The sequence below is a fragment of the Ipomoea nil genome, unplaced genomic scaffold (genome assembly GCF_001879475.1).
Source record: "Ipomoea nil cultivar Tokyo-kokei standard unplaced genomic scaffold, Asagao_1.1 scaffold1043, whole genome shotgun sequence".
Lineage (NCBI taxonomy): Eukaryota > Viridiplantae > Streptophyta > Magnoliopsida > Solanales > Convolvulaceae > Ipomoea > Ipomoea nil.
In genome coordinates this window covers 8850106-8922194 of record NW_017617471.1, presented here as the reverse complement: position 1 = coordinate 8922194, position 72089 = coordinate 8850106, and the positions used below count along the sequence as shown (strand labels likewise).

At 33.3% G+C, this 72089-nt stretch overlaps 5 protein-coding genes across 8 annotated transcripts; 4 read left to right on the top strand and 1 right to left on the bottom strand.

Annotated features, from left to right (window-relative positions):
* The first annotated feature begins 2464 nt into the window (after positions 1-2464).
* Positions 2465-7572, top strand: LOC109182155 (bromodomain-containing protein 9-like). The gene is made up of 9 exons (XM_019332241.1): positions 2465-2927; positions 3649-3682; positions 3801-3879; positions 4041-4086; positions 4160-4258; positions 5391-5459; positions 5533-5875; positions 5961-6118; positions 6419-7572. The coding sequence occupies exons 1-9, from the start codon at positions 2565-2567 to the stop codon at positions 7214-7216; spliced, it is 1989 nt and encodes a 662-aa protein (XP_019187786.1). The 5' UTR covers positions 2465-2564; the 3' UTR covers positions 7217-7572.
* Positions 7573-15684: 8112 nt separating this feature from the next.
* Positions 15685-22936, top strand: LOC109182157 (probable serine/threonine-protein kinase NAK). The gene is made up of 6 exons (XM_019332242.1): positions 15685-15926; positions 16006-16343; positions 19478-19613; positions 19909-20045; positions 20614-20737; positions 22227-22936. The coding sequence occupies exons 1-6, from the start codon at positions 15851-15853 to the stop codon at positions 22697-22699; spliced, it is 1284 nt and encodes a 427-aa protein (XP_019187787.1). The 5' UTR covers positions 15685-15850; the 3' UTR covers positions 22700-22936.
* Positions 22937-44407: 21471 nt separating this feature from the next.
* Positions 44408-45136, top strand: LOC109181228 (uncharacterized mitochondrial protein AtMg00810-like). The gene has a single exon (XM_019330981.1). The coding sequence runs from the start codon at positions 44408-44410 to the stop codon at positions 45134-45136; it is 729 nt and encodes a 242-aa protein (XP_019186526.1).
* A 4571-nt stretch (positions 45137-49707) lies between these two features.
* Positions 49708-62493, top strand: LOC109181784 (Niemann-Pick C1 protein-like). Its single transcript, XM_019331695.1, has 39 exons — positions 49708-50002; positions 50296-50339; positions 50562-50661; positions 50790-50897; positions 50996-51112; positions 51443-51593; positions 51711-51958; positions 52109-52297; positions 52626-52702; positions 52793-52910; positions 53386-53469; positions 54182-54277; positions 54448-54549; positions 55205-55273; positions 55905-56000; positions 56077-56184; positions 56574-56687; positions 56925-57008; positions 57243-57371; positions 57647-57845; positions 57956-58099; positions 58219-58262; positions 58334-58417; positions 58527-58595; positions 58685-58761; positions 58935-59004; positions 59078-59227; positions 59294-59356; positions 59543-59687; positions 60074-60138; positions 60216-60281; positions 60404-60497; positions 60715-60751; positions 60843-60900; positions 60988-61098; positions 61285-61352; positions 61544-61610; positions 61697-61765; positions 62110-62493. The coding sequence occupies exons 1-39, from the start codon at positions 49928-49930 to the stop codon at positions 62194-62196; spliced, it is 3876 nt and encodes a 1291-aa protein (XP_019187240.1). The 5' UTR covers positions 49708-49927; the 3' UTR covers positions 62197-62493.
* Positions 55957-71669, bottom strand: LOC109181785 (protein NLP5-like). Of its 4 annotated transcripts, XM_019331697.1 has the most exons (6): positions 71374-71668; positions 69902-70863; positions 69415-69462; positions 68397-69327; positions 67013-67918; positions 55957-55967 (listed from the first exon to the last, which is right to left on the bottom strand). In XM_019331697.1, the coding sequence occupies exons 2-5, from the start codon at positions 70757-70759 to the stop codon at positions 67032-67034; spliced, it is 2724 nt and encodes a 907-aa protein (XP_019187242.1). In that variant the 5' UTR covers positions 70760-70863; positions 71374-71668; the 3' UTR covers positions 55957-55967; positions 67013-67031. The 4 variants fall into 4 exon arrangements, with proteins under 4 accessions (XP_019187242.1, XP_019187243.1, XP_019187241.1 ...); XM_019331698.1 differs by lacking the exon at positions 55957-55967 and having other exon boundaries at positions 66856-67918; positions 71500-71669; XM_019331696.1 differs by lacking the exon at positions 55957-55967 and having other exon boundaries at positions 66856-67918.
* Between the last annotated feature and the right edge of the window lie 420 nt (positions 71670-72089).

Here is a 72089-nt window from a genome sequence, read left to right as displayed (position 1 = left end):
AGAACATCTACAATTTATCATGCAAGGTGACTTTTTTCGTGCAGCTCCACGTGGACGATGAATCATGAATTCTTCAACTACGTTGTAGTAGCCTTTGGTGTGTTCTTTGTCAGGTATTTCTGCTGATATAATAGAGTCCATGAAGTTGATCGAATTGTTGCCTTGATTTTTAGCTAAGAAAAGCAAAATGTGTGCGTGTAAAAGTCTTCGCTTCTGAAATTCTATGGTGTATATAATTGGTATAAAAAGATTTTATGTTAATAAATGCATGATGAATTGAGAAATCGCAATTATGTAAATAAATAATTACTTTAAAATGTTTAGTGCACCTACTCTAACTACATAAAAGATTTCCCTAGATTTGAACTCCCATATTAGACAATCCAACTTCATTTTAAATATTCGACACACAATGTCATGTCTATCTTTAGCCCTTAAATTTCTCCTATCAAGCTAACGGCGTATCTCTAGCCACCTAGGATTACATGTGAATGTAATGAAAAACGATTTAGATATCCTATCCAATGACAAATGGCCATTGCATCCTGGTAATTTTGTATCATATACCTAGCTCCACCAGTAAAACTTGACTTTCATCAAGCACCTATGTTGGTTTCGAGACTACCAGAGCAGCCTTCCGGCGGGTCAACACTACCAGAAACATGCAAATGATCGTCGAAAAAGTATTTGCTCTCAACTCTCGCGTGTATATTTCAGAATGATTAACCCTTTTTACAGTGTCTTTTCAGACTTTTTATACGGGTAGGAGGACCATTACACTCGGCCAATTCATTAATACAATAAATGAAGTAACTAAAGCCTTTAAATGTCATAAATATTACTTAATCATTGCGCCGACTCCCCATCTCCTTTGCGACGAATCATCTCTCTCAACGGTTAATTTCATCATTGCCATTAATTCGCCTTAATTGGTTCATTTCTATCTTCTCGCTCTCACCCGAACACCTCGAGCCGACTCCTTCCCTTACCCAGCTAGGCCTACTTGAGCTTTGGTAAGACTGGTTGATGTACCCACACGACTTCCCTAACTATCTGATTGGATGAACCTTCTGACCTTCCATCATGCTGCATGACTAGTCCTTCTACCCATCTAGTCTCCTAATCCGAATGATTTCTTTACTCGCTCAGGCCTCACGACTAATTAAATGAGCCACTCAGCTTCACCAGATAGACCGGCTGGTGCTCTCACCTACCACTCAGATTCGAATGCCTCATTCACTCATCCAGGTACTCGGGCACGTCTAGGCCAACTCCTCGAAGGTTATGCTGACTCCTCAATTTATTCCTTCGATTCTCCATTTGACCTGATTGCTCCATCATTATGTTTCACTTTACTTATTTACCCTTCTTCCTTGTTAATCCGCCTTGCGCCTGCCAATGTTAACCTTCCGTGCTCGGACCCATAATCCATCAACCTCCTTAATGTATGGTAAAATTCTCTTACGAACTCTCAAGTGAAATGTTAAAATTTTTGCTACCCCCACCAAACGTAGTGGTAAGTCTAAGAAATGCCCAAGAAGGCGTCCCACGTATAAGGGGCATGGAGGAATCCTAAAAGCTTTGCATGTGTATTTGGGGTGTCTCCTCCGTTGGATAAAAAAAAAAAAAAAAATTGAAGGTGAAAAGAGATTGTAAATAACCTACTATTTATTTTATTTTTTGGAATATGATTCAAATTGGCCACTTAACGTAACCTGAAAATGCAATTAGGCCACTCAACGAAAAAAAAAAAAGAGGTACAATTAGGCCACTGAACACTCCAAATGTATGTAATTTCATCTGATAGCAGGTTACCATCAATTTTAACAAATTACCTGCTTACTTGACATCTGTGTTGGCATTTTTAATAATATTAAAAAAATTTAATAAATTTTAATAATAAATTTTAATTTTATTTTTTTAAACAACAGGCCGGGCCCGTCGTTTTATTTATTATTTATTTTTTTAATTTAATTTTTTATTTACTTTTAAAAAAAATTTATTATTAAAATTTGTTAGAAATTATTTAAAAAGTATAAAAAAAAATGCCAACTCAACTGTTACATAAGCATGTAACTTGCTAAAATTGATGGTAACCACCTATCCTCTAAAATTGCATACATTTGGAGTGTTCAGTGACTTAATTAAATATTTTTAGAGTGTTCAGTAATCTAATTATAATTTTTTTTTTCGACCTAATATTCAGATTAGGTTCATTAGCCAATTTGAACTTTATTTTAAAAAAAAAAAAAAAAACCCTAATAAATCTTTTTTTTTTTTTGAAATAAATTAAAAAACCCTAATAAATCTTGAATACTACTTTGTACTCCGTATTATTTACTGCTGGGACCCACCATACACGGGTATTTTAATTTATTTTTAAATTGTTTTGTCAGTGTTTTAGTGGACCAATAAAACGAACATATTTTTTTTTTTGTAAGTTAAAAGGAAAAAGAAAAAGAAAGAAAATGAAAGGTGTTGAGAGAGAGGGAGATAGAGAGAGAACGGAGGTTTAGAGATAAACAGTAGAGAGAGAAAATTTTGGTCCGAAAGGAAAGAAAAAAATGGGTAAGGCCGAAAACCTGAGGAGCAAGAAGAAGAAAGGCCGACCGTCTCTGTCCGATGTCCGGCACCGGGAGAATCATAAATTTGCTTCCACTTCCACCCGCCGGAACCCTAATTCGAATTCCGAATCTCCGCCGCCCGAATTCGTCGGAGACGACGACGACGACGAGAGGAAGGAAAAGAAAGTCAAGCTCGTCGTCCGCTTGCCAGAGTCTAACAATCAGCACCAACATTTACCCAATTCCTCCTCCGGCAATTGGGCTTCCGAGTCCGACCCGGACGGCGACAACCGTGAGGCTTCCGTTAAGAAGCGCAAGATCAACGCCGTCAATCGCAGATCCACCGACGTCGTTCTGGATCAGGTCGTCAATTTCGGGGTTTTTTTGGATTTTTGGTGGGAGGGGAGCAAGGACCGGGGTAAATGGATGCAAAAGGGTTTTGGAAATTTTTTTGAAAATTCAAATCTAAAGAGCTAATTGAAGAACGCCGTATTAATTTACTTTTTGTTTTGGAGAAAAAAATATAAAAATCCTGAGGTTTCTGTGCCTCGATGTGATCTCAACCTTTTCTCTTTTGGCGCGTAACCCCAACGTTCCTCTCATCTTTCTGTGACTTTCCTGGTTTGACTCAGTCAGGCTCTTCGGCGCTTCTCCATACATTTATGATATACACAAATAAAATAAAAATAATTTTTTTTTATGGGCCTTGAAGTAAGAGTGGAATTTCTTTATCTTAAAGGAATTATTTTCCTCCCCTGTTTGTAAAAAAATTGTTTTTTTTTTTTAATTAAAACATTTTCTTGTTTTGCTAATTATAGATGTACTCTGAGGAGTACTTTATAGTTTATACACATATACCATATTCCAGAAGTCCCAGATTTTGTCTTTTCTTTATCATGTTCAGTGTTTTTGGGTCCGAATTGATCTTCGCTTTCTGTTGTTATATACTCCATTATTATCCACTTCTCACTGACCCCTTTAACTGAAACATTCAGGGTTGGTGTAGCAGTAGCCTTTAAGTGAGTAGCTGTATTTAAGGAAAGTAATTTTGTTCTAACTGCTGGGTTTTGCATTCATTTTACAGGAAGAAAAGGGTCAGAAAGGGACCGATACTCAAGGTTCCAATCAAACCTTTTACTCTTTTGAAGAATTGAAAGAAAAAGAATGCTTTTTGGTTTTAAACCCAGTAATTTTGTTTGCTTTTTAATCTAATTCTGGTCATTAATTTATGGACAGGGTCGCCATTGGTGTTCGGCCCCACAGCACCTTTGCCAGACAAAAAGTTGTTGGTTTTCATTCTGGACAGACTTCAAAAGTGTGTGTTTTTTTTTTCTTTTCTTTTCCCACCTCTCAGATGCTTTGATGTCCTTTTATTTCTTGAATTTGTACTGTTTGGTTTAGTGTCATATATATAGGCTTATTTTCTAATATGCCTATTTGTATGCTTATGTTAGTTTCGTCGTTTAAATAATGCAGGAAGGATACATATGGAGTGTTTGCTGAGCCTGTGGATCCGAATGAGGTGCATTTCTGTTGATACATTGATGTTTAGCAGTAAATTTATGAAATTAACATGTTCAAATGGTTATGTACAGTTACCTGATTATCATGAGATTATTGAGCATCCAATGGATTTTGGGACTGTCAGGAAGAAGCTTGATGGGGGGCTCTATTCAAACCTTGAGGAATTGGAGGTCAATTCTGGATTTCAAACTGAGATATTAAATATATTTCTATTATGTTTTTTTTTTTAATTGTTCTTGATATCTTTCCGGTGGCTAATGTAGCTGCTTGTTTTATATTCCAAATTACAAAGTGATAATAAAATCTTGATATTCCAATTTTCTGTTGTGTTAAGGCTTTTTCTTTTAATTTTATTATGCACCTATTTAGCTCAGGAGGATGTTCCAATTCTCTATGTCTGTTTTGAGAATTTGGCTTTGTATTGTTAGTTTGGCGTGGTGCTTCCTGAGTTACTCCCTAATGGTCGTAAGATTTAGCAGTTATAGAAAATTATCATTCTGAGACATGTTTCACAAATTTTAGATGGTTGGATGAATATCTGTTTTATTTGCTTAAAGGGACATTAAGGCATTAAGGAATTCTGTGGAGGCTAATGTTTTTGGTGTAAAATGTTCAAGTCCTACAAGCCTAGGAAAAGCCTGTAAGGAAATATTTGAAGCATTGTAATTAGAGTTGATTTTTGAATTATTAGTTGGTGGTGATACATGTTATATATGATATGCTATTAACAAGCAAACTCAAAACTAATGCTGCTTGCTCACTCCTCCCAAATCAAATGCATCTCAAAGTAGTGTTTTCTCAATTGTTTTCTTTAATTGTCATTGCTAAAGTGGTTCGCTGCTTTTTCTTTGACTAAAGGATATTCTTATGAAGCAAATACAATCTTTACTGCATTGGCTCTTAGAAGTGGCTATCTTGCTCAGATAATTTTGTTTGTTTGCAATTTCTCTCCACAGGGGAGGCTTCTCAATTCTTAATATGGGAGTTCTGTTTCCTTGGAAAGTTTTATAGCTTGACCTCAAGTTTTATTTTATTTTATTTTACTTTATTATCATATTTACTAGCTTTTTGAATGACGATGCTTAATTAACTAATAGTAAGAAAGCTCTAGTAGTGGACAATTGTTTGGATATACACATTCATCCCGCTTGATTTAGTCATGACTTTGTGTTGTATCTTATCGTTTCTGTTCGTTCCACTTTTTCTCTGTTCATTAGTTAAATTTTCATTTAGATTTGGAAATTGACAACACGTTTTAAGTGATTGGATTTGCAAATGACTCCAATAACTTATTTCATGCAGGCCGATGTTATCTTGATATGCTCAAATGCAATGGAGTATAATGCACCGGATACTATTTACTTTCGGCAGGTGTGCCTTATTTTTTGTGTGCTACATTTCATTTTTTATCTCCTGCCTATTCTTCAGAATTCAACTTTTTCAGGCACGGTCTATTCAAGATTTAGCGAAAAGGGACTTTGGGAATTTGAGGCGTGAAGGTGACGATGGTGAACCACAGCCCAAGGTAGTTCGTAGAGGAAGGCCCCCAAGTAAAAATATGAAAAAGCCACTTGAGTCATCTCCTGTTGATTGTGTTGCTCCTGAGCTTTCCTCAGGTGCTACTCATGCTAGTGGGGAGGATAAAGCAATTGGATCTAATTCTTACAATCTAAGAAAGGCAACTCCATTTTATAGGTTTCACTCTACTGATGCATCTTTAGGCCATCGATCACGCAATGGAGAGAGTTGCTCTGAATGGTCGATTGATTGGAATCAGGAATTTCCAGGTTTGGACATGTACATTATGTATGCAATGTTTTATTTGTGTTTAATCTTCTCGTAGAGTGAAAGCAATAAAATTTTCTTTTTCAGCTGCCATTTTGAGGGCGGACATGAAGTATGGAAAGAAGCATTTTTCAGTAGTAGATGAGAACAAGCGTTATACCTACAAACAAGTGCAGCCTTCTCTTTCTGGAAATGAATCTTCTTTATTCAGTAATGCAAATGGAGACGTGAAGCAGCTAAGTGCTGTACGTAATTCTGTGGCTTCTCTCTCTCTCTCTCCCCCCCACCCCACCCCACAATAAAAAATCATAGATCTTTCGCACTGTTGCAAAAACCGCGCCTAAGCGCCGATTAATCGGCGCTAGGCGCTCGGCCTCCTAGGCGCCCTAGGCGGTCCCCAGGCGCCTAGCGATTTTTTCAACATTGATCTTTCGTGTAGATTGCGATTTTTTCAACATTGATCTTTCGTGTAGATTCAGGGATTCATTCATTGATTTGTTACCTACCTTACTGAACCCCAAGCGTACTGTTTAATTACTGTGCAGGTAGGCCTTCATTCGGAGCCGCATGCCTATGCAAGAAGCCTTGCCAGATTTGCGGCAAATCTTGGGCCTGTTGCCTGGAAAGTAGCTTCGAAAAAGTTGCAGCATGTTCTTCCACCTGGAGTTGAGTTTGGCCCGGGATGGGTGGGAGAAGGTGGAGGACCACCGCCTCCACAGGCATCGTTGCACTCAAATGAGCAGCAGAACTCATCAAACAGCTTGGCATCCGATCACCATTCTAGTAGACCGGTAACTCCACCGGCACCTAGTTCGCATTCAGCTGCTGCGGGGGTGGCTTCTGAAGCAATGATAGAAGCGGTGAGGAGATTGAATAGCCAGAATGAGATGGTGGGCCAACGTGGCATGTCTTCTTGGACAACCCCGGGCTCTAGCTCTAGCTCCCAGGCTCAGCAACAACCTTTATTTTATCCTCCTTATAGGAATGGTATCAACGGTGTTCTCGGGAATGATTTACCAACTCATATGGTGGACCGGGCAAAGTTAGGCACCCCAAAAATGCACACTAGACTGCAAGATGGCTCGGTGCCTTCTCACATGATTGGCATGGTTTCTGGAAGTGACGCTTCATCATCTTCTCTTCCAGCACCCCGGAGCCATTTGAGTTCAATGGGGAAGAACTTGCCAGAATCCGACACAAGGCTCTCTGGTGAATCGGGGCAGCATAGGCAGTGTTTTCCAGTTCCACCGGACCTGAATGTCAAAGTTCAGCCACCCGGATCACCAAGTTCCGGTTTACAAATTGGTTCATCCCAGCAACCTGACTTAGCATTACAGCTATAACGGGCTTTAGCCATTCCCTTCGATTTGGACAAAGTTAATGTCAGGTAAATTAGCTCAACCGAGGTACACAATGATAACTTTTGCATGTTTACTAGGAACCCACAAAAGAAAAATCTTGTACAGATTATATGTTCAATTATTTTTAGGTTAAAACCATGGGGGATTTATTCTGTAACATTTGAATCAAAAATTTAGTTTTAGAGACAGAAGAGAAAGAATTTAATAGCTGTAGAATACCATATAGAAATGGTAGGTTGAAGAAAGTGGTCTTTAATAATTTAGAAATGATTCATGGATACCATTTTGTGTTATTTGGAATTCTAGAGTAATATTACACATACTTTCACTTTTTCTTCCATTTTTATCTTTCCTGATATATTTTGATTTATCCGATAAAAAATTGAGTTACTGTTCAATGATTCTGTTACAATGTAGTATTTGTTTATATATATTTTCTCAATCTATTAAAGCACAAAGAGTTATACTCTCACTGGAGTTAGGATTTGTGACCTCCCATTGGGAGAGCCACAGTTATAAATGTTAATGTTATAAAATCATCATTTGTGGTTCCTAGTATATAAAACATTTATTGAAATAAAAAAGAGAAATATATATGACACTTTTTCTTCCATTTTTATTCCTTCCTAACATGATATATTTTGATTTATCCAAAAAAAAATCGTGCTATTGTTCATTGACTCTGTTACAATGTATATTTGTTTATACATATTTTCTCAATTGAGGCGAGTTAATGTCCCATTGAAGTTTGAATTTGTGACTTTCCATTTAGAAGAGCTACAATTATAAATGTTAATTTTATAAGATCATCATTTGTGGTTCCTAGTATTTACATTACTTATAAAACATTTATTGAAATAAAAAAGAGAAAAATATATATGACGCTTTTTCTCCCATTTTTATTCTTTCCTGATATCATATATTTTGATTTATCTGATAAAAAATCGAGCTATTGTTCATTGATTCTATTACAATGTATATCTGTTTATACATGCTTTCTCAATCTATTGAAATACAAAAAATTAATACCCCACTGAAATTCGGATTTGTGACCTCCTATTTGGAAGAGCCACATTTATAAATGTTTATTTTATAAAATCATCATTTGTTGAATGCTACTGGCTCTATTACAATGTAGTATCTGTTCATATACTTTCTCAATCTACTGAAACACAAAGAAACGCCTCCACTGAAACTCAAACTCACAATATACTTTTTCAATCTATTGAAACACAAAGAAACGCCTCCACTGAAGCTCAAACTCACAACTTTCCAAATGAAAGTCCAACCCAGATATCATTAGACCACATAGTCTTGGTTGTAACACATTATCATAATGATTAATGAATATTATGAAATAAGATACGAAGTAGTTACAACTTGATCGTGCACGTCTCAACGCTCAATAATTCACATTGTCGTGTCCAATACTCAACAATCTACATTGTTGAACAACTTGTGTAATCACATTAATGTTGTCGTCCCCATCTACCAGTAGGTACAGAAGTGTTGAATTTTATTTATTTTATTTTTTAATTTTGAAATTTTTTTTGCCAAGCACATTGTGCTCAGATGGCATTTTTGTCCCTCTCTTTGAGGGAAGGTCACAGGATTGAACCTCGGTGGTAGGGTTTTGACTCTTTGGCTTGCAATACTACATTGTAGTAAAGTCAATAGTACTCAAAAAGAAATTTTAAAATTTTTTTGTAGAGTAGTTAATCACCTTCTTGATTCTTTGACTATAACGAAATTATCAATTTTGTCCTCGACTATCATCCTTATTCCTTACCAAATGAGTTAATTACCAATTTGGTCCCTCGACTATGAGAATTTTACCAATTTGATCATCGACTAAGAAAAATTTTTCAATTTAGCCATCAACTATGCATTTTTTACCTGAATTGATCCTAAAGTCAAACTATCATTTTTAAAGGTTAAAACTGAGGGCAGATTTGTAAATTCACTTTCTTTGCCATCTTGGTCGAGGATAAGTTGTAGACTAGACTGGGTGGGCTGCCTTTAGCAACACGGCTAGACCGGAAAGATGAGAGCAGGCCATAGAGGACCGGAAACTCGGAAGTTTTGGGCGGAGAGGTGCTGCTCTAGGAAGTCGTAGGGGATGGTAGTTTGGGAAGTGAAATTACAAATCTATCCTCAATTTTAACCCTTAAAAATGATAGTTTGACTTTAGTACCATTTCAGGTAAAAAAAAAAGCATAGTTGAGGACTAAATTGAGAAATTTTGGTAGTCTAGGACCAAATTGGTGAAATCCTCATACTCGATGACGAAATCGGTAATTAACTCCTTACCAAATTAAGTCCTCAACTTTGAAAATCTTATCTAAATTTCGTCCCCCCATTATCATCCTACGGCTCAAATTAACAGGAGGACGAAATTAGGTAAAATTTCTAAAGTTGAAGACTTAATTTGGTAAGAATGATAATCAATGACCAAATCGAAAATTTCACTATAGTTAAGAGACCAAATCGATCATTAACTCTTTTTTATAATAAGATTGAAATTCAATAGTTATGGTCCACATAATTGTATGGACCACGATAAAATAAAATAAATAAATAAATAAATAAAACGACGTTGTTTCGTGTAATTTTTTTTCACATGATCCACTGCAACATACATTTTTATAACTTATAGAGTACATGATTCTAAAGCATAATGTACATTATTCTAACTCATAAAGTACATTATCTTACCCCAAAAATTTTATTATTCTAACACATAATGTACATTATTCTAATACATAAAGTATATTATTCTAACTCATAAAATTCAACGATGTCGTTTTGGATAGTAGTGCACACAACTGTGTGAACTGTGTAATTTGTCGTTGTGTGGACTATGATCCATAGAATAATGAATGGATGTGGATGTGGCAAATTATTTTATAGACTCGAATTCAACTTGCAAGATAAACTCAAGTCTAAAAGTACACAATTTATATACTGAATGTTCACAATTTACAATATGAACATTTAGTATATTAATTGTGAACATTCAATATTTTAAATTGTGTATTTTAATCTGAATCCACCTTGCAAGGTGGACATGGGTTCATGGCATAAGTATTCATGTGGATACCCTAATTGAAGCCCAAAAGTATTCTATATTTATAAAATTGTTTAATTAGTTTTGGGATTAATTTTTTATTTTAATAGTTTATAGGGCCGCCTTCTTGATCGGGCATTCTTAGCAGCCCATATATATTATTTAAACTCTTTGTTTTAGTGGTTCTTAAGGTAGCCAGATGAGCCTAACTCTTAGGGTCCATTATCCCAACTTTAATTGTATGGGTTGTATCCCGGTTGTTATACTGTTATGGTCCACAGACATTTGTGGCAATCGTTATATGCTACACCACGGTGTACATAGCACTGTGCGCCGCGCGCCTCCCAAAACGACATCGTCTTGGGGTAGTGTTGGGAGGCGCGGTAGGAAGTTGCTGAGATTATGTGTATTTGTTCACAACGTTATGTGTATTTGTTCATAACGTTATGTGTATTGGTTCATACAGTTATGTGTATTTTTTATACAATTATGTACATTCTTTTTATACAATTATGTACATCCGAATCAGAAAATTTGTGTGTATTATGTTAAGAGTTGATGTGTATTATGTTAAAAGTTTATGTTTATTATGTATTATGTTAGATTATGTGTATTATCTTTTAAAAAGAGTATGTATATTTTGTTATATAATTATGTACATTCATGTATAACATTATGTGTATTCTAGTATAACATTATGTACATTCTTGAACAGCGGGTTTTTTTAAAAGAAAAAACTACTGCCATTCACTGGGGCGGGAAATTTCAAAAAAAAATAATTAAAACGACGTCGTTTTGCATCTGGGCGCTAGTGCAACGCGCACCGGGGTGTAGGATATAAATTGCCCATTTGTGGACTATGGTCCGAAAACGGTATCGTTTATTTTAAGTAAAGATACGGCAATTGTTACATTTTAACAGATTTTATGTTTTTTTTGTGTGTTTATAACAAAATGAAATTACAGTATATTTAAAATGAAATTGTCTTGCATATTGTGTTTATATTATCAAATGAAACCGTAATTGAATTGAAATGATACTTTAGTTATATTGAAATGCGAGACTAAATAACATGTCTCACGTATTTAGTGTGTTTCATATGCAACACAATATGCGAGACAATTTCATGTATAATGTCAAATGATATTGAAGTTGAAACAAAATGAAACTTTAATTGTGTTGAAATGAAACTACAATGTATATAAAATGAAACTGAATGTTATACAAACAGTTTCAAATGAAGTATGTTTCATATGCAACACAATATGCGAGACAATTTCATTCAGTTTCATTTTACTTTAGTTTCATATACATTGTGTGCTTCATTAGGTTGAGAAAATATGTTTGAATAGATATTACAATGCAATAGAGTCAATAGTATTAAAAAAAATAATAATAACAAAATGCCTCACATATTTAGTGTATATTGTCAAATGAATATGTAATTATATCAAAATGATACTGTAATTGTGTTGTAATAAAACTACAGTGTATATAAAATGAAACTGAATAACAGTTTCACAATAGAACTGTAGTTGAATAGAAATGATATACTTTAGTTTTGCTGAAATGAAACTACAGTATGTATAAAAAGAAATTGAATAACATGTCTCATATACTGAGTGTATATTGTCAAATAAACTCTAGCTATATTGAAATTATAATGTAGTTGTGTTGTAATGAAACTACAATGTATATAAAATGAAATTGAATAACAGTTTCACATATTTGAATGTACATTTTCCAATGAAACGTAGTTGAATTAGAATTATAATTTAGTGGTGTTATAATAAGACTACATTGAGTATACAATGAAATTCAATAACATGTCTCATTGTAATAAGACTATTGTATGTATAATGTCAAATGATACTATAGTTGAAAGTTGAAACAAAATGAAAGTTTAATTGTGCTGAAATAAAACTACAATGCATATGAAATGAAATTGAACATGTTATACAAACAGAACTAATTACACGGAACGACATGGAATGAGTGCCGTTTCTTTTCATTAAAAGAAACAACACCGTTTTGGATCAAGGTCCGCAGTATAATTTGTCAAGGAATAATGCTCGAATATGTTATTGAATTACACACAAATATGTAATTAAACTGTCGAATTTAAAAATTATAATTAGGTCTCTGAACGATCTAAAATTATGTGATTAAATCGAATTTGAAAAGTTTGACCGGTTATTGTTGACACGATGGGTAATTTATTAAAATATTATTTTTTATTTCAAAATAGTTTTAAATGTAAAAGGACAAATAAATGATATTGATGGACTGGTTATAAATAAAGATTCTAAGGGAAATGACATTTAAAATGTACTATTAGATCTTGGAAGTATATATTAAAAAATAAAAAATTCACTAACATAATGAATTTTTAAAAATAGTTATGTTTAATATGCTAATAACTAGATTGAATTATCCATTAATGTATGAACTCGAGTTTTCAAAAAAATATTTTGCATACAACAAAAGGAACAAATATAATAAATTAATATATTAAACTTAAAATTCGTTTATCTTTAAATTAAAAAATATCCTACTTGTCATTTTGGCTATCAATATAGACCCGTATTTAGCAAGGGTTTTGCGATAAGAGTTGTCTATATATGAAGGTTGATGGAGGAATTTTGAAAAAAGTTTACAAAATGAGTAATACGTCCTTTAATAATTTGAAAATTCAAAATAAATTATTTACATTAACAAAATTTATAAGTAATAGATTAAACAGATACTACATTGTAATAGAGCCAGTAGCATTCAAAAAAAAAAAGATTGAAATGGTCACTTTTAACATAATTAAAGGGCCGGGGGAAATTTTTATAAGGTAATAATTTATGGACTGAATCTACAATTTAGGTATAACTAATGAACTAAAATTGCCATTTTCCCTTTAGTACAAAAGTAATGTACTTTTAATATATTAAAAATGTATCTTGTATTCTTGAATCATAGAAAAATTTGCCCTCCACATCATCGTATAATCTCATATCAAATTTTCTCTTCAATCCCTTTTCTCTTTTCCCTTTTCTCCCTTTTTGTGGGACATACTCCTCCACACTCCTATACACCATCTAGTATTTTATTTACTTTTCTATAATTAATAATTTCAACTTTATAATTATAATTTCTATTTTAAATAAAATAAATTTAAATAAAAATAAATATTTTTTGTATTATAAAATATAATTTCATAAACTAATCAATTATAATTTCATAAAGTAATATTCGCTTTCAAAATAGTCTACATAATACATTAACATTCAAAATCAAATACGAAATTTTAAATATATATCTCACATACTGACAATTAATACAATTAAAAAGTTTAAAAATAAATTCAAATATAAGAATTAAAAAAAAAAGAATAATGAATAAAAAAATTATATAAAAAATAGCCTTTGGAAAATGACTTTAAAAAAATTTAAATAAAGCATAGGTCGTCCCCCACCTTCTGCACGACTTTTGTTGCGCATGTTGCCTACATGTCTCGCGCCTTTGTCAGGTTTTTTCAGAGAGATAGTTCTCGCAAGAAAAACATTTCCCCTCTCTTTCAATTCTTTTTCTCTCCCTTTCTCCCTTTCTTTCTCCTTAGGGAATCCCCTCTCTCTTTCTCCCTTTCTTTCTCCTTAGGGAATCCACAATAGAAATTTCGGTGTGGTTGTTGAGGAAAGTTTGGTTAAAGTGTAAGAGAGAGAAGAATGAGAGAAAAAATGTTTAAGGTTGTTGCAGACTTAGTTTAATTTTTGTCTCCAAACGTGATCCCATCAAAACAAAAATGAGCAGCATTGAAGTGCTTATCAAGCATGTGCACTACACGTGCCCGTTGGGTGTGTTAAACCTCTTTTTTTTTTTCTTTTTTTTCTTTTTTTTTTTACTTTTTCTTTTTCTTTCCCTCGCATCTTCTCTTTCCTATCCATACTTGTAAAAATTCCTCAAAATCTATGCCTATTGAGGATACTCTTAGGTTGGAGATGCCTCGAAAAGTAGTGTGTGGTACGGTGTAATCACTTCAATAATAAAGGCTCCACATTCATGCTGTAATGGAAATTAAATACTATACATGACCTCTTAAGTCTTCTTTGACTTAACCTACTAATTGGGTATTCGGTAGGATTTATGAATCACACCATCAGCATTTTGTCGAATAAAATTTATTACAAGTTAAGGAAAACGGTCAAGTACACCCTTAAATATTATAGGAAAGTGTAATTAGGCTCTCAAATTTTAAAAAAGTTCAATTAAATACTTCAATTTTCTAACACTTTTGGTGCGTTTTTGCATACATAATGGTGCATCCGTATCAGCAGCACGTTAAGCCTTGACCGTATTTGAGCTGACACACACACACACACATTAGGTATGTGTAGTATATAGCAAAGATATATTAGACATTTTAAAAGTGTCACGAGAAAGTTTAAACAAACCAAACATGTTAATTAAATTTTCAGGTAATTTAATTGTTATGTTTCCAAACATATTAATTAATTTTTCCTATAAAATTATTCCCATCATATATATTCCCGAGAAACACTTTCCCATGAATTTAATTAAAGCAAAGTACCAAACGACTCCTTAGAAGAAAAAGTGAACCTTTAAACAAAACTAAAAAGTGAAACAATAACCAACCTAAAAAAAAAAAAAAAAAAGACCCTAAATTCTAAAATGTGAATCTTAAGTGCACTGCATCTTCAAACTGGTCAAAATACACAATATAGTGTTACAAAGTGCATCATATATTAAATCATTAGGAATTGCACTTTTAAATTTGGATAAAAGGTTTTTTTTTTTTTTCTCATTGCTCTAGAACCTATACATCTTACCAAATGGATGGCTTATATATATATGAATCAAGTAAAAACATACGCTCAGATGCAAACGTGCATTTTGTTACCCTATAAAGTATATTTCCTAACATATACTATTGTATTCAAGACACTGTTGCAAAAATCGCGCCTAGGCACTAAACGCTCTAGACGGTCCCCAGGTGCCTAGAGTGCGCCTAGCGATTTTTTCAAAATTGATTCAAGATTTACAATTTTAAAAGTGTGTCGAGGCAAAATTACAAATGCATTTAATAATATGTAAATTACACTCAATAGTCTATTGCAGTTGTACATATTATATATATGTGGGTAGTGTATCATTCTTCCCAAAATGTTAATTCCCAACTCCAAGGACTCCAACACCTCGGCTCCGACAGAGTATCTGGAAAAATGTAAATCATGGTAACTCAACTGAATCACAAAGGCTAGACCTTTACTTACTACTCACAAGGAGCCCCTCACTTTGAGAGAGAGGGTGAGTAGTGTATGATGTATGTATGTATAGATGTCCAATTAATAACATGTGGGGGAGAGGGGTAAATCAGAGCACCTAGAGAGAAGAATAGGTCTACACGACTTGGCCTCCAATCCAAACTTCATACCATATAAACACATTTCTATGTTTTATTGCTTCTCACACCTTTCCTCTCTCCTCCAATTCAATTCCCCAATACTTACCAGCTAGCTGTATCATCGTCAACAACACAAATAATGGGCAACTGCTGGCCTAAACCAGTACAGAATATTCCGAGCAACCTCAGACTTTCTACCCCCAATAATTCTAAAGGTATATATCTACAATTATATTTACGTGATTTATTTATTTGATTTGTAATTCTGACTGATCCGCATATGTGCCCGTGCAGAACACGGCAACAAAACGCCGGTAAAATCACCTCGGACTCCGGCGGGTAAAACTCCGACGGCGGCGTCGCCGGCCAGAAATGGAGAAGGGGGCGGCGGGGAAGCGGCGGCGAGTGGGAAGACAGTGACGCCGAACCTGAAGATGTTCACTTTAGCGGAACTGAAAAGCGCGACGAGGAACTTCCGGCCGGATACGGTGTTGGGTGAAGGCGGATTCGGGCGCGTGTTTAAAGGGTGGGTTGACGAGAAAACCTTAGCCCCGTCCAAGGTTGGTGTCGGAATGCCTGTCGCCGTCAAGAAATCCAACCCCGACAGCGAACAAGGCATCAGAGAGTGGCAGGTACCACCAACGTACCTTCCCCTTCATACATTATTATTATTATTTTTTTTACACAATAAATTTTCACCCGGCTAGACTAATTTTGAACCTCTCGAAACTCATATTTAAAAACTAGGTAAATCTCGTGTCAAATACTCGGTCAAATCAAGTGTAAAAAAACGTTAGGAATTTAACCTTTTAAGAAAAGATAATTCATACATTTCTTTTCCATATATATAATATTTAATTCCTCTCACAAACTTAATTTACATCTATAGGATCTTTTATATTGTCCTACCAAGTACAATCATACTAGCTAACACATTAATCATTATTGGTACTAACTACTAAGACTAATAATACATGATTTAATTAACTTAAAATAGTATATGTATAGATACACTTCAACTAGAGGAATATTGCCATTTTCATAGATAATTATCTTCTTCTTCTTCTTTTTTTTTTTTTTTTTTTTCACTTATATGGTCGTTCAATTATTGTACCTCTTCCAAATATGCTCTTTGACTAGCAATTTTATGCATTTGGTGTATGATTATCAAATTCTTGTCATATTTGATTTTTCCAATCATTTTTTCAGCCAAGTTTATTTGAGTGACATCAGTATTAACCCTAAGACTATTATATTTAACTGTGTGATTTACATTTTGCTCAAATTCAAATAATAAAAATATCCTTTAAAATAACTCACATGTTTATTGTATGAGAGATTCTCGCTAAGATTGACCAAAAAAAATTGATCAAAATATCTTAATGTGATAGAAGTTTAATAGTCATGCATCAAATGTAAAAAATAATTGTTAATGAACAAATACGTAAAAAATTAGGGATCGGACAAAAATAAAAATAGCCCCTATTTTGCTATAACCAGTAGTCTTGACTCATTGGTGTCAACATATTTGTTGTTCCCGAGTTAGTTATTACATAAATAAATAAATAAATAAATTACGTTTTATGCATATGTAAGCATGCATATGTTGTCTTCCTCGTTAAACAGATAAATTCATCTTTTTCAATTATTCAAAATTTGTTTTTTTTTTTTTTTTGTTTTTAAAAAAAAAGTTATATGAATATGGACAGAGTGGATGGGTATACATTATAATAATTGATATTGATATGCACATCTCACCAAAAAGAACAAGTCAACATGTGTTTGTATAATACTATTTATTTATTGATTATTTATTATTTTAATTAATTTTATTGTAAAATTGATATTTTTTTGGTGTGATATTAGGGGTAGAAACGTGTAAATGCATTGTTGTGTGAATGGAAAGAATTCTTAAGAGAGTCAACAAAAATTAGCAGACTATACCGCAGAAACTTACATTGATGCGACAATTTTGCCCAGATACCCCTATAAGTTTTTATATTATAGAACTTGGAAAAAAAATAAAATCTAAATTTTTTCAAAGTTATGTTAAAAATTAAATTTGTAATCATTTATATCACTCAAGTACTCAACTATAACATCGTTAATAAAATAGGACTTAGGTGACAACAGGAAACACGTAATCTACAGTTGATAACGAGGAATAGGGTCTAACGTAAGTTTTACGAAAATTAGTGAATGTGAATATAATTGTGAAGAACCTGAGGGGTCTGTGTGAAATTATCACATATGGCTAGTCAACCTTGAGTTTCGTTGAAAATGTCAAAGAGTTCCCCTTACGTTGCTTAAGGTATAATTACGATAAACTCCTTTTTTTTTTCTTTTTCAATTTTTTTTTGTTTGTGAAAAAATAATATTACATCTTAATATAATTAATATTTTAAATTTGACAAAAACTTGTATGAAAAAAGTAATACATCATTAGGAAAATATAATATTTTTGATTAAAAAAATACTTCTACATCAAAATGTAAAAGTATTACATTTGTCCTAAAAAATATTATGTTTTTCCTTATAAGTAACCAACACTTTATTTTTAATTAGTATTACATTTGCTAGTCCCGACAAAAATCTTCACAAATGTACACACATGTATACATACTTTGGTGCAGTTACTATTGTTTCTTATTCAAACTGAAAATGATAGAATTATTTTAATCATATTAAATTATTGAAAAGAAAATAAAAAGATGTTATTTCTTTCCCGACTTGTTTCCTTTATTTTCTTTTTCAAGTATAATGAGACCAAAATCTTCTCATTTAATATAAGCTATATATATTAGGTATATTTAAGATAAGAAAGTTTGTTAACCTAAAATTCTTTCTTCTTGTAATATGTTTTTCTAAGGTGAAATTTGACTGGACTCATATGGTGTAGCTGACTTAAGTTGGTCAAACATTTGCAGTGTGAGAAATTAATAAATCGATGGCCCATGATAGCTAGCACACTTGACTTACACTCACCTATAATATTTATTTTAATTTATCTGCCAACTGTTTTTCTTTTCTCTTTTTTTTTTCAATAATAAATTAAACTAAAATGATGGGAATAAAAGGAAAACAATGGTGTATTACTTTTGACTTTTTATATAGACTTCTTTCCCTCTTTCTCATTTATTATTTATTTATTATTATTATTATAAGTAATATTGTAAAAATCGACCTAAGCGGCCGCCTAAGCGCTAAACATTCCTAGGCTGAAGCGATTTCAGCCCTAAACAGGTTTTAGTCGTTTGACCGACTAACCGATTGATTAGGTGCCCTAGGCGCAAACTCGTGATGGCGCTCAACTCGGCCGAGTGATTTTTTTTGTCTGCTCGGCTACTCTTCTTCTATATTTCTCCAGTCATGTACTCAATTAACAATCTAACATATGCAGTTGACTAGTTTGGGGGATTATAATAGTATAAGTGTATTAGGGAGAAAAGTAGAGACAATGTACTCGGATTACTTGGCCGCCTAGGCGCTAGGTGTCCTCGAGTGCCCAACTAGCGCCTTCTGCAACATTGATTATAAGACCAAAGTTTGATTCGATGAATATCCGATGGTGTTGTAATTCAATTTTTTTTTTTCTTTTTGGGGGAATTCAAGTTTAAAAATGTATCAAATTGATCTGGCAATTTTTTTTTTCTTTTGCTTTTTATTTTGATATTTTGTGTAGTTAGTCACTTCATTATCTTTTTTTTTTTTTTTTTTTTTTTTTTCTGGATGATTATTGAGTTAAATTAAAAATGTGTGGATGCAGGCAGAGGTGAAATTCCTGGGGAAATTTTCTCACCCAAATCTGGTAAAATTAATCGGATATTGTTGGGAAGAAAAGGAATTTCTGCTGGTCTATGAACACATGCAGAGGGGCAGCTTAGAAAGCCACCTTTTCAGAAGTAAGTCCACCCCAATCCTATTCGTTAGGTAGATTTAATCATTTAATCACTAATTTTTTTTTATTTAATTAAAATTATAATTTCTAAAGTTTTAAGATATTTCTAATTTAAAGAATCAAATCTGTCACTTTACACAGAGAATTCAAAGACTAAATATACACTATAAATAAATAAATTGAGAGTAAATTTATACTACGATTATAATTGAGGGACAAAAATGTTATTTTTCTTATTTAAGTATTCAAGATTAAAAAAAAATTAATAATACTAATTTGTATTTGTGTATGTATTGCAGAGGGTGGAGAAATACTCCCATGGGAATTACGAATGAAGATAGCATTAGGAGCAGCTCGAGGCCTTGCATTCTTACATACAACTGAGAAGCAAGTCATTTATCGTGACTTCAAAGCAGCCAACATATTGTTGGATGGGGTAATTTACTATAAATTTTTAAATATTATATATACTCTATTTATCCCATAAAAAATAGTCATTAGAGCAACCTCAATAGACATTTTTTTGAATTTTTTTGCATGGTTGGTGGGGAGAGAATGACTTGAGGGAGGGAGGGGAGAATAAAAAATAAATAAACTTGCAGGAGAACTAGTTTTTTGTGGGTCCTACAAATTAAAAAAAAAAAAACTCACATTGGTGTTCATTTTGCACACTAGTTGTGCCTGTTGGTCGCTGGGCGCGTAAATCATTATTTTTTTTTTTCTGACATTAATTTTCTATTTTTTTCTCGATTTTTTCCCTCCTACTTAGCCTAAAAAAACTATCTTTTTTTTTCTGACATTAATTTTCTATTTTTTTCTCGATTTTTTCCCTCCTACTTGGCCTAAAAAAAACTATCAAACAAACCTCACTCTTATTTTTTTATAGAATTTGTCTTAATATTTTACCATGTAAAATAAATGTATTATATAGTTACAATTGAAATACTAAAATGGTTTTTTTTTTCTATTTAAAAATTTTGTTCATTTTGCTTATTTAATTTCAGGATTATAATACGAAGCTCTCAGATTTTGGACTGGCAAAGTCGGGTCCGGAAGAAGGAGCCACACATGTAACAACGAGAGTGGTGGGAACCTATGGGTATGCAGCACCAGAGTACATGGCAACTGGTAATTATTCATTTTTTCAATTTTTACCATAATTTATCCAAAGCAAATTCTTTTACCTCTAGAACCCCTATACTCTGATCCGATAGAATAATAAGAAAATAAATTACGGTGATGGATTGATCTATTAGGTAAGAGAATTAATGTTTAGTGGTTATAAAGAATTAATCACATTGAGTGTAACTCCTACACTACAATTATCATTGTTCGGTCATATATCCTTATTTATAATCTACTACCCAAGAACCAACTGAGTTGTCCGTGAAAACAATGTTTACCATTATTTACCACTACTTACTTTCACTATTTTCTTCTCATTTTAGGAACAACAACTAATTAACGTTATAAAATATTAGAGAAGTGAAATAATTTTATAAGCAACATAGATGTAGACCTGCTAGTTGATAAGAATTGTAACTTGAACTGTTACTATACAGTTCTAGGTACTTTCTGAATTATCGATTAAGTTTTCATACAGTTATAGTTCATGACTAGTTTTTACTAAGGATGGCAATTTATTCCGTCCCCGACGAGGATTCTCGATACCTGACTCGACGGAGACAGGGAATATATGTGATTCTCGTTGAGGATGGGGATACTCCTCCCCGTCCCGTGCCGTCCCCGAATAATAATAATAATAATAATTATTATTATTATTATTATTATATATATATATATATATATATATATATATATATATATATAACTTAAATTTTTAGTTTTTAAAATTAAAAATTACACTAATTTATGATTTTGATTAAGTATTAATCAAAAATTCTATTCTCGCCTAATTCTCCACAGAAACGGGAATGGAGACTATTTTTAATCCTCCGTCGAGGATGGGGACGGGACGGGGAGTATACTCCCCGCTACTGCCCCGTTGACATCCCTAGTTTGTACTGTACATGATTCAACTTTGAACTTTCGATAGAATTGAATCATGACAATTTCTTTCATTAAATATGGAAATCATTAAAAATAAATATGGTGAGGGTTGTTGCATCTAATGTGTGCCTTCTGACAACTATTTTCCTTAGATTATCCATTTAATTAACATAACTAGGATATTATATTGAGTAGTAATCTGAATAAGAATTTAGAATGGCCCGCATGCATTCAGCATTCTGTCCCCCATAGGGAATTAATAATGTTAGAATTAATTATTCAGCGGCCGCCCAAACAACCTGTTTACTTGTTGTCATTGTCGCCAAACCTATGATGTAGTAGTATGAAGTGACTTTTTCAAGTAGAAAATCATGAGTTGTAACTGAGTTAGTAATACTTAAAAAAAAAATACAAAACAAAACAAAACAAAACAAACCTCTCATTGAAACATTTTTTTTTTTTTTGAAAGCTCATAGAAACGTGATCATGATCATCTACAAATGTTACAAATGCCATAGAAACATTTGTAGATGACCATGATTATTATTTCTAGTAAAAATAAAACGTGTTTTAAATTCTAATCAAAGTCACTCCGGTATCTATGCAGGACATTTGTACGTGAGAAGTGACGTGTATGGTTTCGGAGTAGTTCTGTTAGAGATAATAACGGGTTTGAGAGTGATGGACTTGAACCGACCGGGTGGGCAACACAATCTTGTAGATTGGGCAAAGCCCATTTTGCCCGATAAGAAGAAGCTAAGGAAGATAATAGACCCAAGACTGGAAGGGCAGTACCCTTCAAAGGCAGTGTTCCAAATATCTGAGCTTATAATGAAATGCCTGGAGCCTGACCCTAAGGTGAGGCCACACATGGAAGAAGTTTTGGCCAATTTGGAAGACATTAACGCCATCAAGATGAGGTCCAGAGACCACAAACCGAACCAGTCGACGAGCCACCGTCACGGCCACAACCACGGCGGCGCCGCTCATCGTTCACCTCTCCACCCGAAGAAAACTACCAGCGGTAATGCGATCGGACGTCCAGAGTGCCCTTTTCCGGCGACTAATCGGAGCTATTAGAGAAAATGATCCAACTTTTTTTTTTTTCCTGGCAATTTACTGTTAGTTGTGGGCTTTGTTTACTTTGGATCCAATATTTGTTTTGCAAGGCCTAGATAGGATCTACATATTTTCACTTTGACTAGAAATTGTGTAATGCCATGTTTGATTCATGGAATATGTGGATAGGTTAAGGACATAATAGTATTTTTGTAAATATGTTTATTTTGTTGTTAAGGATGATTTTTTGTATGAAAATATTTATAAGGCTATTATGATTTTATAAACCTTATACATATTTCAAATTTTATTTATCAAAGTTTGAACCCAAAAATCTATTTGAGACTAACATTTGATCTTTATTATATCTCTTATGAGCCCAAGATTTGAGCCCAAACTCAACCTATCCTATTTTACAATAACAAAATCAGGTTTTCTTCTAACCCTTAGGCCCAACATTTTAACCCAAATATTTTAACCCAATTATGCTATGGAAACGTGCACACCCCTTGCAAGGTGGGTACGGTTCCATATCCATAATTTTTATACTGTAGATTCATAATTATAGAGCTATATGTTCATAATTTTATAAATATATGTTCATAATTAGAGCTATATGTTCATAATTTTCGATGTTCCTTCATGGTGAAAACTCTTGCTCCTTCATGCAGTGCACACCAAGCCCGATCCGCAACCCCTATCCAATCAACCTTTCCTCCACCCACCCCACCTTACCCCTTCCCCTCTCCCAAGTAAACAAGTAACCCGAGACTGGTAGATGTATCAAACCACAAAACTCCAAAGTTTTCGAGAAACCCTGCAACAAACCCACAGGATCCCCCCTCCCCCCCACTCCCCGTCCGCACCATTTTTCAGCATATGAAGCTAGCTCATTAAAATCACCTATCATTACCCATGACAAATTTTACCTACCCCTCAACGCCTATAGAAACCGCCAAGCCTCCTCTTTCCTCCCCTCTTCGGAAACCATAATAACAAGTCCGACGCAAAGGTTGCCCACCCTGCATGGTAACATCCAAGTCAACATGATTATCACTAAAACTCAACAAACTTGCCATATTCCTTCCCCTCAAAAAAAAAAAAAAAAAAAAAAAAAAAAAAAAAAAAAAAAGAAGGCTAACCACCCACTCAACCCTACACGGTCCACATAAAACAACCCCTCACTATCTGAACCCTCAACCATTTTGCGTGATCCCTCCCACCTTTGTCTTCATTAGAAAAATGAGACCCGTTTTTCTTTTCTTTGCTGATTCCTCTCAATGAAATTTGCCTCAATGCCACGCTTGGACCCCTATACCACGCTAACGAAAGCAAGCTGACATAAGCGCGCTGATCCATTCATTTCTGCAAGCAGGGAGGATCCAGAGTGGTGGTGGTTTCTCACCCTTCCAAGGGTGATTCTGTGATATGGATTCTTCCCTGAGTCCAACTCTCGCTCAGTAAGAATACAAGCCCGTACCAGATCGGCTAATGCTCCCAGGTTGATGCAATGTATTCCACCTTGAACAGGAAGCCTAACACCTCTCGAACTATTCGTGGATCACCCAAGCCACGAGAGTTCCAACTCAACACACTCATTGGGAAGGGCGGGCCTTGACCCCAGGACCTGCCAACAATGTTGTAGAAGGCGCTATGCGCTAGTCGGGCACCCGGGGAGTGCCTAGGCAGCCGAGTAATCTGAGTATATCGTCTCTACTTTTTCCACTCAGGGCTAGGAATTGTTAGACTGTTATAATCCCTAAACTAGTCAACTGCATATGTTAGATGGTTAGTTTAGTACATGGTTGGAGAAATATAGAAGAGGAGTAGCCGAGCATGCAAAAAAAAAAAAAAAAAAAAAATCACTCGGCCGAGTTGAGCCCCAACTTGGCCGAGTAAGGCACCGACTCGGCCAAGTTAGGCGCCTAGTCGACCGACTAAAAGCCGCCTAAGACTAAAATCGCCTCGGCCTATGGGCACCTAGCGCCTAGACCAATTTTTACAACATTATCCGCCAAACATAGAGTTGAAGAGACCTCCCCATTCTAACATCATCATCCCCCTCACCTCCCCTTCTTCGTTTCGAACCCAACACTAAGTTATCCACCTCCAACACCACTCTTGCAGCACCCACTCCATTGCCACCCGCGACACCACCCACCTTCATCATCGCCGCAGCCTTTCCCCTACCCTCTGGGCCATTCACGAGCCATGGAGCTCTCTAAGCTCGACCACCCCTTTAAAAAATTCTTTAAAGTTTTTAAATGTTTATAATAGTGTTGATTGAATACACCTCTAAGTACAAAATATAGTTATATATACTATTTTTTTGTTGTATAAATTATTATCAATATTAGTATTAATAATATTTGATTAAGATAGATCTATCATAAGGATTATATTATACTAAACACTATTCGTAGTTGTGGATAAGAACGGTAGTAATAAAATCATAATAACAATATAATATTGAAGGAGGAGGTCCCAGAGATCTGTTGAATTATATTGATCATGAAGCTAAAACGTCCTTTCAGCAATCAGCTTTCTAATTTCGATCTATTATATTCACCAGATGATGCCATGGTAAAATGTAAAAACTAGAAAGGGCCTTCAAAGCTAAAAATTTTATATTCTAATTTAATCATTTAAACCCAAAAGAGGAGAAGCATGGGAGAGTGCATGCTTGACGCTACTATTGGCTGTTCAACTGCAGAAAGGCTTAGAGCATCTACATCAGAGGAGAAATAGGGGAGAATTCACTACTTTTGAGGCCAAAATGTCATGGTGGCAGAGAGAGAATCAAGAGAGAGAAGGGGTGGGGAGCATCTGCAAATGTTGGGATATTACTCTGCCCAAGAAAAATAATTAATGATGAAGGATAAAGAACCAATAGAGAAATGACATGCTTATTTTTTATATATATATTTTTTTATAAAATCAGTTTTGATTTTTTTTTCCCTCCCCTCCCACAGTATTCTCTTTCCTACTCACTCTTACATTCTCCCCCTAATAATCCCAACTGATAAGGATGCTCTTACACAGTTACACCCCCTGTGCTTGACTGCTTAGCTTGTAGGGTCTTTATTTCTTCATCATTGCATCAACTATTAAATCTTAAAATATAATCAAAAATATTCCTCGAGAATCAGAATAATTTATTATCACAATTTGATCCAGGACAGAAAGCTGAAAACCAATTTAATGCCTATTTAATTTGTGCAGCAGCCACTCGTTTAGTTATGAACAATGAAATTTTGGACACAAACGAGTAAATGTAGCCCATCCCAATGGTTAACATTTTGCCTCGAAGGGGGTAATGCATTAGATGAAACATAATTTTTGTATAAAAAATTACGTGTTAATTATTATCAATATATTTTTAATTGAGCATGTCACATCAAGTAGCCTTTCTAATATGTTACGTTGTATCGCTTTTGTGTGGTTTATAAATTATTTTACAAGATTATGATTTACCTAGTCTATATTTATTGCACATTCTCATATAGTGATTATGAATTTCTCTCATTATTTCTAAATATAAACAAAAATAGACACAATCCTATTAAGAGATAAGATTGTATATCTTCCAAATACTTAGAGATAACCATGATTCAATTTAAACCAAATCAGGTCTAGGTTCCAAAATCTTTTTTTTTTTTAAAGGTTTGATTTTTTTTTTATTAATCTAATATGTAGGTTTTGATTTTTATTAAAAGTCTTATAAGATAGGTAGGTAACGTAACTTAATCTTGATAAAATTAAATACAAATTCAAAATTATTATTAATATTATTGTTGTTGTTTGTTTGTTTGTTTAACTTAAAATTCTAAATATTTGATCTAAAAAATTATTTTAAAACTCTTAAAAAGTTGAATTTAGATAATTTTAAAAATAGAAATTACAATTTAAAAATAAAAATAAAAACCAATTCAAAACGAAACTGGTTCCTATGATTCTAGTACCATGAACCACCAATTCAAATCAGAAATTGAATTGAGGTCATGTCTAACTAGATATTACTTTTTCAACCAATTACGTTTGAATATTTCATTAATTTTCAGAGAAAAAGACTCATTGTTTAAATAAATATTATTTTTTTTTAATCTATATCTCGTCACTTAATATTATTTCAATCAATGAATCTTTTATCTTTTAAAAATTAATAAAATGTTGAAATGTGATTATTTAAATGCCAAATAACGTGATACTTTATAAAACCAAAATTTTCAAAGTCAAAACTTCACTCCAATAACTTTGCACCATTTAAATCGTCACAAAAGTTAAACTCTCATAGCTACAACTTTAATAGAGTCAGTAGCATTCAAAAGTTAAACTCTCAATGCTACCGAGTTGTTTGTCAGTTTAGTTCTTGCTTTATTTTGAGGGCTTTTGGTGTATGTCCTCTCTTGCTTGTACTTTTTTTTTTTTAATAATAAAAGTTGGGTTTTGTTTAGTTTTTTTTTTTTTTTTTTTTTTTAAGAAATACTATTTTAGAGGCATATGGTTTAAATTAGCACCCAAAATACAAGCAAAAATGTAATTGAGTCATCCAACTCATTAAAAAATCATTGTCTATAAAAGTCAAATATGTACAATTATACCAAAAGTTAATAGGACTCCAAGTTAATTGTTGATGTGCGATTAAGATTTAAAAATTTATTTCCCTTTTGTTTCCAAGTTGGAGATGAAGAAGCCTCTTAGTCTCATGTTGAAGACGAAGAAGTCTCTTTTCTTAACCGCTACGTTAGCAGTTGACTTGAGTACTGGTTAATATTGATTTAATTGCACGAATTTGACATGTCCAGGAAATCAATTACATTTTATTAACCAAATAACTCAATTACATTTTTGTGTGTAATTTAATAACTATTTTGACCTAGTTTATTCCTACTTAATATTCAAATTATAGGAAGTTACATGATATAATTTAAAACAAACGTTTTTAAATATCATCGATGTCAAATAAATGTGATATAATTTAAAACAAATTTTATTTTTTCGTTCTACTCTTCTAGTGTCATATGAAGCTCCCAATTGGTACGTGTATCCATACATAAATTAAAGTTGTAATAAATGTGATGTGTTTATTCGTTCTACTCGTCTAGCTAGTGCCATCTGAAACTCGTAATTGGTACGTGTATCCATACACAAAATTGTAATAAATGTGATGTATTTTTTCGTCCTACTCATCTAGAGCCATCTGAAGCTCGTAATTGGTACGTGTATTCATACACAAAATTGTAATAAATGTGATATGTTTTTTCGTTCTACTAGTCTATGCCATCTAAAGCTCGTAATTGGTACATGTATCCATACACAAAGTTGTAATAAATGTGATGTGAATCCACTTTTTGGTGCACAATTAAAATTGGTCTTGACTGAAGAATTTGTAATCGTTGGTGGAGGCGTGGAGTCATGTTGACTAAGTGTAGGCGGGATATATATTGTAGGGTGCTTTATCTTTGTATGGACAACTCAGTTAATTACAGAGGTAAAATTTATTGTAAGAGATTAATGATCGAGTCTCCCTAGTGGTAATGTAGGAGCAACCTCACTCTCAAATGATGAGGATGACTTCTTGTGCGGAATGAGCAAAAGTCTAACTTCGGGAGGGACAATATATGTACTGTTTTGAAATTTGATGGGCAACATTTACACTACGGGAGGGGCAATATATGTACCATTTTAAAGATTAAGGAGTAACTGATGCAGGACAAGGGAAACCAAAAGAACAGAAAGAACACAAACAATATAACTCAAACTCAAAGACTTTCAATTATATTCCAACTTAGAACTTCTCAATACAAAAGTCTGTTTAAATAGAGAATTAAGAAAAACTGAAGAGTTGTAAATAATAAAAGCATGCATTGGAACTATAAAATTAACATAATGAGAATTGAAAATACTAATAATATTTAAAGCTAATTCAAATTTCCCATAAAAAGTAGCCATCAATCTCCATGTCTCTTAGACTTCATGCATGTGACCATTTCTCTATTATTTCCTTAATTCCTGTTCCGCATCAGTAACATTTACACTATTGATAATTTAGAAGTAACATTGATAATTGATGACATATTATAGAGGGGCATAAATTACAATTTTACCTTAATATAATTACTTTAAAATTTTGAAAAAATCTATCCAACCCCTCCCCACACCCATGTAGACTTATTACCTTTGTTTAACTAGAACCAACAAACAATGGTGTCTTCGGATCCAAACTTTTTGTTTCTTTTTAAAATTTGCTACGATGACAACTTAGTTTTAATCGGCAACATTTTCTTTTGGCTATTAGAAGAGACAAAGGTACCTTGAACATCTTTGACTAACCCATAGAGTCTATGGTGTTCGCCCATCATTTCTATAGTTCACTTGCTATCCTTCACTTATATCCATCTTTACCCTTCTCCTTTAACGAAGAAGAAGAAGAATTAAAAAATATATATTATTAATATTATTAAAATTAAAATATAATATAACACATCAACTTCAAAACACAAAGAAATTAAACCATTTTAAGTTGTCAAATCAATTAAAAGCAAAGTAAGCCATTTAATTGTTGGCCGGTAACCTACCCGAAAGTTGTAATTACATCTTTTTTTTGTTTTTTGTTTGTTTTTTTTTTCAAATTTAGTTATTTATTTCATTTCTTTGCTTTTCATTTTTCATTTTTTAGAAAAATTAGGGACTAGCGCCTATCAAGATTCAAACTTGTGACGTCAAAGTATTGTTGAACACTATTCATCGGTGTATTTCTAATTCTCCAAATGGAGAATGCTAATTTTGGATTCTCGAAAAAGAATGAAGATGGAAAATTATATTGAATAATTAATTTTTGTAAACAAGTTTTCCATTTTCCATTTTTTCACTTCTTCAATTTTATATATTTTTATAAAATCCTCCAATTTTCTACTTTAGTAAACAACTCCTAAACATTTATTATTTTTATTATTTTAAATTTAGTGACTGAATTGCATTTTTGCATTTTAATAGCTTATTGGGACTTTAACATATTTTAATATAATGGCTTACAATAAACCTTATTTTTACAATATACAAATCTAATTAAATACACATTTAATTATCTATTCATATATTCCTCCGTGCCCAAAGTTTGAAGCAAATGCAATAAGTTTATTAACGGTCACATACAAGAAGCCCATCAACAATGCACAATCCATGTTATGTATCAGAGCAAATTATATTGTGAACCTTGTGTCTTGGTTCGGATTATTTATTTTCAATTAACATATTATGTACTTGTAAATTTATAGAATGTACATAATATGTTAATTGCAACTACATAATACATTAACTGTAACATGTAAATAATCTGTTTAATTGAAGATATATAATATGTTAACTATAGTTTGTAGGTACACAATTTTGATATGGTCTATAATGGGTAATTGTGATAATATTTAGAGTAAAATGATTGTTACTAATGATAAATATTGTAACACTTATAACTGAAATTGTGCTACACTGCTACTTACAAAGTGTAATTCTAATGTAGTATTGTAATACTTATATTTGAAATGTTACTTATGAAAGAAATTGTAATATTTATTGTAGAAAATTTAATACCAATTTGAATTAAAAATAAATTGTTACTTGTGATCATGGTTGAAAAAAATTGGTAAGTGCTCATGGGCGCCTAGGCGGCGATTAATCGGCGCCCTTGTATTTTTATTTTTTATTTAAAATATTTAATTTTTTTTTAATTTTTTAAGATTGATAATTATAAATTATTTAATACTTTAATAGTTAATACTAAAATATTAAGGAGTAAATATTAACAAAAAAAAAATCTAGAGTTTGAACAATTTAGGACTATTTCGATAAATATTAACAAAAAAAAATAATAAATCTAGAGCTTGAACAATTTAGGACTATTTCGATCAAAACGATGTCGTTTTGAGTTAAATAATCCATTTTAAAAAAATGAAACAATAGCTAATCGGCCGACTAGGCGACCTAGTCGGCGCCTAGCCGGCTAGCCGCCAAGACCATCGATTATGGTGATGCGTTAGGCAGGCGGCCAGCGCCTAGCTAGGCGCCGATTAATCGGTATCTAGGCGGGATTTTTGCAACACTGCTTATGATAGATATTATAATACTTATATGTGAAATTTTAGTACAATTTAAGGTAAAATTAATTGTTACTAATTATAAATATTGTAATACTTTTTTTTGAATGCTACTGACTTTATTACAATGTAATATCTGTTCATATATTGTAATACTTATAATTGAAATTGTGATATTTAATTATTTATACATCTAATTGCCTACAACCCTAATAAATACATTGTTTTTTAAATGCTCGCAATTGGTCAGTATATCATAGACAAATTAAATTAAAGTTGCAATAAATATGATGCGAACCCATCCATATTTTGGTGCGCAATAATTATTGGTGTTGATTGAAAAATTTGTAACAGTTAGGGGACCCATCACCCATGTTGACTGTGTTTGAAAACGAGATATTGATATACGTTACTTGTAGGGTATGTTGCGCATTAGTCATAATTCATAAGTTTTGATGAACCTCTAACGCGTAAAAGCTCTAAAATGTTGAATGACACCTCTAAAGCGTAAAAGTTCTAAAATGTTGAGTGATAAAAAATATCTTCATAATATAAAATATATACAATATCTACTAACCTAAAAACTAATTAATAAGCGTGATTTTCAAAAATAAAATAAAAAATTAATAAGTGTGAATTAAAGTTATACTCTTTATTTATGTCAATTTTTCTGTTATATATATATATATATATATATATATATATATATATATATATATATATATATATATATATATATATATATATATATATATATATTATTCTATAAGAGTTGTACTATACAATATTTTAGAAAAACATATCTCTATCGCTATAACTTCCGTTATCTTTTCCACTATTATTACCATGCATATGCATCCACAGTATATTTTCTTATCTTCTTCAATAATAATAATAATAATAATAATAATAATATATACACATTATATATTGAAGTTCTATGTTAGTTTTTTTTTTTAATTTTTATAATGAAATTATATGTTAGTTATTTCCTAAAATATAAATATCAAATTTATAAAAATATTTTACATTATTATTATCATATTATTATTATTATTATTATTATTATTATTATTATTATTATTATTATTATTATTATTTATAATAATATATATATATATATATCTAAAATTTAATTAAATCTAAGATTTTAATATAAAGTACTAATATTGGGCACATATTTTTGCGCATTGCGCATAGAAATTTGTAGGGGCATATAGGTCTTTATACTCGATATTTCTTACAATTCCAAATCTAACCAAACAATAGAATTAGTATTCCCAGTAATTTTTTTTCCACTAACCAAACAATGAAATTCATCTCCTAATAATTTTTTTCCATAAAATTTCAATTCCACTCCCCTTAAAATATTTTTCGCAAACCAAACAAGCCCTTAAAGTGAGGCAGTTCTACAACACTTAAAGTACGGTTAATTTGACACTTATTAAGGTGCTTCAATTCGACACCTAATTTAGATCGGTAAAATTTTAATTAAGAACCGTATGCCTAATGGCAACCAAAAAAAAAAAAAAAAAAAAGAAAGAACCGTATGCCTAATAATTTGGATCACGTCTCATGCATAATAATGAGTGCTTTGATGTCCCCATAGATAGCTACTCCAATTTACAAATTTGCTTACATTGGAAATTTTGTCTATCAACAATAATTTTGTTTGTTTTAGTAATAATTAATCAAACAAAAATTGTAGTTGATGATGATGATGAAATCTAGAGGATAGACATGTATAAATATAAATTGAGTTGGACAATACAAATTTTTGTTTTACTATCAAATCTTTTATATGTTAATTAATTATTCGTTTTAAGGAGATATTATTTGTTGGAGAAGAACGGTATTGTGTGTAATAAAATATAGGAAAATGTGAGAATCATAGTACTTCAAGCTTGTATTAAATACACTAAGCAACTTAGGTTTGAGATAAAATTTGTTAGATATAAGAAGTTGAAGAAATCACTTAGGTTTGAGATAAAATGATTCAATAAGAGAAGAAAAAGTTAGAAAGTTGTCTTAGAATTTTTTGAACTTATACTGCACCTCCAAATTAAAAGCTCAGGAAAAAAAAAGTCCAAAGTGGGTAGATTCTTTGTGCGCACTGGCATTTGGCACTGTCTGTTGAACCATTGAGTGATGTAGCAAAAATAAGATGTGAGCTCGGGTGTGTTATGTCGTCCTCAGGGGATTGGGGGTTATGGCACGCAATATGCAATCACAAGAAACTAGACACTAGCATAAGGAAATCAACAAGAAGCTAAGCAAATCATAGCGAGATTGAGGCTACGGTAACTAAACAAAGTAACACAAACACATATTAACAAGATGTAACCACGAAATAAAGAAATAGGACTCAAGCTAGGGAGCATTATCATCCAGATGCTTTAACAACCTAAGGGATTAGGGAGAACAAGTAACCAAGGAATCAAGCAGGAATGCACGTAGGTATCCTAGTCTACGAACCATTCTCATGATTAATAAACAAGGATTAGGACAAGGAAATGCCCCACTTTCGTGGTGAATCAATTCCAAGTCTATCAAGCACACAAAACATCTAAAGCCCCCAATTTCTCCTATTTTCGTAGGAAGAAATCGGGTCTATGCAAGGGGTGGCTTGGATTCATCACCCAACTCTCATTGAGGCAAGGAATCCTCCAAAAACAAGCTAATGAATGTGTACATCAAACATTAACAAGATATAAATACAAAACCTTCACAAACACATGAACCTTAGGTTGGAGTTCTTCCCCTTTCTTGCAATAATCACAAATCAAGTATCAAGATAGATAATACAACCCTAACTCAAGTCCATAAACTAACTACTCATGATTCAATAGCATAAAGAACACAAAAACACAAATATAAAGCATAAACATTGCAAAATAAAGAGATAAAAGATAGAAGAAAACTTCACTAAGAAATGGATGGTAAATCTTGAAATCCAAGTGTTGAATCCTTGATTACAAGCTTGAAATATGTTAAGAAACCTAAATCTAAACCTAATCTAACACTACAATATGAAAGGAAGTGAAAGAGAGAAGCTAGGGCTCAACCATGGGTCAAAATCGAGCTAAAATGAGTGAAAAACGCAGTATATAAAATTGCAGAGGGCTGGCCACGCCCTTGGCCACACCTGTGGCCAGAAAGGCAGTTTACACTGCCCAGTGGCCACGGGTGTGGCCACGGGCGTGGCCAGACCCGTGGCCACAAGGCAGTGTGCATTGTTTGTGCACTAAGTCTGTCTTCTAGGTCATTTTTCACCCTCGAAACGTTTGAATTAGCATTTGGTGCTTGAATCAAAGTTGTAGCCCTTCAAGTCAGCTTTCCAATGACATAAAAATCACTTCAATTGGAAATTTGTAGCTTGAGATATGATCCAAATACTATGACGTTGACGTGCAGGTCAGGAATTGCAATGCATTGATCTTTTGCTTCTCTTTTGCTTTGGTTTGCTCAATTGACCAAGACCATTCAAAGCACCACCCTTAGGCTTCCTTGGAAGTGTTTTGCCTATCTCCATAGCTTCTCCTTGGCTCCCATGGACTCCTAATGCATCCAAAATGCTCCATTTGACTCCAATGTCCACCAAAATGCCTGAAAATACTCATCTTTGTTTCCAAACAAAACTCCTTGCAAAATAACACAATTTAATCATAATCTCATGAAATTTGGAATGATCTAAGCAAAATGACTTAGTGAAAGGGGGGAAAACATAGACAAATAAGCACTTATCATTGAGTCACCGTGATTTACATCCTCCCAAATACTCTGTCGGGCCACTACTGGAAATTATGAAATTTCCGACCACATGAAGGTAATCTTAAATCAAGTTGAAACCAAAAAGTGGTCGGAAATAGCAACAAAGATTTTTCGGGATACCAAAAGTGGTCGGAACAAGGCTTTTAACTTGATTTAAGATCACTTTCAGGTGGTCGAAAATTCTATAGTTTCCAGTAGTGGGCCGGGGTGTGGGGGCCCTTAGGCTTGCAACGTGTGACGAAATTATAATTCATCATTTATTGATGTTTAATTGAACAGGTATCATTCTTCTCCCAAAAAGGTTGAATCTCCAATTTCAAGGACTCCTCATACTCCAGTTTGACATAACATTTGAATAGATAGGGTCAAATGCTGGTGCACACAAGAGATATGTCCACTTTAAATGTAATCGACTCCACATTGTCGCTTTCGAGATTCAAACTTTGGTCTCTTTTTTCAAATATTGGCTATTGAATTCGTAAGCTAAGCTCGTGTTGACATGAAAGTATCCTCGGCGAGAGGGTATGAAAAATTAATACATTATAGGCCAGATATTGAGAGATTAGACTCACAGCCAGACAACCATATATGCCTTAGTCCTATCGCATCTTTAATAAGCTGATTTGGATTAATCAGGCATTTGCTATTTGAACGAGACACATGATTATTGTTGTATCTTTGAAGGAAGAAAAATAAATAAATAAATTATTTGATTTCAACAAAATACTAATATAATGACTTTATGTTGTATAGAATTATTTTTAATATGATTGTAATCTTCGACCATATAGTTCACGAAATGTAATTACCATAAATTATAAGATTATCTCTTAAACTATTGCATTGATGTGGATATTATTGGAGATGTGCTCAATTTGTATTTTGGTTAGGATTAAGAGTATGTCATATTAATTTGTTTGGTTAAGTACATGTATATGTATATAAAAATAAATAATTTAGGGGTCGTTTACCAAAATGGAAAAATAGAGGATTTTCTGGAAAAACAGAGAATTGGAGAGGTAGAAGAATGGAAAATGGAAAACTTGTTTACCAAAATTCTCTTTCCAAATCCTTATTCCATCTCCATTCTCCACTTTTCTTAAGGAATTTGGAGAAATAAAAAGCCAACTTCTCCAAATGGAGAAATGGATAAGCACGCGTGAACAGTGCTTGAGGTCTTAGGATCGAATCCGCGCGAAGCCAATTTGACGCCTCTCTCTTCAGTCTTCAAATCTGACGCGTGCCTCTTCATTGCTAGCTTGTTCTTTCATTAATTTTTTTTTAGAGATTATTATTATTATTATTATTATTACCAACGCCACCCCCTCTTCAAAGCCAGCTTCTTCTTCTTCTTTTATTTTATTATTATTATTATTATTATCATTATTATTATTATTATTATTATTATTATTATTATTATTATTATTATTATTACCAACGCCACCCCCCTCTTCAAAGCCAGCTTCTTCTTCTTTTTATTATTATTATTATTATTATTATTATTATTATTATTAGTACCAACGCCCCCCGCCCCTCTTTTCAAAGCCAACTTCTTCTTCTTTATTATTATTACTAATTTTTTACGCGCATTGCGCGATTGGGATAATGTCCAATGCTTTTTTTAAAATAAGTACTTTAAAGTATATTAAGGCAAGATTATATTGAAATTGTTCATGCATAGATAATTGAAGGTTGAATTTGCGTATTTAAATAGGTAATTCTTCTCCTAAAGGTTGAGTCCCCAACCCCAAGGGCCCCCCCACACTCCGACCCGACAGAGCATTGTGGGAAGTTGTAAATTACGGTGACTCAATGGTTCAGCAGACAGGGCCAAATGCTGGTACGCACAAGGAATCTGCCCACTTTGGACATAATTCACGCATTGCCGCCGCCGAGGTTCACACCTTGGTCTCTTCTCCCAAATACTACCCACTAAACCATTGAGCTAAGCCCGTGCAGGTTAAATAGGTAATTCTAAGTTTACAAATTCAAGATAATATAGTCAATATTGATTATAATTGTCAATAAAATAATTGTATAAGTATGGTTGAAACCAAATACGGGACATAAGGGAGAACAAATAAAAATTAGGGCATAAAATATGAAATATATACTAATATTGTTTGAGGAGATTCCGACATTAGGATTTGTGGTTAAGTTCTATTAAGATTTTAATATTATAATTAGATTAATGGTGTAGTTATAATTCTATATTAGACTTTAATATTAGAATTAGACTAACGGTGAATTAACGGAAAAGTTAAATGGATAATCATATAATTAAGGATAAATTAGAAAATCTTAAAAGAAAAAAAATTAAAACCTGAACAATATGAACCATTCATTTGATTTAATAATTTGGCGGTCATTTTTTCTACCCAATGTTAATAATTAAATAAATTCGCTGGTCAAATCCGCTAACGTTAACCGCTAACTGCTGATTGTCAAACAAGGACATTGCGAGGTAGTTCTCACTTCAATTTGTTGTGTGATTTGAATACTCTCTTTGTCACAAAATCTCTCAAGTAGTTAATATGGTTGGCTTTATTAATTATATTTTTTTAATTTTTTCATGATATTAATAAAATACTTGGTAAATAAATATATAGCATTATTTTATGTTATAACTTTGATATTTAATTAGAAAAATAGTGCACAAAAAAGATAATAGATAATGTAGTGAATATAATCAATTGATGAATTTGAATTTAAAACTTTTAACATTTGAGAAAAATAAAGACAACATAACTAATGAAAATATTTCTTTTAATTAATTTATTGATAATTAATAATTTGTTTTTCAATGAATAAAGACATTGTAAGGACAATGTAGCGAATATAATCAATTAATAAATTTGAATATAAAGAATTTTTATATTGAAGAAAAATAAAGACAATATAACTAATAAAATTATTTATCTTATTTAATTTATTGATAATGAATAATTTTTTTTTTTTTGAATAAAGACATTGTGAACACATAATTCTAAATTAAAGAAATGCATATGTATTATTTTTTGTTGTAACTACTAAATTATTATTTATATAATTTAATAAGAGTAAAATAGAGTACTAATTATGCCAACTTTGATTGGGATGAGGTTCGAACCTAAGACCTTTTTTCTTTTATTGAAATCAATGAGTAAGTTAACGGTGAACTAACGGCAATTCTTAAAATTTTAACGGAATTAGTAACGGTGTGTGGGTATTTTAGGAAATTTTAGTGTAAAATTTAAATCTGATCAATCTTTTAATCAATCTGAACCATTCATTTGATTAAAATCTGTGACCGCCATTTTTTCTACCCATTATAGGCCTAACTCTCTTGGGCTCTTATTAGTATATATATAGTATAGTAGATTATATTATTATTATTATTATTATTATTATTATTGTTATTATTATTATTATCATTATTATTATTATTATTATTATTATTATTATTATTATTATTATTATTATTATTATTATTATTATTATTATTATTATCTTTGTTGTATAAATGTACAAAATTATATGGCCCATATGGGATGATTTTATTTAATGAAATTTGAAAATTAGAGAAATAAAAAACTGGAGGAATAGGGAATGAAAATTATAAAATTGGAGAAATGGAAAACTGGAAGAATGGAGAAAGAAAACTGGAAAAATGGAGAAATGGAAAACTGGAAATGGAAAAACAGAGAAATGAAGTAAACGACCCCTTATATTTTTATATGTATAGGGGGAGAGTTCAAGTGAGAAGACCTCTCCCAATAAAAAAAATGTGGACACGTCCACACCTTCCATCTTGAGAAATCAAAGACTAGGATCTTACCATTACTAAGATTTTAAGTTTGTAATAATTATAAAATGAACCATTACTAAGATTTTAAGTTTGCAATAATTATAAAATGAATTTCACTCTTAAAAGTTTTTAATAATTATAAAATTGATCCAGTGTTTTTATATATAAATATTGTAAACTTAATATCTTAGTAATAGTAAGATCTTAGTTTTGATTTCTCAATCTGTGTAGATGTGTCCACATACACTTTGTACAAAAAGAGGTGTTCTCACCAAAACTCCCTCCCCTCCCCCCACACCCCCACACATGTATATTTATTTTTCACATAGAGGGTGTGGATGCATGTGTCCACACATGATTTCTTTATATATATATATATATATATATATATATATATATATATATATATATATAAACTGCATAAACCAATTAAGGGTGTATTTGGTTGTTAGACACAAGGAATGAGAATAAAAGTCATACACATATTATTTGATTGACAACTTTTTACAACACAAGTATAGGATTTGATTATTCCTATAATTAAAAAAAAAAAAAAAAAAAAAACTCTTTACCTAATTTAAATCATGTATCATTCTATTAATTTAACCTTACTCCCTTGTCATTTCATCGTCTCATACTCTCATCATTTTGTCGCCTCCTCATTACACAAGATTAGTACTTTTAGATTTTTGTTTTGATTTTTTGTTCATATTGTGCTTTGAATGTTATCATATTAGGATCAATTGCTTTGATTTTTTTATTTTGTATTTTAAAACCTTTATTCCAATTATAGGATCATACATACCCAAACAACAATATCGATAATCGTTCAAATTTCAGCCTACTACTAAACATGCAAAATACTTTTATCAATACACATTTCAATTATCAAGTATTTGATTCTCATTCCCATTCAAATTTCCATATTCAATCCAAACACATCCTATGTCCCATCGTACCTTTTACAGATAGCAAAAAATGTTATATACAGTACGTCAACACATTAAATAAGTTTATAAGTCAAACAATGGACCCCAAGTTACCCTAATAAAGCCAACAGCAAAAGCAAAGATGTTAATATTCATGTAAGATATTTACACACAAAATAATAGAGGAGACAACTAGTCCCCATTTCAACCCCATGTATACTATATACATTGATGAAGGAGAACCAACGTATACACACATATCTAGAAAGTAGAAATGAAAAATTGCTACCCATATTCACACAATAACCACATCAGTTGAGTCTTTGATTGACGTAAATTGTAATTCAATGCCAATGCAATATAATTTCAGGAGAAATATGGGTTGTGTTTGGTTAACAAATTTAGTTCTAAGGGATGGGTATCAAAGTGATTGGCCTGGTATTGTTTGATTGATTGGTTTTTGGAACATTACTATGGGTTTCAAATACCCTCTTAATTGAAAAACCTATACTCAAATAAAATAATTAAGGGTATCATCCCCTTTCATTCCTTTATTCCTTTTCACTCCCTTTGATTAGTGCTTTTAGATTTTGATTTATTTTTTTTTTGGTTGTTGTTGTTGTTGTTGTTCATATTGGTGTTTTGGATGTCTTTATATTAGAATCAAATGTCTTAATTTTGCGTTCTTGTATTTTAAAAATCTGTATTCCCATTATTGGATCATACATAACCAAACACCATTATTGATAATCATTCGCATTCCACCCTACTACCAAACATGCAAAATACTTTAACTAAAATCCACTACCATTAACAAGTATTTGATACCCATTCTGATTCCGATTCCCATGTGCGAACCAAACACACCCCATATTGTTTGGTTGGAAGGAAGTGCAATTCAATGAATTGCAATTCATAGGTCATCCATATAAATTGCAATTCATCTATACAAACGAAATGGAAAGAAAGAAAATGACAGATTTGTCCTTGAATATTATTATTAATATTATTACACAAGGGCAGACATTTTAGTCTTTATATCACTTCTTTCTTTTTAATCCCCAATAATTCTATTCTTCCTTATCAAATAATGTAATTTGAATTCATACTTTATTCACACATTATTCTTTTCCTACCGTATTACAATTTCATTCTTCCTTAATTCCTTCCGTCCAACGAAATGTCTTGTAATAGTCTACGTAAGTACAAAACTGGCCTGGAATGGAATGCTATAATGCACAGTGAAATCACATGCTAAGACCATATAGGTACAACATTAACAACATAGTGTACCGCATGTATATATGGTGGAGCATCCTCAGACCGGTGATGTCTTCTCGAACCCATTTTGGCTCATCTTTCACTTCACAATTTAATGTCAACACAGATTCGCACATGGAAATTGAAATCGGAATAGAAGTAAAAGTATTTTGTATATTTGGTGGTAGAGTGGAATTGAAATGATTACCAATATTGATGTTTAGTTGTGTATGACCCTATAATGAGAATAAATATTTAAAAAAAATTAAAAAAAAAATCAAGACAATTGATCCTAATATAATAATATCCAAAGCATCAATATTATGAACAACAACAACAAAAAAGAAAAAAAAATCAAAACAAAATCTGAAAGAACTAATCCAAACTTAAAAATTAAAGTACTAATGGAATGATACGCCATTTTAATTAGGGAATGTAATTTTTAATTGAAGGGGTAATCAAAACCCATAGTTGTATTTTAACAAATTGTCAACCAAACACTAACAATGATTTTGATTATCATTTCTAATGTTAAACTCATGAACCACACTTTGTAATTAATAGCTTAGAATTGATAGGAAAAATTCAACCATTTTCCCAATCACTTTGTAAAATGTCTTACTAACCTTCTATAATTTCTCATTATAAATAATCAGATCTCATCATCTACTCCACCCCTATTTGCCTTAATTAATATGATAGTAGCGAAGACTAGGGCTACTAACCCTCAATCCAATTTTTGCTATCATTGGTGTCTATCCATAGATACCAAAAGAATGTTTCTAATTTCCAAACTCTATCACCGGACCCCACCCCAAACATGGAGAACAGGTTCATAGTAGTAGCATTACTAGAAGGTAAATACTCCTTGCTCTATAAGTGGTTTTACAAGAAGAAAGATGGGATCTTTGGGGTTAATTGAGAAAGCATGATGGAAAACATGGTTGGTTATTTGAGGTTTTGATCAACATGAAGGTATTGAATTTTCTCCACACCAGTTGTGCGACTCTTACATGTTTTAAAAATTATAATTGCTATTAAGAGGGAATAGTATTTTAATAATTAAATGTAATTTTTTTTAGTTTGAAATTTATAAATAAAATAACGAGCGTGAGACAATTTTTTAACACAAAATGTGATTATTAATTTTTAACTTTGTTAGAGTTAAATATAATTATTAATGAAATACTAAAAACTCATTATTAATAACACCGACATTTTTAGGGGTGAATTTGATGGTTGATGTGATAGTTTCATTGAAACATATGCCCCATCTCAACTAAAAGTCTAAATTGATAGTTAGATTGCACTTTAATAATTATATGCTCAACAATTTCGCACTGAAATGGATCCAAACTATAGAGAAAGAGAGGTTGGTGGCAATGAGTTGGTATGGTATGTACTTATATTAAAATTAAATAAATAAAATAATAGGTTGGGTGGAAAATTAATGGTATATTCACTCTTTAAAATCATTACTTACATTTATTTTTTGGGGTGATAGAAGAAACCTACAATCACTACCTTGGACATGTATTGGGTATACTCCACTCTTATTTATAGTCTACAAGTCCTCAGGAGAAGTAAATTACAACTTGTGACTTTCTAATATGAGAATCATGTCTCACCCACTTGGTTATCCCTTTCCAAGGTACTTCATTTATTCTTTATGAGATAACCTATCAACTAGAACCGACGTTAAATGCTCAATTTTATAAAAATAAAAAATATATATATATATATATAACACCGGTTATTTAAATCATTGACGTAAAAAAAATATTATTTTTATTTAATTTATTTACATTTGATGTCGGTTTTGGAATAACTGACGTTATATGTTATTTTGTAGTAGTGATTAGTGAAAGAAATCGGAAAGACTGCCGAGAGAATCTGGAAGAAGGAAAAAGAAAAAAAAAAAAAAAAAACTAACGTGAGGGAGGAAAAAAAATCACGTCAAATTATAAATGTAACATTATTTAAAGTGTAGAAAGTTTAAATTAAGAATAAAACATAGTTAAAAAAAAAAAAAAGATATTGTAGTTGAAATACCAAAATTAAAGTGTCACGTCATGAGTTGCGATTCTACTAGTTTTTTTTTACGGTGAGGTGCTGGGTGATAGTGCGTGTAAAATGACGTTTAACTACCTCAGCTCCCAACTCCCAACTCCCAACTACAAAATTCCATTAGCGCAATCTGTAATCATTTCTTTATTGCCTTAATTCTCCATGTGGATGCAATCAAGAGAGGTATGTGTTTATGATATTATTTCATTTATAAATTAAATATATTTATTTCATCTTATAATGATCCTATTGACAAATTCGCGAGTCTCCAATAAATATTAAGAGTTTTATTGCTATATCAAAATATAAAAATTAAAAGGTGTCACGTAACTAAAAGAGAAAATTACATTATTTTTTATTATTCTCTCTCTCTCTGTATAAAAAAAATAAAAAATAAAAATTATCACCCTATCTATATTGATATCCAAAAAAGTGTAAATTTTTTTTTATTCCAAAAGTAGGACGAAATTTGGTAGTATGAAGTACAAATTCTCGAAAAGAAGAAAGGTTTTCAATGAGAAGTATGAATAGGATTTGATTAATAACACAAATGATCAATTGTCTCAAATTATGCATCTTAAGATATAAAACTAAGCACCTTAAGTTATAAAATCACGCACATTAAGATATAAAACAACGCACCTAAGTTAAAACTAATGCATCTTAAACTAGAAAAGTGACGCACCTTAAACTTTAAATATACACACCTTAAGAAGAAAAATGACGCACCTTAAGCTATGGAAAGATGCATTTAAAGCTTTAGACTGATGCACCTTAAACTAAAAAAAAGTGACACATCTTAAACTTTAAATATATTCACCTTAAGACGGAAAAGGACGCACCTAAAGCTTTAGACTGACACACTTAAAGTTTCAACAAAAAACGCACCTTAAGTTCTCAACTGAAGAACTGATATCGTCACAAGTTTTTTTTTTTTTTTTTTAAATGTACTATTGACTCTATTATAAGGCAGTATCAGTTCTGTACTTTCTCTAACTAATGCAATACAAAAAGTCAATATCCCACCATCGGGGTTCGATCATGTGACCTTCCCTCAAGAGGGAGGAGCCACAAATGTTGCATTTGAGCACAAGATACTTAGCACTATCGTCACGAGTTTGAGAAGTAGATTTTTTACTGGATAAAATTTTTATTTTAAAAGTTATTTCAAAAGTAACCATTTGGTTGAAAAGTAATCTGTTTTATTTTAAATATGTTATGTGTTGTTTTTGATAAATATTTTAATTTTTAATTAAAAATAATAATTATTACTTTAAAAATAGTACATTTGGGCTCAAAAGTTATATGTTTTTACATAAAATACGTTATATGATGCTTCAATTATTACTTATAAAAATATATTATATTGTGTTTAAGAAAATGTAATATTTTTAAAAAGTAAACTTGTTTTTGTGTCCAAACTTATTTTCTAGATCAGTGAGATGGTCTCACATTAATTTTTGTGTCCTAAAATACCCTTAGGAATTTTAAATACTAATTTTTATTACTTATACATTTATTATTAAGTACAAAAATGCCTTTATGTTAGAAACAACAACCAAAAAAAAAATACCATAGAATATAAATGATAAAGGTAAAATAGCAATTTATGTCTCTGATTGTCAATGTATATTAGTGGTTATTATCTTTCTTGACTTTGTATTCCTATTATATAGGTCTTTCTCTATTGTGTAGGCATAGGTTAGGCTTCCTATCTCTATTAGGAATGTGTTTGGTGTAACGTTTCTGTTAATCAATTAATTCATTCTCTCATCTGGTATCAGCTCAGTGTTAGGTTTCTCTCTCCACCCTATTAACCGATATGTCTACGCACTCTTCCGGACGTACGGTTACGGCCGCCACCACCCAATCACCGCCAACCACAAACTCGCTCTCGACCGCCCACCATTTGACAATCACACGACCTGATCTTTCTTTTGCTGTCAATCGCCTGTGTCAGTTTATGCATACCCCTACTATTGATCATTGGGGGCTGCTCAAGCGCGTCTTACGATATATCCGTGAGATGCAAGACCATGGTCTCCGACTTTCGGCTTCATCTTCGTCTGACATACACGCCTTCTCCAATTCCGATTGGGCGGGCTGTCCTATTGACCGCAAGTCTACGAGTGGGTATGCAGTTTTTATTGGGTCCAACTTAATTTCCTGGGTTTCTCGCAAACAGCGAACTGTTGCACGCTCTTCCACCGAGGCTGAATATAAGGGCCTAGCAGATGTCTCGGTTGAGGTTACTTGGGTGGTTTCTTTACTTCGTGAACTGGGACTGCACTCCGGTCGTCCTGCTACTCTTTGGTGTGATAATTTTGGGGCCACGTACCTATGTGCTAATCATGTGTTTCATGCCCGGACCAAGCATGTGGAAATCGATTTTCACTTTGTTCGTGATAAGGTGGCCTCAGGGGAGTTCTTAGTCAACTTTGTGTCTACGAAGGATCAGCTAGCCGATCTTTTCACCAAACCGCTACCAGCGACCCGTTTCGGGATTCTCCGAGACAAGCTCAACGTTGTTTCCCTCCAACCTTGTGCTTGAGGGGGTGTGTCAATGTATATTAGTGGTTATTATCTTTCCTGACTTTGTATTCCTATTGTATATAGGTCTTTCCCTATTGTGTAGGCATAAGTTAGGCTTCCTATCTCTATTAGGAATGTATTTGGTGTAACGTTTTTGTTAATCAATTAATTCATTCTCTCATCCTGATTTATACAAAAAGAGTTAATTTTATTTTTTGGTCATATATTTAAAGGTGACAATTCATTTAAGTCATTTTTTATTAGAACATCCATTTTGGTCCTAATATTATTATGGCATGACCATTTTTGGTTCTTTATCAACAAAATAATTTAAATATCATTAAATACAAGAGCATTTCGGTATTCAATTATGAATTTTTCAAAAAAAAAATAAACATAAAAAAATATAGCAGTTCAATCTACTTTGTATAAAAAAAAATTGAAATATCTTTGTATTTAACGATATTTCAACGATTTTGTTGAAGAATGACTAAAAATAGTCGTGCCACAATAATACTATGACTAAATGAGGATGTTCTGATAAAAAATTGACTAAAAATAGACTATCACCTATAAATTTATGACCAAAAATAAAATTAACTCTATACAAAAATAACACTTCTATTTTTTTTCTTTATATATTTTAATAAAATCAAAACTTTGTATTTCCCAACTTTATGACAAAATTCTACTCCGTATATGTTTTGTCAAATCAGTAGCGTTGAAGTTTCATAGAGCAATAACTAAAGAGATAGGTATTAACTGATCAACTTGATATCGTGATGTTAATGTTATGGAAAATACTTCATATGTAATTCCAAATTGTACTCTTACAAATTGTATTCTTATTTGTGTTCAAATTTGATTGGTGGAAGAAAAAAATGAATGGATAAACAACATGACCCCTATTAAATTGAGCAATCAAAGCATGCCAAATCATAAGGAGTATAAAATGAAAGTATGAATTGAAAGTACATGTAGAATTAGTAGTTATGTTATAGTTTCATTTGCATTAAATGGTCAAAACTACAGTAACCTTATTCGTGTAGATCATATTTTTTTCTCTCAAAAGGTTGAATCCCCACTCTGGCCAGTTTGAAAGGATGTAAATCACGATAACACAGGACCAAATACCGGCACACACAAGAGATTTGCTCACTTTGAACATAATTCCCGCCGCCGAGGCTCAAACCTTGGTCTTTTGTCTCTTCTCTCAAATACTGCGAACCATTGAGTTAAGCTCGTACGGACAAAAAGTAAATCATATTTCTATATCATTAAATTTACAATTTATTCACTATTCTCCCTACATCCTTTCACATGACATTAAAAATTTATCATACTCTCAATAAATACCTTTTTTTATTTCATTCACAAGTATTCTTTTATATCAATATATAAATCATTTTCAAATATTAAAAAAAATCAAAATACATAAAATTATTCGAAATAATTGAAATCATTAAAAGTAAACAAAGTACAAGTTCGAAGACATCCATTCAAATTAAAGAAATTAAATTAAATTACAATTCTATTACATAAAAAATAAAAGTATACTTAAAGCAAACATACAAATTAAAATAATATCATCATATTTATAATTCATTCATTATTTTTTTTGCCCCTGTAATTTCAACTCACTTTCAATAATAATCATATAATTCTAACACTCGTTTATTCTTTAATTTAAATGAATAATTCTAATTCTCGTTTATTATCAAACAGTTAAAACTCTAATTTGTAAAGCAAAATGACACAACTGCCCTCCCGTACTTCCATCCCAAAATGTAGCGAAAGCTAGGCTGCTTTTCTTTTTCTTTTCTTTTTAATTACAATTTTTTGAAGTTTGATATTTAAAAAAAAATAATAATAATAAAATTCATTCGTTAAAGAACACCCGCTTTCGATGGTGAAACATCATACGTTTCATCAACTCCCCCGACATTCGGCCGAAAGCAATAGTATTAGCCTAAAAATTATCTGCTTGCCCTTTGAAGGTCCCTTTGCCTGCCAGCCAGCCAATTATACCTTCAAAATTGATGTTTTTTTTTATTATTATTTTTTATTTTTAATAAGAGTTAATTACTGAAATGGTCCATTGATTATAGTGAAATTATCAATTTGATCCTTGACTACTTTTTTGACCAATTAAGTCCCTCAACTTTAAAAATCTTAACCAATTTGGTCCTCCGTTTGTTTGATCGCTAGTCAACCGTTAACTTGGGACCAAATTGGTGATTCGCAATAGTCAAGGGACCATTTTGGTAATTAACTTTAAGGGTGGACAATTCGGTTTAGTTTTCTCGAACCGAACCGTACCAAATAAAACATAAAGAAATCAAATAAAACATTTGCGAGAGATACCTGTGAGAATATGAGCTGAACGGCAGAGTAAGCAGCAAGGGACTTGGATTTATTTATTTATTAATTTATTTATTTATTAATTAATTATTATTATTATTATTATATTTTTTTTTAGAAAATCAGACGATAATTGGTTCAGTTCAATTTTTTACCTAACAATTCGGATCGATTTTGAATCGAACCGTTCGTTATACAAAAATCCAATACCGTTCGATTGTTTGATATATTACCGAACCAAACTAGTTCGGTTCGGTTCAATTCGAGAAAACTAAACCGAATTGCCCACCCCTAAATTTAATTACCAAAATGATCCATTGACTATTTTTTTTCAGATTTTTGGGTGAGGTCCACTTTTGAAAGAAAGGGGAAAACTTGGGCAAATTGTTCGACGTCTAAAAGGCATGTAATGCCATTAGTTTTTTTTTTTTTTTTTTCCTCTATTAGAATTTATTATTAGTTCCCCCCCCCCCCCCCCCCCCCCCCGCACCCCCACCCCCCTTATTCTAACTTGATTCTATGAAAAACCCACAAAAATCTACAACTATTACAATACGTTTGGTTCAAGGAATGAATTTTGAGGTAATAGGAATGCTATTCTATAAGGAATAGAATAGGTAAGGAATAGAATAGTACTCTGTAATTGTATTATATTGTTTGGTTCGCGGAAGGAATAGACTTTAGGATTTATATTACAGTGTTTGGTTGGTTTAAGGAATAGAAATGAAATATGTTTTAAAAGACATAAATACCCTTATAAAAATATGTGATGGTGGCGGTGGCGGCGGTGGTGGTGGTGGCGGTGGCAGTGATAGTGGCGGTGTTGGTGGGAGTGGTGGCGGTAGTGGTGGTGAAGATGGTGAAATAGGAAATAAATTCAATTGGGGTAAAATAGAAAATAACAACTTAGACTATTCCTGAGAAATCAAGAATAGCCTAATACCAAACCCCCCCCCCCCCCCCAAGAATCTCTATTCCTCTTACAATGGGTAATATGTCATTCTCAGGAATGTTTTTACCAAATAAAGGAATATACCTAATACTGGGAATGCTATTCTATTCCAGACCTATTTCGCGAGCCAAATGTGCCATTAAGGTTGCTCTATCGAGGATACTCTTATGGGGCGTTTGGTTCAGGTTATATTACATAATCAAGGGAATGTGACATTCCCAAGCTTACATTTCTATGTTTGGTTCATATTCTGTGAGGGAATATAACATTCCCTCCACATAGGATTTTGAAAGGAACGTGATTCCCTTCATTTTCTTAGGTTATTTAAGATCACATTGGATATTTATAAATTCTGTCATTTTAATTCTAATTATTTTAAAAAAAATATATTTTATGTTAGCTTATATATATATATATATATATATATATATAAAAGCTAACATAAAATATATTTTTTTTAAATAATTAGAATTAAAATGACAGAATTTATAAATATCCAAGGTGATCTTAAATAACCTAAGAATTAAAATGACAGAAAATGTAAGTTCGGGAATATATATATATATATATATATATATATATATATATATATATATATATATATATATATATATAGTATAATATTCTTAACATATTTTCATATATTTTAATAAATTTAAAATTTAAAATAAATAAATAAGATAACAGTATACTTTCAAAAAAAAAAAAATAATAAGATAACAGTATAATATATAATTACATAATTTTAAAATATTAAATAAAATCTTGAACTTGAAAAAAAAAATTATTTTATATACTAACATAACATAATATATATTTTTTATTACGTTATGTTAGTATATAAAATAATTTTATTTTTCAAGTTTAAGATTTTATTTAATATTTTAAAATTATGTAATTATATATGATACTGTTATCTTATTTATTTATTTTAAATTTATTAAAATATATGAAAATATGTTAAAGATATTATACTATATATATATAAAAGATAATCATAAACCAAACATGATTATATTACATATCTCAATTTTAATTAAAAACAAGAATCTGACATTTCCAACAATCTAACATTCCTAGGTAATCTAACATTTCGTAAATGAAACTGCCCCTTATACTACATATTATTATTATTATTATTATATGTGAATGTGAATAGTAGTCCGTGTAGAAAGTAGGTGGTGCACGCAAAAAAACGTCATCAGTCATCACTCATAAAATTCCATTTGGAAAAAGGAAAATGGGGAGACGGGGTGGGGTGGGGTGCTTTCTCAAAATTTATTGAAGCTTTTTGGAGAGTGGACAGAGTGGACTGCGCCAGACAATTATAAGCAGCAGATCAATCAATCAGATATAAATACTCATTACACCCACCTCATTCATTCTTCCTTCCTACTCACTATATTCATACTCTTTACACTACTAATACTAATTCACTAAATTCTGCTTCTCCTCTTCACACCGCCGATTCACCAGCTCCTTCAATTCAAACCAAAAATGGAGTTCTCTCCCGGAGGAAGGGGACTCAGCCTTCCTCTCATGGCTTGTTTCGCCGCTGCTTTGTTTCTTCAGGTACCGGAATTCTTCTTTGCATCCACGCAATTCTGTCAATGTCTGCTCACTAAGCGACAAAATTTTACCTGTTTCACTTTTTTGAAGGAAGGATAAAGGATTCCTGTTCCGATTGATTTGGACCTTTTTTGCAGAATTGTAGTTTATAATTTTGAGAGTCTTTGGATTTGTGCAGCAGATATTTGTTTTGTTTTCTATTTGTAAAATTTTCATGGAGTAACTGAACTTGAAGATGAAGCATTTTTTTTTTAAGGAGTATGTTTATTCAGCTTACAGAACCATGCATTTTGTAGGTCTTCTTAAGTGTTTCTAAGGTGACAGCCCAGACGTCCAATGGGTAAGTTACATCTGATATATCTTTATTTTTTTTTAATATAATGTTTTTGGTAGTGTTTCTGTTTTCTGAAACTCTGAAAGTAAAGCTTAGGACCACTCTAATAACTTAAAGTCCTACAAAGTTAGGTTCAATTCATATGAAATGTTGGTTGTTGTTGTTGACTTGTTGCCATATTTTGTATTGTTAATAAACCTGAATGCTTCAATTCCTTCACATGGTTAGGGAAAGACATTCTGAAGGATATTGTGCCATGTATGACATTTGTGGACACCGCAGTGATGGTAAAGTTCTGAATTGCCCCTTTGGTTCCCCGTCTGTTAAGGTAAATACTGTTGGATAGTCATAGATGAAGCATTGACATCTTCGATTATTGCTTCTTTTTCTGTGATGAAAAATCTGAACGCTACTGAAATTAGAATTCCTTTTCTTTCTTCTTTTTCTTCTTTACAGCCCGATGATCTGCTCTCATCCAAGATTCAAAGTTTGTGCCCGACTATTACTGGAAATGTCTGCTGTACAGAGGCTCAGTTTGACACTCTAAGATCACAGGTCCAGCAAGTAAGATGGTTATGCCTTAATTAATCCTACTTCATTTGATATATTTCTAAGTAATAAGTTTTTTCTCAACAATTTCCGTGTGTTAATATCTTTTGCAGGTAATCCCGTTTCTTGTAGGATGTCCAGCATGCTTGAGAAATTTCTTGAATCTATTCTGTGAGCTTACATGCTCTCCAAACCAGAGTCAGTTTATAAATGTGACATCTGTTTTAAAAGTCAGTACTTAATACATCTTTTGAATTCCATATTTCCAATTCTTCAAGACAGTTGCTTTCTTTATAATTATCAGTTATATTTATCTATCTCACTACATTGCAAGTAATCCTTAAAGATAATCTATATGATATTGTGCTAATCAGAACAAATATTAAAAATTCTATGCATACAACGCAATTAGGATTAATTGTGTTTGTGATACATACACTTTTACTGGCCTCTAGCATTGATTTATTTTCCAAATATTTCTTGCTAGTAAGATTTTATTACTAGTCTCTAATTGGCTTTGGGTAACATACATCATTTTCTTTGTCATCCATTACTTTCAGGTTATGAACAATTTCACTGTAAACGGGATAGATTATGTTATAACGGACACTTTTGGTGAGGGTTTATATGAATCCTGCAAGGAAGTAAAGTTTGGCAGTATGAATACTAGAGCAATTGAATTCGTTGGTGCAGGTGCTAAAAATTTTAGAGGTAATACTCCTTGGGCCTGGAAACAAAAATTACATCTAAACTCTATATATTTTCTGTGTTGTGAGCAAAATTGATGGTCTCAGTATGTTTGTTGATATTGAGTGCCGATATTGACAGAATGGTACACATTTATTGGTAGAAGAGCACCACCTGCTGCACCAGGATCGCCATATGCAATTAATTTTAGATCAACTCCTCCTGATTCTTCTGGGATGAAACCTATGAATGTTTCTACATATTCCTGTGGAGACACTTTACTAGGCTGTTCTTGTGGTGATTGCCCTTCGTCTTCCGTATGCTCAAATGCAGCTCCTTCTCCAGCTCAAAAGAAAGGTTCCTGTTCAGTGAGTTTTGGGTCTCTCAAGGTGAGAGTAGCTTAATTATACCCAATCAATTATTTTAGTTCTCTTGGATGTGGACATCTGAAAGTGTACACATAACTAGTGTAATACTTGCATTTTTATTGAATTATATAAATTAAATAAAGCTATTGCGTTCTGCTTTAATTAATGCAGGCAAGGTGTATTGAAGTTGCTGTAGCTATAATTTATGTGATATTGATCTCCGTTTTTCTTGGATGGGGTTTTCTTCATAGCAGAAAAGAGAGGACTCCAGCTTCTAGAACAAAACCATTGGTCAATGCTCCTGATGCTGGTGTTATCCACCAGGTTAATGGTAAAAAAGATGAGAATGTCCCAATGCAGGTGTGCCCTAATGATGCCCTTCTTTTTTTATTCTTTTGAGTTTTGGATGGTGGTACCTCTCACATTTTTATCGTGATTTCACAGAGCTTGAGTATTTAGTGATTTTAATTAAACAAACTCATTTGATAAAAGAAAAGAAAAATGTTGAACATTGTCCTATTCAGTGTGTGTGGAGGTCACTTCTGAGGTTAGAAGGAAAGTCAAATATGTGCATTTTGTAACTTTTAACTCCACCTTAGGAGCATGCTTCTCTGTATATTTCTGGAACAGTTTAAGTTATTACAATCCTAATATGTTTGTTCTTCCCTGTTGTTTGTAAATTTTTCAGATGCTCGAGGATGTCCCCCAAATATCGAGCGGTGTTCAACTTTCACTTGTGCAAGGATATCTATCAAAGTTTTATAGGTAATCCTATTGAATTGTTATTGGATATATCATAATTAGGTATTTTTTCTTCTAGAAATCTTGATATTAGTGTTTTTTTTTTTCCATTAGGAAATATGGAACTTGGGTTGCTAGGAACCCAGCCCTGGTATTGTGTTCATCATTGATCATTGTTCTGGTACTTTGCTTGGGTTTATTCCGCTTTAGAGTTGAAACAAGGCCTGAGAAGGTATGATGCATGATTCAAATATTTTATTTGTTATTTTGTTTTATCTCACTTTACCTTTTCTTGCTCAATATGTGATGATTATGCTCACTGTTGCAAAAATCGCGCCTAGGCGCTAGGCGCCCGCCTAGAGCGCTCTAGGCGCCTTAGGCGGTCCCCAGGCGCCTAGCGATTTTTTCAACATTGACTATGCTGCATTTCTTATTGTGATTTCTGCTTTTGAGTAGGATTAAGTTGCAGTAGGTGTTATTGGTTCTTTGTGTTTCAGTAGGTTGACAAAATATATGAACAGATACTACATTGTAATAGAGCGAGTAACATTCCAAAAAAAAAAAGTTGCAGTAATTAATGCTTAGAAAAAGGAGTTAAACTTGTGTTTCACCTCCCTGTGTTAGGATTAAGTTGTCATGACGCAGTTGTTTGGAATTCATTATCTGTAGTATAAATGAGCTAACATTCAATCCTTATTCTATTGCAGCTATGGGTTGGCCATGGCAGTAGAGCCGCAGAAGAGAAGGAATTTTTTGACAGCAACCTAGCACCTTTTTACAGAATTGAGCAGGTTATATTTTGTTGCTTTCAATCATGGTATCAGAGTAAAAAGTATTCAAAAAAAAAAGCCAGGTATCAGAGTCTAACATGGTATTAGAGCTTGTTCGGTCCAGTGTTGATAAAATAAGTGAGTGACATTGATCTATGGTTGAATTCAATCTTTTAGTGTGGTTACTGTGGTATGGTCTATGTACATCATAGCCCAGTTGAGTGACCTTAGCCCAATCTTAATTTATAATATGGTATCAGAGCCATCTCAATTTCTAACCTGGTATCAAAGTCTAACATGGTATCAGAGCCCGTTCGGTCCAGTGTTAATAAAATAAGTGAGTGACATTGATCTATGGTTGAATTCAATCTTTTAATGTGGTTTGGTCTATGTACATCATAGCCCAGTTGAGTGACCTTAGCCCAATCTTAATTTCTAACATGGTATCAGAGCCATCTCAATTTCTAACAATAAGTTATAAAGTTGTATTCTGTACTTTTCCCCTTTAGTTTCATCAGAATGTCTTTCTAGTCTTCCTTTTAACTTGATAATCTATGTATTTGATTTATGCGTTTTATGTGTGTATTTGTAATTTTTCATTTTCTAAACCTAGCTTCTATAGCCTCCATATACTCAATAAGCGGTTGGTTACATATGATCTTTCATTGGGGGAGTGTAGCAGCCTAACTATATTTGACATTTTGACTAGACTAACACCTCACATATTTTGCAGCTCATAATAGCTGTAAATCCTGACATGAAGAATGGGAAATCACCCCCAATTGTTACAGAAGACAACATCAAGTTGCTTTTTGACATACAAAGAAAGGTGATATCTTTTATGCAAATCATGTACCTTAATAGGCTATAAGATATTCTGAGAGTATATACTTTTGTCATTATTTTGCTTTGCATACTGCAGTTATTTAACCAAGTGAAGTCATGATCCTCTGTTTTTTATCTTCATTGACAAAAACTAAATGTGCGCTGTTGAAATAGGTAGATGCAATCAAAGCTAATTATTCTGGATCGGTTATTTCTCTTAATGATATTTGTATGAAGCCACTTGGCAAGGATTGTGCTACTCAAAGTATTCTTCAGGTAAGACAGTATTTTATATAAAAATTGCTGTTATGGTTGCCTGCTTGTCCTGTATTCCTGTGATGTATGTCATTGAAAATAGATTTCAAACTTCTATTAGTCAGAGATACATGTCTGACTCTGAGTTAGAATCTATGGCACTTTCAAAATTTCACATATCCGAATGACTGAATCCATAAAAGTTTTCTTCGTTATGAAGTATACAGCTACTACTGGTAGGAAGCATTTTTTACTCCAATTATAAAATGGAAAGATGTCATCCAAAATTGTGATACCATTTACTTGTAGAAGTCAACATGGACAACAGTTTGATGTAAATGTCTTTTATAAAATTCTTGTTTGTGGGAAGCAGAAAATGGTCCCTGCGAAGGTGCACAAAAGAACCTTAGTTGCCTAAGAAACCTGGAGCAACTAACTAAGATAATTGTCACTAAAAATGAGCTCAAAATATTTCCTAATGTTGTTTGGTTTGGCACATGGACTTCTATTTTGCAGGCTTACTAGCGTTTTTTACCCTTAATTGGACTAAAATTTGGCTTGATTTGAGTTTTCAATAACTCATTCTTTAACATTACTTGCCAAAACTTGTTGATTGCGGACATATTGCTCCCTTCATATATCTTTTGTGATTGATTTAGACCTGTTTGGTGTGTAGTATTTCAAGATGAATCCTGCAAATTTTGATGATTATGGGGGTATTGATCACATCCAGTATTGTTTTGAGGTATGCCTCAAACTATATAGTGCAATCTTGAACCACTTTCCCCATCCCCTCTTTAGTTCCTCTGAGACATTCACTTAATTTGCTTTGTTTTATTACTCTTCTAATCTCTCTTTTGTTGTAAATGAGCAAAAAGAGTACTGGGAATAGTTTACTCATCTTGAACTGACCTAAATGGAACTTGATAGTGTTGGGAATATATCCTGTTCCCCATTTCTTAACATATAATTTAATTTCCTGTGAAGAGACACCCTGAATAGAAGAAAGAAATTAAAGAAATCATTTCATCTAGACTACAACATCTACCTTCATAGGGTGAAGTGACCAATGTTTTGCCCTAACATACACTGATTCCTCTATTCTACCTTTCGTTCTATTTACTTGTTTAGATTTCCTTGAAATAAAGCTAATGATGTTTAACCAAAAAAAAAAAAAAAAAAAGAAGGAAAAAAGGGCCAGCTGCTTTTACTTCAATTCTTCGATTCTCCTTTCTCCAGTTTTCTAATCTCCATTCTCTGTTTTTTGAATTGGAAAAAAATGTACAAGTAAATGTATTCTTTATTTTCTTTTCTCTAGTTTTCCATTTCTCCACTTAGTAAATGCACAATATTTCTCTTTTTGGATGTTTCTTTAGCACTATACTTCATCGGAACAGTGTATGAGTGCCTTTAAAGCTCCCCTTGATCCAAGCACTTCTCTTGGTGGCTTCTCTGGTAAAAATTACTCTGAGGTAATTCATTTCTCTTTTACTATTTTGCATGAACCACTAGTTGTATATTAAGGGCACAACATTGTTTTTGGTACAGGCTTCTGCATTTATCATAACCTATCCTGTGAATAACGCAATTGACAAAGAAAGCAATGAAACTAAAAGGGCAGTTGCCTGGGAGAAGACTTTCATCCAGTTACTTAAGGTTGAATTCTTCTTCTTGAATTTATTTATACATAAACTGATAGTGACTACAGTGGTGGATGAAATAAGGCATTGCAAGGATTTCCAATTGTGCATTTTAGGTAGTGTTCTTTTGACTAGGAATCTCACTCCTATCATGCTTGCTTTTGTATTTAAGACTAAATTATTCTTTCAATAATTGTACAACAATTTGAACTAAATTGAAGAACTTTTAAAGAATCAACTAATTAATGATGGTGAATGCTGCAAAACCTTTTTTGAAGGAAAAAATGTTGTAGACACTTCACTACTGACAAATCTTTACTCTGTATGGTGATGGCCTTCTTGTTCTTACTACATTTACATGCAAACTCATCCATGGGATATATGGACATGAAAACTTTTATACAGGATGAAATCTTGCCAATGGTGCAAGCAAAAAATTTGACACTAGCATTCTCATCCGAAAGCTCTATTGAAGAGGAACTGAAAAGAGAAAGCACTGCAGATGCTATAACTATATTGGTAACTCTTTCCTCTATGCAATTTGAAATTTTTTAGTTTAACCTGTGTGTGTGTGTGTGTGTGTTTTTATTTATTTATTTTTTATTTTTTTTTTTAATTAGGTTGTGATGTCCACTCTTTACCGAAAGGAAACTTGAAAATTTTGTAGTTAATGGTGTAGATTTAATTTATAAATTGTTATTTTGTTACAAGCCTTCTCTTATGCAAATATAAATGTTTACAGTTGTTTTGTTCCAGATAAGCTATCTTGTAATGTTTGCATACATATCGTTGGCTTTGGGAGACACTCCTCAATTCTCTTCATGCTATATATCATCTAAGGTATGCTATTATAACCTTATTATTATCTTTCTGTATTACGCATTTTAATACTTTCTTGTTAACTCAATGAATGAATACATCTTTCAGCTTTCCATTTGATCCTGTTTCTCTTTCATATTCTTTTGTTGGTGAAGATTTTGTATTTAAATGCTAGGTCTTCTCAGTTCTCACCTAAACACTTTAATCAGAAGCATCCAAAACCCTGCCAATCTCAAAAGAGATGTCTTGTTTCAGGTTTTGCTCGGCCTTTCAGGAGTTGTGCTTGTCATGCTCTCTGTTCTTGGATCAGTTGGTTTCTTCAGTGCTTTGGGAGTAAAATCAACACTCATTATAATGGAAGTCATCCCTTTCCTTGTTTTGGCGGTAAAATTGCATTCTTTTAAATATACTTGTACTATTTTTTTTTTTTTCATGCTATTGTTAATATAATGTGGTGTTTTATTACCATAAGCTGCTGGCCACAGAACTAGTTTAATATAATTTGGCCTAACCCTTTTATTACTACTATTTGAACAGTGGGTTGAAAAATGAAATTAGCATTAGGCGAACCTTTTCAATACTTGGTTATCTTAACCTTTGATATCTTTTTTTCTTTTGTCATTTCATATTCCAAGATCATTGACCTTCATGATTTTTAGGTTGGGGTAGATAATATGTGCATATTGGTACATGCCGTTAAAAGACAGGCAGTTGAGTTGCCTCTAGAAGGACGAATAAGTAATGCTCTTGTAGAAGTTGGACCATCTATTACACTAGCTAGTCTATCAGAGGTTTTGGCATTTGCAGTTGGGAGTTTCATTCCCATGCCAGCTTGTCGTGTGTTTTCCATGTTTGCTGGTAATGATTTCTCATCTATTTCATGTAGCTGATGCGATTACTATGTGTCAGTCTTGCCCTTTTTCGGGTTTCTCAGTATTTTTTTTTTGTTTTTGTTTTAATTTTTGTAGCGTTGGCTGTTCTGTTGGACTTCCTTTTGCAAGTTACTGCTTTTGTTGCGTTGATTGTGTACGATTTTCTGAGAGCTGAAGATAACAGGATTGATTGTATTCCATGTGTTAAAGTTTCTGGTTCAAATTCTGACCCTGACAGAGGTTAATGTTCCAACTTTTCACCTCGACCACTTTAATTTATTTTTTTCGAAGGATATCATTACCACTCATCATCTCACTTTTGTAATAAAAGCACAAGCTTGACTATTTATGGATTGCAGGTAGTCATCAAAGAAAACCTGGATTGTTGGTTCGATATATGAAGGTATGAAGAATTCTTTACTACTATAGGAGATTTCAATTCTCGAGTAATTGGGTTTTGTTTCACTACTATAGGAGATTCATGCACCGATATTAAGTCTGTTGGGAGTGAAAGTACTTGTCATATCCGTCTTTGCTGCGCTTGTGATGATGAGCATTGTAAGTCATTTCCCTTCACTCTTTGCAACTACACACTTCTTTTATCTCAAGTTTTATTTGCTTGCTATAGACTAGAATATTGATCTCATGATGCTTTCTCTTCTCAAAGGCACTATGTACGAGGATTGATCCTGGTCTAGAACAACAAATTGTTCTTCCTCGTGATTCGTATCTCCAGGTTTGATTTTACCCTAGCAAATTTGTCCGTCATGAAGCATTGTCTAAAAATGGTGCTTGCATGTAATAACAACATTTCTAATTTTTTAGGGTTACTTTAGTAATATCTCCGAGTATCTCAGAATTGGACCACCGCTGTACTTTGTTGTGAAAAACTATAATTACAGGTACGTGGTGTTTTACAGCCTTAAAAGCCTTCTGTTTCCTTTTCCTCTTGAACAAAATACCTTGAAATAAAATCCATATCATATACAATATCTAATGTAAGGGAATTTCTCGAAGTTTGTCCCGGTGGGTTATTAAAGCTATAGTTATGTGAATGTTGTTTCGTTCCCCTCAGTTCAGAATCAGGACAAACCAACCAGTTGTGCTCTATCAGCCATTGTAATTCAGATTCTCTTTTGAATGAGGTAACACTCATTTTTCCTTCACTATGGGTACCTCATCTATTGCTTCAGTGCTTGAAAGTTGCTTCTTCTACAGATAACAAGAGAATCTTTAAAACCGGAGTCGAGTTACATTGCTAAACCGGCTGCTTCTTGGCTCGATGATTTTCTAGTTTGGATATCTCCGGAAGCTTTTGGTTGCTGTCGGAAATTTACAAATGGGAGTTTTTGTCCTCCTGATGACCAGGTACAGTTATTTTTGGTCTAAAATTTCATATATATTTACTAAAAGTTAAAAAGTTTATCCTTTCAGCCTCCTTGCTCATCCAGCGAAGGTTCCTCTGGCTTGACTGGCATATGCAAGGATTGCACAACGGTAATCCGTAAAAGTTTTTACTTTTGCTGTTTTGTGCATTGAAACAAACTGTGTTCTTATTCTAACAATGGTCTTTCCTGGTTTTGGTATTTAGGTTTAAAATCATTCGGTATTTTATTTTAATTCTATTGTGCTAGACTTTTATCCATGAACCGATGGTTTATGCCTGACACTTGCGTTTTCCAGTGTTTTCATCACTCGGATTTAGCCAATGACCGTCCAACAACTGCGCAATTCAAAGAGAAACTCCCATGGTTCCTGAGTGCTTTACCTTCTAGTGATTGTGCTAAAGGTGGTAATGGGGCTTACACTAGCAACGTGGACCTTAAAGGTTGAACCATCTGCATACTTATTTTGTGTTACGAAAGTGAAGAGAGAGAGTTTCTAATGTGCTGTCGTATATTGTCTCAAACTGTCATTAGAATAGAGAATATAAAGCCCCCTATAAATAGGTACTAGAAGACTACGAATAGGAAACAAGTTTCCATATGTACCCTAAGACTGCCTAATCTATAGGGATTCTATATATCAAATATATATTCTATATTCCATAACATTTTGCATGCATGTTTTTAAATTGATTTTTAGCATGTTATACATCTCTGCAGTGTCTCCAATTGGATGGCTGAGTCAAGTTTTACATTATCTCTGTTCTCCTTGTTTCTTGCACCCACCCTTCCTTGGATTTGAATTTAAATGATTATATCATGTCTTCAGGCTATGAGAATGGTGTTATTCAAGCATCAGCGTTTCGTTCATATCACACCCCTCTTAACAAGCAAGTATGACGACAAAAAAAAGAATATTTCACTTTTTATTCTTTTCAGTTTTCCTGCTTTTCATTTTGTTTTACTTTCAGGTTGACTTTGTTAACTCAATGAGGGCAGCCCGGGATTTCAGTTCCAGAGTTTCTGAGACCTTGAAGGTAATTAGATTTATCCTGGCATGATAAGAGTCGATTGGGCAAGCTTGTTTTGTTTTGTTGTTGTTCCTATTTTTTTTGTTTTTTTTGGCTGTTGACTAATCTAGACAAATTATCTGGTGCAGATGGAGGTCTTCCCATATGCTGTATTTTATATGTTCTTTGAACAATACCTGAACATATGGAAGACAGCACTAATCAGCCTTGCCATTGCTATTGGTTAGTAATATCAGAATGACTTGTGCTGTTTTAATGTTCTGCAAAATTAGAGTTTCATTTATATATTTACTACTTACTGTATTGCTTCAAAGCCTTTTTAAATTATACATTCTTGTTTAATATCACTGGGACTTCGAAGTTTTATTTAGTTCATGGGGATTATATGAACATAACTCATTCTGGTTTTTTTTTTTTTTTCTTGTCTCAATTTAAACAGGTGCAGTCTTTCTTGTATGCTTAATCATCACATGCAGGTTATTTTATCTTATCGTGCTTCTCTGTTACATTCCCCCGCTGTTCTTTAAAATCATCTTTAACTGGACTGTTTCTTTATCTAATTTACAGTTTTTGGACTTCGGCAATCATCTTACTTGTGTTGGCAATGATTGTTCTGGATATAATGGTACATTCTCTTGACAATTTATAGGAGAATGCTTCTTTACTTTGACTTTTTCCCTAGATCCAATCCATTTATGGATACATCTTGCAGGGCGTAATGGCGATCCTGAATATCCAACTAAATGCAGTCTCTGTTGTTAACCTTGTAATGTCAGTGGGTATTGCGGTGGAGTTTTGTGTGCACATCACACATGCTTTCTTGGTCAGTCTTTTGTTCTTTCACGTATCTGAAAAACATCCGTTTTTTTTTTTCTTTCATAAAATAATTAGAAGTAAAGAGCTTGGTGTTTATTCATATTATTATATGTTCTCTATATCTGTTCAATCAATATAGACTTCATTCTCATGTATCTTTTGAGTTGTGAAAGTAAACACGCGATCATTGCAGGTAGCCAGCGGAGACAGGAACCAACGCATGAAGGAGGCGTTGACCACTATGGGGGCTTCTGTATTCAGGTTTGACAGTGTTACGAAAGTGAAGAGAGAGAGTTTCTAATGTGCTGTCGTATATTGTCTCAAACTGTCATATAGAATAGAGAATACAAAGCTCTATGAATAGGAGCTAGAAGACTGCGAATAGGAAACAAGTTTTATGTCCTACCTACCTAAAACCCTAAACTGCCTTTGTTCTTTTCCCTCTTTTGCAGTGGCATCACACTTACTAAGCTAGTTGGGGTGCTTGTTCTTTGTTTCTCGAGGACAGAAGTTTTTGTGGTACTTGAGAGCGTGCATTGGATTTCGTAAGCCAAATATTGCATATTCTTGTGTCATTACCTGAACTTTGACTTCCCTTTTTGCAGGTTTACTACTTCCAAATGTACCTGGCTTTGGTTATTCTTGGCTTTCTGCATGGTCTAGTCCTTTTACCTGTAAGAGAACAAGCTCCTTTCTATTTTTAATTTTACACTTCAGAAATCTGAGTGCTTGTGATTTTGAACATACCCCATTTGATAACCTCTCTTTATTTCAATTTCTGCTTACTGCTTAAGCTTTAGTAGTGTTAAGAGTCTCACATTTGATAAAATAAGAGAGAACATATGGGTTTATGAGGCCATTGGTTAGACTAGTTAATTGGTTGGATTCAATCTTTTAGTGTGGTTTGGTCCATGTGTATTATAGCCTAGTTGAGTGACCCTAGCCTAATCTTTGTTTATAACGCGTAGTAACCCCATGGCAAAAGACCAAGTGAGTTACATTAAACTTCCGTTTGCAGGTATTACTGAGCATGTTCGGTCCGCCATCAAGGTGCGTGCTTGTGGAGAAGCAAGAGAGTCACCCATCTACATCCTCGCAGATCTAATCGATCGAGAACCATGTAAGGCTAACTTTTGTAGGATTCAGAGGCCTTGCTCCCTCCCCTTTGGAAGAGAAGCAAAATCAGTCCATTGGAATACTGTTGAAATGTAAAATATAACTTTAAAGGTTCAATGAAAGGGGGGACTGGTATACAAGTCAGTTCTTTTTCCTGTCTCTACTGTGTAAAACTGCATAGGTATGGTTACAGTCTTACAGAACATTTTCTAAGAGTTGTATATAATGTACTATCCCTTACCTATTTTACTTGCTTTTGGAATGTCAAGAAAATTTCAGCAATCCACATTGTCTTTTCACTACCTGAATGGTTAGGTATGTATTGGCAGCTCTAATTATAATATTTATATAGGAATTAGTTCATGTGTAAAGACTCTCTAGGTGAAAGATGGGTGAAATTTGAGCCGCTAATCTAATCTAAATCAACGGTTCAAATCAAGAAAAATTATTAAAACAATGCGCTTCTGCCAACATTCACAAGTCTTCTGTATCTCTTCCTTTTCTTTCCCTCTTTTCTTCTGCTTGTTGCAAGGTTTGACACAATTCCTGGAAAGATTCTTCTTCATGTATTGTTTCTTTGGCCAGAAAAAAACTGTTGAGTCGTATCTTCATGTCATTTCGAACAAAATCTCGTATATCAGTTTTAGTTTTGATTCCAAAAGCAGGACGAAATTTGGTAGTATGAAGTACAAATTCTCAAAAAGAAGAAAGGTTTTCAATGAGAAGTATGAATAGGATTTGATTATTAACACAAATGATCAATTGTTTCAAGCTATGCATCTTAAGATATAAAACTAAGCACCTTAAGTTATAAAATCATGCACCTTAAGATATAAAACAACGCACCTTAAGTTCTCAACTTTAAATATATTCACCTTAAGATGGAAAAGGACCCACCTTAACCTATGGAAAGACACACCTAAAACTTTAGACTGAAACACTTAAAGTTTCAACAAAACACGCACCTTAAGTTCTCAACTAAAGAACTGATGCCTCTTAAGCACAGAAACCACACACCTTAAGAAGGAAAACGACGCAGCTTGACGACACACTTTAAGTTTAACCAATATGCAAAAAGACCAAATTGTCACTGTTTTTTTTTTTTTTTTTTTTTTTTTTTTTTAAGTTTTTCTTCAATCTGGACTATTGATTTTGATTAGATCAAGGGCTGAGATTAAATCTATATTTTACCTGAAGCCTATTACCGCATTTTATCTCTATTATATATATATATATATATATATATATATATATATATATATATATATATATATATATATATATATATATATATATAGAGAGAGAGAGAGAGAGAGAGAGAATCTTATAAAACATTATAGAAATCATATGATTGTATAAAATTTTAGGAAATATTTTAGAGATATAATCATTGTCATACGATCAAGTAGATGTCCATCGTCTATTGGGGAGGTAGAATAAGTATAAATAACCTCATGTGGCTCATTTTGTAACAATCCAAGTACTTATAAAGCAAAAATGTTAAGGGTCAAGTCATCGAATTGCATAATGCAATTAGGTCACGGAACTTAAAAAACCTACAATTGAATTCCTAAACTAACCAATTTCATACAATTCCTCCCATTTATAGATTTCTAACAAGTCACTTCAAATTTAAAATATTTTTTATAAAATAATTTTTTTTCCTTCAATAAGCCAAAGCTTTTATTACTGAAAAGAGGCATAAAGCCATACAAATGCCTTCGGCCCAAAAGTGCTCAAATCAACCACGCAAAAAATAGCTTAACCTCCAACAGCACAAAGGCCTTACAATCTAAATGGGCAATGCATAGCCAAAACTACAACAGAGCCCTAAACAAGAAAAGGTCCAAAAGGACTAAACAACAAAGACCTAAGCTATAAAATAGGGCAAATTATGCCCTGGACCCGTGTCCACAATTCATTGTGGACACGGGTCCAAAACGACGTCGTTTTTCAAAAAAAACGCGTCATTTAGTTAAAAAAAAATTGTGCGCGTTTTGCCGTTAACGGCGTTAATGACGTTATTTTTTTTTGGATTATGAATGTACAATTATGCCGTTATGAATGTACACTTATGCAATTATGAAATTATGAACATAGAGCTCTAACATTATGAACTTACAATTATGAACATATATAGTGATAAAATTATGACCATGAAGCTTTAAAATTGTGAATATAGAGCTTCGAAGATTATGAATGTACAATTATGGAGTTATGAATGTACAGTTATGGAGTTATGAAGGTACAGTTATAGAGTTATGAACGTACAGTTATTAACATATAGTAATAAAATTATTATGAACATATACTCCTATAACGAAGCGGTCTGAAATTAAAAAAAAAAAAAAAAAAAAAAAAACGATAACAGTGCCTAACTGGACACGGGTCTAACGCATAACGATTGATAAAATAATTATTAAAAAAAAAAAAAAAAAAAAAACAAGACTTAGTCTCCATTGAAACCAACAAAGCCCTAAGCTATAAAATAATTTAAAAATAATTATTAAAAAAAAAAAAAAAAAAAAACAGGACTTAGTCTCCATGGCAACCAACAAAGGCCTAAGCTATAAAATAATTATTAAAAAAAAAAAAAAACAAAAAAACAGGACTACAACATTCTTTGTCTAGGAGACCAAGACACTCTGTACCCTGCCATGCTCGAGTCATTGAGAGTTTCTACCTTCATAATTGTCTCCATATTTGCAGTTCCAACTTGGCCTTCAATTCCTTCTTTTTCTTCTTCTCATCAAGCTCCAGACCTTCCTTCCTTAGTTGCAGATACAAGCTTCTTTCCATCAAACTCCTTCAGGCTTCAACTGCCCAACGTTATACTCATCAATGGCATCAACCATGTAAAGGACCTCGTATCCCTTCTTCTTCAGCTTTTTCAGGAAGGGAGAGTTCTGCACGACCTTCTCACTTTCACCCGTAATGTAGTAGATATCATTCTACCCTCCTTCATCCCCGTCACATAATCCTTCAAGCTGGTCATTTCATCACGGCTCTCGTATGTGGAATGGTACCGCACAGTTCAACAATCTTAGTTTTGTTCAGAGAATCTTCATGGATACCAAGCTTCAAATTCTTGGAAAAGCCTCGTAAAACTTGTTGTAATCATCCTTGTTCTCTGCCATCTTAAAAAAAAAATAAAAAAAATAGGACTTTGTCCGAGACAAAGAATGTTTTTTCGTCTTTGGCTGGAGACTAAGGATGTTTCTCAGGTTTCTTTGTCTTCTTCGTGTCTCCGAGAGACAAAGTCTTTTTTTTTTTTTTTTTTTTTTAAATAATAATAATTTTTTAAAAAAATATTTTATACTATTTTATATTTAGGGTGACTGGTTAGAAACCAGTCATTTAGATGAATTACATGAAATTAGTTAGTTTAGGGATGCTTGACGGAATTAAGACTTGAGCTAATATCATGCATTAATCGTGCTAACTTTGATATGGAAGTTATGTATGAACGTAATGCTCATAACTTCCATCTAGACCTAGCTGCTATCTACTCCCCTTAGTGCTTCCATCAAGCCGACTCACTAATGTGAATAGGTTATACATAAGGGTGGGTTGGTTATATACTCTTATGCACGTTCCTTCTTCGAACCTTTTGGTATGTATTGCCCCCTAACTAAAGATCATATCTACCATACAATAAACTAAATTTCGCACGGTTGCTAAGTCGTCGAACTTATCCACCAAAGGATTCCGCGTTGAAGGAGTCGCGAAATGAGGATGAATAAAAATTAAGAGAAGAGAAAAGGCTAAAAAGACTTTTAAATGGGAGAGGTAAATTTATTTAAAATAATATGGATGGAAAAAGCTTTGAAGCTATTAGCTTATTTTTTAAATGCTTGTGTTTTAATATAAACTACGTAGTATTATTTTAAGTTACTAGTTTATTTTTGAACATTATCAAATAGAGCTTATAGCTTATTAATAGCTTAAAATAAGCTATAAGCTCTCAAAAATTAAAAATCTCAGAGATTGGTACACATATGAAGAAGATTGGACTAAGTATTTGCTTTGTTAACTCCACCAAACCTAGTTTCTAACATGTTGGATTTAATAATTTTATACCTTCTGACACTAGGGGTGTTGGGTAAATAACTATTAATTGATTAGGTTAGTGAGTTTAACTAGTTGATAGTATTAGCTTATTGTAGAAAAATGTTTGGTAAATTAGTTGTTAGTTGATAGTTGATTATATATAAAATGACTTTCTCAAAAAATTGATAAAAAGAACTAATTTGAGTAGCTTTTTGTATTATAACATAATGGTTGTATTATAGCTTTTTGTAATACCCCTTTTCTAAGGGTTAGGTAGTACTTTCTTGGAGGGCTTCAAATTTACCAAAAAAAAAATAATAATAATGGTTGTTTAACCAAATCAAATAGCTAATAATGATCAAATAAGCGAAAATTGACTGATAAACTAATTTTGTTACTAAATAGGGATATCATTGTTAACCAGGATATCTGTTTAATCTAACTTTCTTTAATTTGATAACTCGATTACATTTTCATTGTATTCTTATCCCTACACCTTATTATTATTATTTTAATATCTCAATGAAATGTTATGTTTGGCAAAAGTTGATTTAATAACAATAGTCATCCAAGCAGGGGGGCTATCAAAGAAGCACAATTTAGGAAAAGAAATGACAAAACATATGCACATTCTGAACTCTAGTTTGAGAAAGCCCCATAGAGATTTCAAATATATCTCAACATCACATTGAGCTTTAACATACAGGACTTGTTTATATAGTCAACTTTATTGTTCTGAGTTCAAACAATCCTACTCCAAAACTATCTATAATGTCAAGAAAATACCATATTTATACCAGAGGCCGAGGGATTTTTGCTGCCCAAAGAGCTTCCAAATTGGTGTTGAGAATTGCAGAGGAAAGCCAGCCTGATAGTTTGGTTCTGTGATGCCCTGCAAACATCAATACATTCCTCCAAATCTGCATCACATGTTAACAAAACCCACTCCAAGTCGTCGTCTAAGTATTTGAGCTGAAACCCCCTCGGGTCGTCTATGCCAAAACGCCTAGCGATTTCTTTCAGCACGTCTTGGTACCCCCACTGGCTCTGCAACCGGAACCTTATTTTTTCTTCCCCAAACGTGACTTTTACTCTCGGGCCGTCTTTTGTAGGTGGGAGACACTCGGACTTGGGGTGCTCGCTAAGAGATGCATGACTCTGGGATCTCGGGAGGGTGGTGGTCGTTAGTCCATCGTTTGACACGAGCAACTCAGCGTCGCTTTTAACCCTCTTTACCACACCGTTAACCGATTCTTCCCTGACAGCTGCTGCAGCTTCGGGAGCTGCAGCATGCAATGTGCAAGGACTTGGCTGAGTTCCACTCGAGCAACATTGACTCGAGCTCGAACTTTGGCTGCCCGAAGAGGAGGGCGACTTGGATGCAGAACCGTTGGGGCATACGTTTTCACCCTCGTGCTGCCTGTTTAAGAGGCTTGGATGTTGTTCATCTGATATTGGATTTGATCTCGAGACATTTGGAGATGCCAGTTCTGGGAAGTTTGAGTAGAAAGTTTCGATTTGCAAAGCACCCGAGGCACCTTGGACTGAATCAATCACTCGTCGAATCTTTTGTAAGGAGTGACCAACCTTCTTGATCTTTCGAGAAGGCCATCGCTTGATCCCGTGCTGTCTGCATATCCTCTTCAGGGTGGTAGGACAAACTGAGGACAAAGCAGAGATGATGAGGATGAAGAAAACAAAGTAGATTACAGCACAAGTGGAAAAAAAAAAAGAGTTTATACCCAATTTAGTTCTGACTATAGTGATTTTTCTAGATTTAGTACTAAACGTCTTTTTGTGCTTAATTAAAGTCCTGAACTTCAATCGTTTTACCTAATTGAGACTACAATTGATGACTAAATGGGTAAAACCACTATAGTCGAATACTAAACTGATAGATGGGAAATTACCAAGCTATCCTAACAGAAGACTCAGTTGGGTAAAACCATCGAAGTCAATGATCCAATTAAGTACAAAAAGGCGTTTATGACTAAATCGAGAAAAACTACTATAGTCGAGGACTAAATCAGACATTAGTCTGAAACGATGGAGCACAGGGGCATAAACACTTCAAATAGTGAAATGAAGTCATATATGAAAATGTGATTGCTTGAATGTAGTTTAAAGACGAATGCTTACCACCAAGACTCTTTGCAGCATCTTTTAGGCTACCAGCAAAGTATTGCTGAAGAATCTGCAACGTAATTGTTTTCTCTGCCTTCATACGCTTCTTATCTCCCGCTCTTCTCACGTTCTGAGCGCTTCCCTCCCCAGAAGTACTGTCAAAGGAAAGGCCTGATCCCGACACAAATTCAGGTAATCTTTTGTACAAGAGTTCACTCGGCTTTTCGTTCTGGAATGCTGAAGAGGACATGCAACTCTCTTGGACAAGCATAGGACTGGAAGTCCAGGATAAACCTTCTTCACAAGGCCCGATGGACGAATTATATTTCAGATTCGGGACTTCTTTATGAATTCTAATATCAGAATGTTTTGCTACTTTACTGGAAGGCGAAGTAGTCTCTTCCTCCAACTCTTGCTCGGTCACAACTCGTAAGGTTTGGCAAACGTTTTGTATAATGATGGATAGTGATGTTAGCATTCTTTTGTGTTCTTCGGGGCTCTTGCAATCCCGGGGCAAAAAGAACTCCAAGACGAAGTCTGTCGAGCCAGTGCAGGTGCTCCGGAGACGAATAGCTACAGCAGCTTGTAGCGAGAATATCCTCGCGTAGTGGGAGAGGGGGTACTCCGTCTTGCTGAAAGACGTTATATCAGCTGAAAAGCACGGTTGGTTAGTCATGAATGCCCTCCCGACAACGCCTAGACCTTTTAGCAAGTGGTGCTCGGAGCAAGCCTCGTGGAAGCCTTGTATACGGGGATCAGCAATGTAGCAAGCGGAATCCACCGTGGAAACGCAACGCAGAAGGTTCTCGTCGGAGTGACGGAGGCCCTCTTTACCTTGTTGGACACACGGGACCCAAGTCTGAGCTAGCGGCAGTTTGTGAGTTGCACAAGCAGATTTCAAAACCTCGAGGATTTCGGGTAACACCACTTGGTAGCTATGGCATGTCTGATAAAAGTAGACAGCATATTATGATTCAAGAAATAATTCGTAGCTAAATATATAGCATCGTTTTGCAGATTTCATCCACCTTACCTTCACATTCCTCACATTCGAGATTTTAGAACCCCTGAGATCAACCTCCTGCAGTTCAATTCAAGAGAATAAAAATGACAGATTTCAAAACCAAAAAGCACTATTTTCTCTTCTTTTGGTAATGTTACTTTTTTTTTAGTACTACTGACTTTGTTACAATGCAGTATCTGTTCATAACTACTTTCTCAACCCACAACCTCCCGCTACCCGAATGTGCGCTCTGGGTGAAGCCCGCCTTATGACCTTAGCCAGCAAAGGACCACAAGGCGGTAAAATTAGCCTAGATTGCCCCTAGCTGACCGGCTTAAACCAAGAAGGCCAATAGAGAGCTCCCGCGGGGAATCAAACTTGTATATACAATTCATTCTGGTGATAGTTAAACTAGTTTCTCACCCCTCGAGTGGTGTTCCTGGCTAGTCTAAAATTCAAAGTTTCGCAAATCATAATGAACGAGAAATAGAAGAGCCAAGCATAAGTGATTACAAACCTCAAGAGCTTTGCAGACACTATCGAGCTCATTACGGTACTTGACCTTCTGTGTGGTTAACACAACTTCAATGACACCTAAACAAGTACGACTTCCTTGATCGAAAACTGGAACAGCAAAGGTGCCTCGAACATCATAGCGCTGTGCATGGCCAACTCGCGGGTACTCTTCCCTCTTGAAAAGCTGCACATCTGGAGTCCACTCGGGTACTTTCCCCAAAAACACACGCCCCGGCAGCCCAACATTTTCTTGTGAATCCTCCTCGACGGGGAACTCATAGTTAATGGAGATGTCTCTGTAGTGGGCGAGCCTCGGGCACTTAAGGTCTAGCTGGAAAGGTTGGTCACCAGTAACAAGCACACGCCTACCATCCCGGTTTACTGGAACCCAAATTTGGATAAGCACATCCTTGTCTCTCGAGAAATCTTTGATATACCCAAGCGCCTGAATCAACCTGTCCATTACCGAGGTTGTAGCCATCGGTCCAATCCACCACCTCCTGCTCAGCTCCGAGCTTTCAGCTAGTCCCGAAGAGCAGACAGCATTACTGCCATTCTGACCAAAACACTGAACTCTTTCGGTATGAAATTGGCTTGCCGATAAATTCTCAGGCAGAGAAGACTTCTTCCTTTCTACCTCACTTTCCTTCATCAATTCACCATTGTTGGGTTCTAAATCTGGCAACACGTATGAAGGCTCGAAAAGCGCATTAGCATTGAAGGGGCTATGCTGAAAGAATTCAGATCCATCGGTCGTCTCCAACCAACACCCCTCGAATAGTAGATCATCCAAATCCATGAAGGAGGAATCAGATGTTGTATTCAACACAATAGAAGAAGGGAAAACACTCTCATCCATTGTCTAAAATGCTAATTTCCTCAAATTCCCATTATGTGTTTCTGTTCTTGGCCAGACAATAGCTAATTGCAAAGAAGAAAGCACCAAACTTTTGAAAAGAAAATCTGCCCAAAAGAAAAAACACAAAAAAGCTCCAATTAAGCATCTCTAAAGCTCCCTAAAAATGCAATAAAAGAAAGAAAGAACTTTTGTATTGAATATTAGATAATCAAGTAGTCTGAAATAGGACCCAATATATTCCTTCAAGTTGGATCTCTAAGAGAAATAATTTACCTATTATTACTCCAAAACTATCTCTTATAGCTCTTTAAAGATGCAAGATTCCTATGTTAAGAGAGATGAAAAGTTTGAATAGATACCCAAATGAATACAAACATTCTCAATTAGCTAATGATGCAATCCATTCAACCATAACAAGATTACCCACCAAAAGAACATCAGAAACAAAGAGAAGAAACCCAGACAAAATAGGAAAGAAAGAAAGAAAAGAAGAGCAACCTCCGTACAGAAAAAAGATTCTTGGATATTCCAATTCCCAGGATGGGTATTTTTCTTGCTTTTTATTTAAGCAGTATATATATAAATATATATATTGATTTTGTTGAAATAAATACCCAGGAATATTGTTGTGGTTGTCTGAGAAGGAGGAACATGAACAACAAATGATGTGGGCTCTGGGCAAAAACACTCTCTTCCCCTCCTACTACTTATCTCATCTTAGGCTATTCTTAGTTTCTTACCAAACTCTGATGAATGATGATTCTCTCAGAGCTGCCAGCCTGCCTGCCTATTCAAGGATGGAAGATTCTTCCTTATTATTCACAGAACAGCGGGCGGCCCCACCATGAAGCTCTTTGGGATTCCCGTATCCAATTCAACTACAAACTCTCTAACCCCAAAACCCAAGTTTAAATCAAGGATGGATATATAAATATATATAGAACAACAAAAACAATAAAAAGCATGAGCTGTCAAAAATCAAATGATACATACTGTAAATCATGCTCACCCCTCCTTTCTGACTCTACAATGCTCCCTCTCCATTCATACATTATTATAATATATAATTACCACGTGGTTAGCTCAATTAGTTCAATCGATAACATTAAAATCTACTTAAAATCTACTATAAGACAGTATAAGGAGTTTGAATCTTACTGAAAATATGACAATTTGCTCCTCCCCTCACCCTTCCCCAGTCCCCACCTCCTTATATATAGAAATTAGAGAGTTCTACATGTACTTTTTATTTTTACATAGATTTAAATAGACCGTGTTTTTGTACAACCGGTGCAGATTTAACATTAGATATTTAAAAATACACTACACA

Coding starts and splice junctions, on each gene's coding strand:
- LOC109181785 (XM_019331698.1), bottom strand. CDS start 70,759: ATGGATGAGAGTGTTTTCCCTTCTTCTATTGTGTTGAATACAACATCT. Junction 69,463..69,901: donor GTGTCTGCAAAGCTCTTGAG/GTTTGTAATCAC, acceptor ATTGAACTGCAG/GAGGTTGATCTCAGGGGTTC. Junction 69,328..69,414: donor CGAATGTGAGGAATGTGAAG/GTAAGGTGGATG, acceptor TACTTTTATCAG/ACATGCCATAGCTACCAAGT.
- LOC109181228 (XM_019330981.1), top strand. CDS start 44,408: ATGTCTACGCACTCTTCCGGACGTACGGTTACGGCCGCCACCACCCAA.
- LOC109182155 (XM_019332241.1), top strand. CDS start 2,565: ATGGGTAAGGCCGAAAACCTGAGGAGCAAGAAGAAGAAAGGCCGACCG. Junction 3,880..4,040: donor ATTCTGGACAGACTTCAAAA/GTGTGTGTTTTT, acceptor TAAATAATGCAG/GAAGGATACATATGGAGTGT. Junction 5,876..5,960: donor TTGGAATCAGGAATTTCCAG/GTTTGGACATGT, acceptor TTTCTTTTTCAG/CTGCCATTTTGAGGGCGGAC.
- LOC109182157 (XM_019332242.1), top strand. CDS start 15,851: ATGGGCAACTGCTGGCCTAAACCAGTACAGAATATTCCGAGCAACCTC. Junction 16,344..19,477: donor AAGGCATCAGAGAGTGGCAG/GTACCACCAACG, acceptor GTGTGGATGCAG/GCAGAGGTGAAATTCCTGGG. Junction 19,614..19,908: donor AGAAAGCCACCTTTTCAGAA/GTAAGTCCACCC, acceptor TATGTATTGCAG/AGGGTGGAGAAATACTCCCA.
- LOC109181784 (XM_019331695.1), top strand. CDS start 49,928: ATGGAGTTCTCTCCCGGAGGAAGGGGACTCAGCCTTCCTCTCATGGCT. Junction 59,357..59,542: donor TATGCAAGGATTGCACAACG/GTAATCCGTAAA, acceptor TGCGTTTTCCAG/TGTTTTCATCACTCGGATTT. Junction 60,282..60,403: donor GAGTTTCTGAGACCTTGAAG/GTAATTAGATTT, acceptor TATCTGGTGCAG/ATGGAGGTCTTCCCATATGC.